Here is a 60,948-nt window from a genome sequence, read left to right as displayed (position 1 = left end):
ACAGCAGGACAGACCTGCTGACATTACCTTAAACTGTGGCGTGGCATGGCGGTTAGTGGTGTCCAGGACTGGTGTTGCACCAGCTCTAGTGAATGTGTCGGTCCTAAGAGGGCTTTTTCTAACATGACCTGTGACCCTGCAAAATAATATAGTAGTTAATGATGTTGTACCTTTCTGACTTGGAGGTGTCACTTGGCAACTCTTGTAAGAAACTAGTCAGCCAGACACACTAATGTTAGTTTAGCAGAAAACACAGGGTTTCACCCATTTTTCACCCCTTTGCTCCAGTGTTTTTGGTTTTGGAAAGGCCTCAGGTGGAAATTACACAGCTGCAGGGAGATGAGAGTGAAAATAATTTACTTGTAAAGACAGAATAAACATGGGCGCAATAAAGTAGAGCTACTTTATGGAAGGAAGAAACGAGGAAGGAAATAAGGCTGCATCAAAAGAGAATTAAGGAGAATGAAGACTGATAAATCTTCCCAGTAGTTGATCTTACTCAACATTCTGTGTTGAAAAATACTCAACTGCCAAACTCTGCTGTTAACCAACTTTATTTTTTGTTTCTATTTGAATTAGCCTTGTTACAAACATTTTAGACATTTACTCTGACTTCAACCCGTCCAAACATACTGAAAAATACAGTGAGAGAAACAGAAATCTATGGCTTGGGTTGCATAGGTTTTATTAGCTTTTGACATTCAAATCACTGGAAAGATCATGTGAATTTGTTACATTTGCAATTGAACTTGTTTGTTTTGCTAAACCGTTTATTCTCAATCAGGCCTCAGAACCATTGTTGTTAGCAGCCGTAGAGCCTGTTAATCCTCATGATGTCCCAGCGGGACATGCCTTTTCTCTGGCCAATCTGGACGTTGGCGTTGGGGATGGGGGTGATGGAATCCCTGCCGTACTGGATGGAGAAAGCTGTTCTTCCATAGTGCATGATGGAGGAGTAGTCGTAGGGAGTGTTCAGGTTGTTGGTATCCTGCCTGTAGAAGTTGTAGGCCATCCGCGGGTTGATGTTCTGCCAGTTGATTCGGACGTAGCGGTCACGGTCGCTCCTGGTCTGCTCATGCTGGAATCCCAGAGCGTGGTTGATTTCGTGCTGGACGATGCCATAGTGAAGGCAGCCCTGTCTGTTGAGAGAGAGGACCTGTCTGCCTCCCGTTCTGCCCAGAGCAGAGAAACATCCGGCTCTGTTCTCGATGCTGATGTAGTCGTACTGGTTCTGACGAGGGACGAAGCGAAGGCAGGTTCTGCTGTGGAAGGCCTTCATGGCGGAGTTGATCTTCTGCCTTTCCCAGCCGGTGAACTGTCTGCTAATGGTGAAGGGGATCGTCACCAAGCCGTTGGAGGCTTTCCTCCACAGGCACCTCTTGGCCCAGCACTTCATGGCATTTCTGGTTCTGGGAAGCAATAAGTCTCCTTCCAGCAGGATCTCATTGGTGCCGTTGTTGGTGGCCAGAATCCTGGTGCTGATGTCGACAGTGTCATCTTCCTCCCCTTCATCCCCTTCGTCCGCTTCGTCCCATTCGGCCTCTGCTCCACTTTCTTCCTCCATGACAGGAGAGGCCTTAGAGAGGCCGAGCAGGAGCAGCAGCAGCAGGCTGACAGAGGGAGTCATCTTCAGGGTGAGTCTGATGGCTACGGAGCTTCTATGGGGAGCTACAGTGGAGAGACTCCTTGAGGCTTGACCCACGACACATCAGTCCAGGCTCTTTATACTCTCCTCTTTAGGTGTGTCTGCCAGAGGATTAGGGCTTGGGGTCCACCGTGCTACATCTAAACAAACCTGTGAAGGGAGGACTCCATCGACAAACCTTCTATGTCAACGTGGTTTGTTGTCTCTGGACATTAGATGGACAGACATGGCTGGTTTGTGGGATGGGATGTGTCTTTTTTAAACTTTTGTTGGTGTAACAAAACATAACAGAGGAGTCTTGTATGTAAGCAATGAAAATACATTGGTTAATGTGTTGGTATGAATGTGTGGTGTAAGAGTTGGTGGACACTGCGGGTAGGCTTTGTGTGTGAGTTTGTATGTGTTTGTATATGTGTATTTCTGCATGTGTAGTTGTTACAGCAAGAAATCAAAAGACACATAGAGGACAAGAAAATGAAGATAACGTTTTCAAGGAACTTTAATGGAAGTGGACCTGTGAGAGGGGTTGAGCAGTTGAGTATTGAAGTGGATTGATGAAGGAGACTGACTGAGTGATTTGGGGTTGGATTTGGCAGAGGTGGTCACCAGATAGCCAGTCCAGTCCCACAGTATCCGGGACATGGAGCAAAAAGTCCTGGGGTTTTTTTCCTTCACTTTTTTTGTGTGTGTCTTTTTTTCCTTTTTAGTTGATGTGCACACGGGTGTTTGGGCTGGTGGCTACACCGAGACTTTAAAGAGAGGGCTTTCCTGTTGGGACAGAATAACTTACACAGCCTCTGGACCCTCAAGGAAGGAACGTGCTCAGTGCAGGTCGTAATAACTTCATTATAGATAATACACTGAGATTTGTTTTCAGCGTTCATTTATCCACCCCTTTGGTCCCAGTGACATTCTCTCATGTCCCCCAAACACATCTTCGTAAAGCACTTGAGACCTCCTGGGGGGTCATGTGTAACTAGACAACTTATAGTTTCTTCAAACAGTAAGATGCCACATGATCAAGGCTACGTAAAACCAAGATTGAGCTATTTAGATGAAAATATAGAATTATGACTGTCCAGCTTTGTGTAGCTGGAAGTCCATTTTGTAGAACGGCAGTCAATGAAAAACCCCATGCACTCGGATGGTTTAGCTGATGGTGGTTTTCAACGTCAGAGTGCCTTGAATTTCTCATCGCCTTCCATTCTACAACATGGACTTCCATCAACGTTAGCTGGACAGTCGTAGTTCTTTACTTTCATCGTATTATCGGCCTTATCCTTGAAGAGCACCTGATTTTTCACACCAACATCTCTACCACCATTTTCCTTGACCCGGTGCAGCACTACTCTTTTTTTCTTGAATTGTTGAGTTTTATTTTGTAAAGTGACATCCAATGTGAAAAGGACAGAAGGGTAGAGACCATAAAGCCCTGCCCCCCCACAGAAAGAAAGATTAACCCTTCACAAAGCCCCAACCCACTTAGTTACTGTTGCTACACCCATGCAGCTTTCCAGCCTTGAACTGCACGTATGCATTTTATACTCTGTTTCATCCAGAATGCCTTTTATGAACCAGTAACAGTGGTTACGTTTTCTGTAATAATTTTCAGATGTTTCAGTTTTACACGAGAATAGGCTTTGAAAATGTAGAAAATTATTTTAATCCTAGCAAAGTCATCTCAAAAAACTTGCTTCAATTGAGTACACAGCAGGACAGACCTGCTGACATTACCTTAAACTGTGGTGTGGCGGTTAGTGGTGTCCAGGACTGGTGTTGCACCAGCTCTAGTGAATGTGTCGGTCCTAAGAGGGCTTTTTCTAACATGACCTGTGACCCTGCAAAATAATATAGTAGCTAATGATGTCGTACCTTTCTGACTTGGAGGTGTCACCTGGTAACTCTTGTAAGAAACTAGTCAGCCAGACACACTAATGTTAGTTTAGCAGAAAACACAGGGTTTCACCCATTTTTAACCCCTTTGCTCCAGTGTTTTTGGTTTTGGAAAGGCCTCAGGTGGACATTACACAGCTGCAGGGAGGTGAGAGTGAAAATAATTTACTAGTAAAGACAGAATAAACATGGGCGCAATAAAGTAGAGCTACTTTATGGAGGGAAAGGAAGAAACAAGGAAGGAAATAAGGCAGCATCAAAAGAGAATTAAGGAGAATGAAGACTGATAAATCTTCCCAGTAGTTGATCTTACTCAACAGTCTGTGTTGAAAAATACTCAACTGCCAAACTCTGCTGTTAACCAACTTTATTTTTTGTTTCTATTTGAATTAGCCTTGTTACAAACATTTTAGACATTTACTCTGACTTCAACCCGTCCAAACATACTGAAAAATACAGTGAGAGAAACAGAAATCTATGGCTTGGGTTGCATAGGTTTTATTAGCTTTTGACATTCAAATCACTGGAAAGATCATGTGAATTTGTTACATTTGCAATTGAACTTGTTTGTTTTGCTAAACCGTTTATTCTCAATCAGGCCTCAGAACCATTGTTGTTAGCAGCCGTAGAGCCTGTTAATCCTCGTGATGTCCCAGCGGGACATGCCTTTTCTCTGGCCAATCTGGACGTTGGCGTTGGGGATGGGGGTGATGGAATCCCTGCCGTACTGGATGGAGAAAGCCGTTCTTCCATAGTGCATGATGGAGGAGTAGTCGTAGGGAGTGTTCAGGTTGTTGGTATCCTGCCTGTAGAAGTTGTAGGCCATCCGCGGGTTGATGTTCTGCCAGTTGATTCGGACGTAGCGGTCACGGTCGCTCCTGGTCTGCTCATGCTGGAATCCCAGAGCGTGGTTGATTTCGTGCTGGACGATGCCATAGTGAAGGCAGCCCTGTCTGTTGAGAGAGAGGACCTGTCTGCCTCCCGTTCTGCCCAGAGCAGAGAAACATCCGGCTCTGTTCTCGATGCTGATGTAGTCGTACTGGTTCTGACGAGGGACGAAGCGAAGGCAGGTTCTGCTGTGGAAGGCCTTCATGGCGGAGTTGATCTTCTGCCTTTCCCAGCCGGTGAACTGTCTGCTAATGGTGAAGGGGATCGTCACCAAGCCGTTGGAGGCTTTCCTCCACAGGCACCTCTTGGCCCAGCACTTCATGGCATTTCTGGTTCTGGGAAGCAATAAGTCTCCTTCCAGCAGGATCTCATTGGTGCCGTTGTTGGTGGCCAGAATCCTGGTGCTGATGTCGACAGTGTCATCTTCCTCCCCTTCATCCCCTTCGTCCGCTTCGTCCCATTCGGCCTCTGCTCCACTTTCTTCCTCCATGACAGGAGAGGCCTTAGAGAGGCCGAGCAGGAGCAGCAGCAGCAGGCTGACAGAGGGAGTCATCTTCAGGGTGAGTCTGATGGCTACGGAGCTTCTATGGGGAGCTACAGTGGAGAGACTCCTTGAGGCTTGACCCACGACACATCAGTCCAGGCTCTTTATACTCTCCTCTTTAGGTGTGTCTGCCAGAGGATTAGGGCTTGGGGTCCACCGTGCTACATCTAAACAAACCTGTGAAGGGAGGACTCCATCGACAAACCTTCTATGTCAACGTGGTTTGTTGTCTCTGGACATTAGATGGACAGACATGGCTGGTTTGTGGGATGGGATGTGTCTTTTTTAAACTTTTGTTGGTGTAACAAAACATAACAGAGGAGTCTTGTATGTAAGCAATGAAAATACATTGGTTAATGTGTTGGTATGAATGTGTGGTGTAAGAGTTGGTGGACACTGCGGGTAGGCTTTGTGTGTGAGTTTGTATGTGTTTGTATATGTGTATTTCTGCATGTGTAGTTGTTACAGCAAGAAATCAAAAGACACATAGAGGACAAGAAAATGAAGATAACGTTTTCAAGGAACTTTAATGGAAGTGGACCTGTGAGAGGGGTTGAGCAGTTGAGTATTGAAGTGGATTGATGAAGGAGACTGACTGAGTGATTTGGGGTTGGATTTGGCAGAGGTGGTCACCAGATAGCCAGTCCAGTCCCACAGTATCCGGGACATGGAGCAAAAAGTCCTGGGGTTTTTTTCCTTCACTTTTTTTGTGTGTGTCTTTTTTTCCTTTTTAGTTGATGTGCACACGGGTGTTTGGGCTGGTGGCTACAACGAGACTTTAAAGAGAGGGCTTTCCTATTGGGACAGAATAACTTACACAGCCTCTGGACCCTCAAGGAAGGAACGTGCTCAGTGCAGGTCGTAATAACTTCATTATAGATAATACACTGAGATTTGTTTTCAGCGTTCATTTATCCACCCCTTTGGTCCCAGTGACATTCTCTCATGTCCCCCAAACACATCTTCGTAAAGCACTTGAGACCTCCTGGGGGGTCATGTGTAACTAGACAACTTATAGTTTCTTCAAACAGTAAGATGCCACATGATCAAGGCTACGTAAAACCAAGATTGAGCTATTTAGATGAAAATATAGAATTATGACTGTCCAGCTTTGTGTAGCTGGAAGTCCATTTTGTAGAACGGCAGTCAATGAAAAACCCCATGCACTCGGATGGTTTAGCTGATGGTGGTTTTCAACGTCAGAGTGCCTTGAATTTCTCATCGCCTTCCATTCTACAACATGGACTTCCATCAACGTTAGCTGGACAGTCGTAGTTCTTTACTTTCATCGTATTATCGGCCTTATCCTTGAAGAGCACCTGATTTTTCACACCAACATCTCTACCACCATTTTCCTTGACCCGGTGCAGCACTACTCTTTTTTTCTTGAATTGTTGAGTTTTATTTTGTAAAGTGACATCCAATGTGAAAAGGACAGAAGGGTAGAGACCATAAAGCCCTGCCCCCCCACAGAAAGAAAGATTAACCCTTCACAAAGCCCCAACCCACTTAGTTACTGTTGCTACACCCATGCAGCTTTCCAGCCTTGAACTGCACGTATGCATTTTATACTCTGTTTCATCCAGAATGCCTTTTATGAACCAGTAACAGTGGTTACGTTTTCTGTAATAATTTTCAGATGTTTCAGTTTTACACGAGAATAGGCTTTGAAAATGTAGAAAATTATTTTAATCCTAGCAAAGTCATCTCAAAAAACTTGCTTCAATTGAGTACACAGCAGGACAGACCTGCTGACATTACCTTAAACTGTGGTGTGGCGGTTAGTGGTGTCCAGGACTGGTGTTGCACCAGCTCTCGTGAATGTGTCGGTCCTAAGAGGGCTTTTTCTAACATGACCTGTGACCCTGCAAAATAATATAGTAGCTAATGATGTCGTACCTTTCTGACTTGGAGGTGTCACCTGGTAACTCTTGTAAGAAACTAGTCAGCCAGACACACTAATGTTAGTTTAGCAGAAAACACAGGGTTTCACCCATTTTTCACCCCTTTGCTCCAGTGTTTTTGGTTTTGGAAAGGCCTCAGGTGGACATTACACAGCTGCAGGGAGGTGAGAGTGAAAATAATTTACTAGTAAAGACAGAATAAACATGGGCGCAATAAAGTAGAGCTACTTTATGGAGGGAAAGGAAGAAACAAGGAAGGAAATAAGGCAGCATCAAAAGAGAATTAAGGAGAATGAAGACTGATAAATCTTCCCAGTAGTTGATCTTACTCAACAGTCTGTGTTGAAAAATACTCAACTGCCAAACTCTGCTGTTAACCAACTTTATTTTTTGTTTCTATTTGAATTAGCCTTGTTACAAACATTTTAGACATTTACTCTGACTTCAACCCGTCCAAACATACTGAAAAATACAGTGAGAGAAACAGAAATCTATGGCTTGGGTTGCATAGGTTTTATTAGCTTTTGACATTCAAATCACTGGAAAGATCATGTGAATTTGTTACATTTGCAATTGAACTTGTTTGTTTTGCTAAACCGTTTATTCTCAATCAGGCCTCAGAACCATTGTTGTTAGCAGCCGTAGAGCCTGTTAATCCTCGTGATGTCCCAGCGGGACATGCCTTTTCTCTGGCCAATCTGGACGTTGGCGTTGGGGATGGGGGTGATGGAATCCCTGCCGTACTGGATGGAGAAAGCTGTTCTTCCATAGTGCATGATGGAGGAGTAGTCGTAGGGAGTGTTCAGGTTGTTGGTATCCTGCCTGTAGAAGTTGTAGGCCATCCGCGGGTTGATGTTCTGCCAGTTGATTCGGACGTAGCGGTCACGGTCGCTCCTGGTCTGCTCATGCTGGAATCCCAGAGCGTGGTTGATTTCGTGCTGGACGATGCCATAGTGAAGGCAGCCCTGTCTGTTGAGAGAGAGGACCTGTCTGCCTCCCGTTCTGCCCAGAGCAGAGAAACATCCGGCTCTGTTCTCGATGCTGATGTAGTCGTACTGGTTCTGACGAGGGACGAAGCGAAGGCAGGTTCTGCTGTGGAAGGCCTTCATGGCGGAGTTGATCTTCTGCCTTTCCCAGCCGGTGAACTGTCTGCTAATGGTGAAGGGGATCGTCACCAAGCCGTTGGAGGCTTTCCTCCACAGGCACCTCTTGGCCCAGCACTTCATGGCATTTCTGGTTCTGGGAAGCAATAAGTCTCCTTCCAGCAGGATCTCATTGGTGCCGTTGTTGGTGGCCAGAATCCTGGTGCTGATGTCGACAGTGTCATCTTCCTCCCCTTCATCCCCTTCGTCCGCTTCGTCCCATTCGGCCTCTGCTCCACTTTCTTCCTCCATGACAGGAGAGGCCTTAGAGAGGCCGAGCAGGAGCAGCAGCAGCAGGCTGACAGAGGGAGTCATCTTCAGGGTGAGTCTGATGGCTACGGAGCTTCTATGGGGAGCTACAGTGGAGAGACTCCTTGAGGCTTGACCCACGACACATCAGTCCAGGCTCTTTATACTCTCCTCTTTAGGTGTGTCTGCCAGAGGATTAGGGCTTGGGGTCCACCGTGCTACATCTAAACAAACCTGTGAAGGGAGGACTCCATCGACAAACCTTCTATGTCAACGTGGTTTGTTGTCTCTGGACATTAGATGGACAGACATGGCTGGTTTGTGGGATGGGATGTGTCTTTTTTAAACTTTTGTTGGTGTAACAAAACATAACAGAGGAGTCTTGTATGTAAGCAATGAAAATACATTGGTTAATGTGTTGGTATGAATGTGTGGTGTAAGAGTTGGTGGACACTGCGGGTAGGCTTTGTGTGTGAGTTTGTATGTGTTTGTATATGTGTATTTCTGCATGTGTAGTTGTTACAGCAAGAAATCAAAAGACACATAGAGGACAAGAAAATGAAGATAACGTTTTCAAGGAACTTTAATGGAAGTGGACCTGTGAGAGGGGTTGAGCAGTTGAGTATTGAAGTGGATTGATGAAGGAGACTGACTGAGTGATTTGGGGTTGGATTTGGCAGAGGTGGTCACCAGATAGCCAGTCCAGTCCCACAGTATCCGGGACATGGAGCAAAAAGTCCTGGGGTTTTTTTCCTTCACTTTTTTTGTGTGTGTCTTTTTTTCCTTTTTAGTTGATGTGCACACGGGTGTTTGGGCTGGTGGCTACAACGAGACTTTAAAGAGAGGGCTTTCCTATTGGGACAGAATAACTTACACAGCCTCTGGACCCTCAAGGAAGGAACGTGCTCAGTGCAGGTCGTAATAACTTCATTATAGATAATACACTGAGATTTGTTTTCAGCGTTCATTTATCCACCCCTTTGGTCCCAGTGACATTCTCTCATGTCCCCCAAACACATCTTCGTAAAGCACTTGAGACCTCCTGGGGGGTCATGTGTAACTAGACAACTTATAGTTTCTTCAAACAGTAAGATGCCACATGATCAAGGCTACGTAAAACCAAGATTGAGCTATTTAGATGAAAATATAGAATTATGACTGTCCAGCTTTGTGTAGCTGGAAGTCCATTTTGTAGAACGGCAGTCAATGAAAAACCCCATGCACTCGGATGGTTTAGCTGATGGTGGTTTTCAACGTCAGAGTGCCTTGAATTTCTCATCGCCTTCCATTCTACAACATGGACTTCCATCAACGTTAGCTGGACAGTCGTAGTTCTTTACTTTCATCGTATTATCGGCCTTATCCTTGAAGAGCACCTGATTTTTCACACCAACATCTCTACCACCATTTTCCTTGACCCGGTGCAGCACTACTCTTTTTTTCTTGAATTGTTGAGTTTTATTTTGTAAAGTGACATCCAATGTGAAAAGGACAGAAGGGTAGAGACCATAAAGCCCTGCCCCCCCACAGAAAGAAAGATTAACCCTTCACAAAGCCCCAACCCACTTAGTTACTGTTGCTACACCCATGCAGCTTTCCAGCCTTGAACTGCACGTATGCATTTTATACTCTGTTTCATCCAGAATGCCTTTTATGAACCAGTAACAGTGGTTACGTTTTCTGTAATAATTTTCAGATGTTTCAGTTTTACACGAGAATAGGCTTTGAAAATGTAGAAAATTATTTTAATCCTAGCAAAGTCATCTCAAAAAACTTGCTTCAATTGAGTACACAGCAGGACAGACCTGCTGACATTACCTTAAACTGTGGTGTGGCGGTTAGTGGTGTCCAGGACTGGTGTTGCACCAGCTCTCGTGAATGTGTCGGTCCTAAGAGGGCTTTTTCTAACATGACCTGTGACCCTGCAAAATAATATAGTAGCTAATGATGTCGTACCTTTCTGACTTGGAGGTGTCACCTGGTAACTCTTGTAAGAAACTAGTCAGCCAGACACACTAATGTTAGTTTAGCAGAAAACACAGGGTTTCACCCATTTTTCACCCCTTTGCTCCAGTGTTTTTGGTTTTGGAAAGGCCTCAGGTGGACATTACACAGCTGCAGGGAGGTGAGAGTGAAAATAATTTACTAGTAAAGACAGAATAAACATGGGCGCAATAAAGTAGAGCTACTTTATGGAGGGAAAGGAAGAAACAAGGAAGGAAATAAGGCAGCATCAAAAGAGAATTAAGGAGAATGAAGACTGATAAATCTTCCCAGTAGTTGATCTTACTCAACAGTCTGTGTTGAAAAATACTCAACTGCCAAACTCTGCTGTTAACCAACTTTATTTTTTGTTTCTATTTGAATTAGCCTTGTTACAAACATTTTAGACATTTACTCTGACTTCAACCCGTCCAAACATACTGAAAAATACAGTGAGAGAAACAGAAATCTATGGCTTGGGTTGCATAGGTTTTATTAGCTTTTGACATTCAAATCACTGGAAAGATCATGTGAATTTGTTACATTTGCAATTGAACTTGTTTGTTTTGCTAAACCGTTTATTCTCAATCAGGCCTCAGAACCATTGTTGTTAGCAGCCGTAGAGCCTGTTAATCCTCGTGATGTCCCAGCGGGACATGCCTTTTCTCTGGCCAATCTGGACGTTGGCGTTGGGGATGGGGGTGATGGAATCCCTGCCGTACTGGATGGAGAAAGCTGTTCTTCCATAGTGCATGATGGAGGAGTAGTCGTAGGGAGTGTTCAGGTTGTTGGTATCCTGCCTGTAGAAGTTGTAGGCCATCCGCGGGTTGATGTTCTGCCAGTTGATTCGGACGTAGCGGTCACGGTCGCTCCTGGTCTGCTCATGCTGGAATCCCAGAGCGTGGTTGATTTCGTGCTGGACGATGCCATAGTGAAGGCAGCCCTGTCTGTTGAGAGAGAGGACCTGTCTGCCTCCCGTTCTGCCCAGAGCAGAGAAACATCCGGCTCTGTTCTCGATGCTGATGTAGTCGTACTGGTTCTGACGAGGGACGAAGCGAAGGCAGGTTCTGCTGTGGAAGGCCTTCATGGCGGAGTTGATCTTCTGCCTTTCCCAGCCGGTGAACTGTCTGCTAATGGTGAAGGGGATCGTCACCAAGCCGTTGGAGGCTTTCCTCCACAGGCACCTCTTGGCCCAGCACTTCATGGCATTTCTGGTTCTGGGAAGCAATAAGTCTCCTTCCAGCAGGATCTCATTGGTGCCGTTGTTGGTGGCCAGAATCCTGGTGCTGATGTCGACAGTGTCATCTTCCTCCCCTTCATCCCCTTCGTCCGCTTCGTCCCATTCGGCCTCTGCTCCACTTTCTTCCTCCATGACAGGAGAGGCCTTAGAGAGGCCGAGCAGGAGCAGCAGCAGCAGGCTGACAGAGGGAGTCATCTTCAGGGTGAGTCTGATGGCTACGGAGCTTCTATGGGGAGCTACAGTGGAGAGACTCCTTGAGGCTTGACCCACGACACATCAGTCCAGGCTCTTTATACTCTCCTCTTTAGGTGTGTCTGCCAGAGGATTAGGGCTTGGGGTCCACCGTGCTACATCTAAACAAACCTGTGAAGGGAGGACTCCATCGACAAACCTTCTATGTCAACGTGGTTTGTTGTCTCTGGACATTAGATGGACAGACATGGCTGGTTTGTGGGATGGGATGTGTCTTTTTTAAACTTTTGTTGGTGTAACAAAACATAACAGAGGAGTCTTGTATGTAAGCAATGAAAATACATTGGTTAATGTGTTGGTATGAATGTGTGGTGTAAGAGTTGGTGGACACTGCGGGTAGGCTTTGTGTGTGAGTTTGTATGTGTTTGTATATGTGTATTTCTGCATGTGTAGTTGTTACAGCAAGAAATCAAAAGACACATAGAGGACAAGAAAATGAAGATAACGTTTTCAAGGAACTTTAATGGAAGTGGACCTGTGAGAGGGGTTGAGCAGTTGAGTATTGAAGTGGATTGATGAAGGAGACTGACTGAGTGATTTGGGGTTGGATTTGGCAGAGGTGGTCACCAGATAGCCAGTCCAGTCCCACAGTATCCGGGACATGGAGCAAAAAGTCCTGGGGTTTTTTTCCTTCACTTTTTTTGTGTGTGTCTTTTTTTCCTTTTTAGTTGATGTGCACACGGGTGTTTGGGCTGGTGGCTACAACGAGACTTTAAAGAGAGGGCTTTCCTGTTGGGACAGAATAACTTACACAGCCTCTGGACCCTCAAGGAAGGAACATGCTCAGTGCAGGTCGTAATAACTTCATTATAGATAATACACTGAGATTTGTTTTCAGCGTTCATTTATCCACCCCTTTGGTCCCAGTGACATTCTCTCATGTCCCCCAAACACATCTTCGTAAAGCACTTGAGACCTCCTGGGGGGTCATGTGTAACTAGACAACTTATAGTTTCTTCAAACAGTAAGATGCCACATGATCAAGGCTACGTAAAACCAAGATTGAGCTATTTAGATGAAAATATAGAATTATGACTGTCCAGCTTTGTGTAGCTGGAAGTCCATTTTGTAGAACGGCAGTCAATGAAAAACCCCATGCACTCGGATGGTTTAGCTGATGGTGGTTTTCAACGTCAGAGTGCCTTGAATTTCTCATCGCCTTCCATTCTACAACATGGACTTCCATCAACGTTAGCTGGACAGTCGTAGTTCTTTACTTTCATCGTATTATCGGCCTTATCCTTGAAGAGCACCTGATTTTTCACACCAACATCTCTACCATCATTTTCCTTGACCCGGTGCAGCACTACTCTTTTTTTCTTGAATTGTTGAGTTTTATTTTGTAAAGTGACATCCAATGTGAAAAGGACAGAAGGGTAGAGACCATAAAGCCCTGCCCCCCCACAGAAAGAAAGATTAACCCTTCACAAAGCCCCAACCCACTTAGTTACTGTTGCTACACCCATGCAGCTTTCCAGCCTTGAACTGCACGTATGCATTTTATACTCTGTTTCATCCAGAATGCCTTTTATGAACCAGTAACAGTGGTTACGTTTTCTGTAATAATTTTCAGATGTTTCAGTTTTACACGAGAATAGGCTTTGAAAATGTAGAAAATTATTTTAATCCTAGCAAAGTCATCTCAAAAAACTTGCTTCAATTGAGTACACAGCAGGACAGACCTGCTGACATTACCTTAAACTGTGGTGTGGCGGTTAGTGGTGTCCAGGACTGGTGTTGCAGCAGCTCTAGTGAATGTGTCGGTCCTAAGAGGGCTTTTTCTAACATGACCTGTGACCCTGCAAAATAATATAGTAGCTAATGATGTCGTACCTTTCTGACTTGGAGGTGTCACCTGGTAACTCTTGTAAGAAAATAGTCAGCCAGACACACTAATGTTAGTTTAGCAGAAAACACAGGGTTTCACCCATTTTTAACCCCTTTGCTCCAGTGTTTTTGGTTTTGGAAAGGCCTCAGGTGGACATTACACAGCTGCAGGGAGGTGAGAGTGAAAATAATTTACTAGTAAAGACAGAATAAACATGGGCGCAATAAAGTAGAGCTACTTTATGGAGGGAAAGGAAGAAACAAGGAAGGAAATAAGGCAGCATCAAAAGAGAACTAGAGAAAGCAATTTCTGAAGAAATTGCGGTGTGATTGCTTTCTGCTGAATGGCTAACGCCACGCTGAAAAGCTTCCTTTTGAATTAAAAAAGCATTGAATACCTGAATGAATGAATAAACTATTAATTTGCTTACGCCACACTGAATAACTGCATGTTGAATTAAAAATCATTGAATACCTGAATGAATGAATAAACTACTAATCTCAATAGGTGAAACGGTGAAGCTGAATGGCTTACGCCACAATGAATAGCTGCCTTTTGAATTATAAAAACATTGAATACCTGAATGAATGAAGAACTACTAATCTGAATAGGTGCAAAGTTGAAAGATGCACAGAATCCATGTAGGAATAGTTTGAGTGTTGAGAGACACTTGTAGTTGTTTGTATGTCTGTATGCATGTCTCTGTGTGTGAGTGAGTGACAGTTGACTGATCAGCTGATTTCTGTCTGTGTGTGTGTGTGTGTGTGTGTGTGTGTGTGTGTGTGTGTGACAGTTCACTGATCAGCCGATTTCCTCCAAACTGCACCAATTTACTATCTGAGGCATTTTATTTTGAAAATCTGGCTGGCTGTCATTGTGTGTGTGTGAGTGAGTGTGTGTGTGTGTGTGTGTGTGTGTGTGTGTCTCTGTGGGTCAAAGGTCACAAATCAGCTGATGTCCTCCAATTGAGCATCTTGCTGTGAGTCAACACTTGTAGTTGTTTGTTTGTCTGTCCGCATGTCTCTGTGTGTGAGTGAGTGACAGTTGACTGATCAGCTGATTTCTGTCTGTCTGTGTGTGTGTGTGTGTGTGTGTGTGTGTGTGTGTGTGAGTGACAGTTCACTGATCAGCTGATTTCTGTCTGTCTGTCTGTGTGTGTGTGTGTGTGTGTGTGTGTGTGTGTGCTGATTTCCTCCAGCTGTCCGGTTGCCGTGGTGACGTGCCAGCTGGTCCACACACAGCTATTTTCATTGAGATTTCAGCTGTGACATGCCGCTGAAAGTGCAGGTTTTGCATGGGCACCGTAAGTGTCAGAGCTTTGGCGTGTGGACCAGTGGACAGAGGAGGGTCTGCTGAACACACACGTGTAGTTTGAGGTCTCTAACTTGTGAGATGAGAGCTCTGGAGCAGGTTACAAAAGTGGTTGCGTCTGCCTCCCTCCTCAGCTTTGTGCATCAGTTAACATGGCAGTTTTTGCGGCAGTTGGTCACACTTCCCGTCGGTTGGAGGCTCGTAGCGCGGATTGCGTTCGTTTCTGTGTGCCCGAAGTCACATCGTTGCGACCGGGCCGAGCAGGCCTACGTTTTGATGTATGAATTGTGAGTCTGAGTGACACGCTGTGGGTGTGAGAGCGAGCTAAACACGATGTTTTCAGACGATTTTTCTGCTCCTCTCCACTCTAGCTATGCTGGCCCCCACTCTAGGCCTGAACATTCCACCACACACACACTAATGTTAAATCTGAAAAAGGGGTGGAAAACTTTTTTTTTTTGAAAGGTGAATGTGGTGAAAGGGTGAATGGGATGAAGTGGGTTGAATGATGTGCTGAATGAGGAGAAGATGTTGAATGTTTTGAAGTTTGAATGGAGTTTGTGGCTGAATGTATGAGGAAGCTGTGAAGGCTTGAAGTTGGTTGAAGTTGGTTGAAGAAATGGGAAGTTTTTAAATTTTTCCCATTAATTTCTATGGGGAAATTTCCGGGGAAAACGTTGAATATTTCGGAAGTTTTGAATGTCATGGACGTGAAAAGTCATAGCCCTCAATTCCCGAATAGGTTGAATGTTTTGCAGTTTGAATGGTTTTGAAATTTTGAATGCTGTGGAAGAAGAAGCACGGCGAAAAACGCGGCGGAAGAATAAGAATTATAAAGTCGAAGAACATATGTTGTGAATGCTTTCAGCATTCACACCAATTAAGGAGAATGAAGGCTGATAAATCTTCCCAGTAGTTGATCTTACTCAACATTCTGTGTTGAAAAATACTCAACTGCCAAACTCTGCTGTTAACCAACTTTATTTTTTGTTTCTATTTGAATTAGCCTTCTTACAAACATTTTAGACATTTACTCTGACTTCAACCCGTCCAAACATACTGAAAAATACAGTGAGAGAAACAGAAATCTATGGCATGGGTTGCATAGGTTTTATTAGCTTTTGACATTCAAATCACTGGAAAAATCATGTGAATTTGTTACATTTGCAATTGAACTTGTTTGTTTTGCTTAACCGTTTACGCTCAATCAGGCCTCAGAACCATTGTTGTTAGCAGCCGTAGAGCCTGTTGATTCTCGTGATGTCCCAGCGGGACATGCCTTTTCTTTGGCCAATCTGGACGTTGGCGTTGGGGATGGGGGTGATGGAATCCCTGCCGTACTGGATGGAGAAAGCTGTTCTTCCATAGTGCATGATGGAGGAGTAGTCGTAGGGAGTGTTCAGGTTGTTGGTATCCTGCTTGTAGAAGTTGTAGGCCATCCGCGGGTTGATGTTCTGCCAGTTGATTCGGACGTAGCGGTCACGGTCGCTCCTGGTCTGCTCATGCTGGAATCCCAGAGCGTGGTTGATTTCGTGCTGGACGATGCCATAGTGAAGGCAGCCCTGTCTGTTGAGAGAGAGGACCTGTCTGCCTCCCGTTCTGCCCAGAGCAGAGAAACATCCGGCTCTGTTCTCGATGCTGATGTAGTCGTATTGGTTCTGACGAGGGACGAAGCGAAGGCAGGTTCTGCTGTGGAAGGCCTTCATGGCGGAGTCGATCTTCTGCCTTTCCCAGCCGGTGAACTGTCTGCTAATGGTGAAGGGGATCGTCACCAAGCCGTTGGAGGCTTTCTTCCACAGGCACCTCTTGGCCCAGCACTTCATGGCATTTCTGGTTCTGGGAAGCAATAAGTCTCCTTCCAGCAGGATCTCATTGGTGCCGTTGTTGGAGGCCAGAATCCTGGTGCTGATGTCGACAGTGTCATCTTCCTCCCCTTCATCCCCTTCGTCCCCTTCGTCCCATTCAACCTCTGCTCCACTTTCTTCCTCCATGACAGGAGAGGCCTTAGAGAGGCCGAGCAGGAGCAGCAGCAGCAGGCTGACAGAGGGAGTCATCTTCAGGGTGAGTCTGATGGCTACGGAGCTTCTATGGGGAGCTACAGTGGAGAGACTCCTTGAGGCTTGACCCACGACACATCAGTCCAGGCTCTTTATACTCTCCTCTTTAGGTGTGTCTGCCAGAGGATTAGGGCTTGGGGTCCACCGTGCTACATCTAAACAAACCTGTGAAGGGAGGACTCCATCAACAAACCTTCTATGTCAACGTGGTTTGTTGTCTCTGGACATTAGATGGACAGACATGGCTGGTTTGCGGGATGGGACGTGTCTTTTTTAAACTTTTGTTGGTGTAACAAAACATAACAGAGGAGTCTTGTATGTAAGCAATGAGAATACATTGGTTAATGTGTTGGTATGAATGTGTGGTGTAAGAGTTGGTGGACACTGCGGGTAGGCTTTGTGTGTGAGTTTGTATGTGTTTGTATATGTGTATTTCTGCATGTGTAGTTGTTACAGCAAGAAATCAAAAGACACATAGAGGACAAGAAAATGAAGATAACGTTTTCAAGGAACTTTAATGGAAGTGGACCTGTGAGAGGGGTTGAGCAGTTGAGTATTGAAGTGGATTGATGAAGGAGACTGACTGAGTGATTTGGGGTTGGATTTGGCAGAGGTGGTCACCAGATAGCCAGTCCAGTCCCACAGTAACCGGGACATGGAGCAAAAAGTCCTGTTTTTTTTTTTTCTTCATTTTTTTGTGTGTGTCTTTTTTTCCTTTTTAGTTGATGTGCGCATGGGTGTTTGGGCTGGTGGCTACACCGAGACCTTAAAGAGAGGGCTTTCCTGTTGGGACAGAATAACTTACACAGCCTCTGGACCCTCAAGGAAGGAACATGCTCAATGCAGGTCGTAATAACTTCATTATAGATAATACACTGAGATTTGTTTTCAGCGTTCATTTATCCACCCCTTTGGTCCCAGTGACATTCTCTCATGTCCCCCAAACACATCTTCGTAAAGCACTTGAGACCTCCTGGGGGGTCATGTGTAACTAGACAACTTATAGTTTCTTCAAACAGTAAGATGCCACATGATCAAGGCTACGTAAAACCAAGATTGAGCTATTTAGATGAAAATATAGAATTATGACTGTCCAGCTTTATGTAGCTGGAAGTCCATTTTGTAGAACGGCAGTCAATGAAAAACCCCATGCACTCGGATGGTTTAGCTGATGGTGGTTTTCAACGTCAGAGTGCCTTGAATTTCTCATCGCCTTCCATTCTACAACATGGACTTCCATCAACGTTAGCTGGACAGTCGTAGTTCTTTACTTTCATCGTATTATCGGCCTTATCCTTGAAGAGCACCTGATTTTTCACACCAACATCTCTACCACCATTTTCCTTGACCCGGTGCAGCACTACTCTTTTTTTCTTGAATTGTTGAGTTTTATTTTGTAAAGTGACATCCAATGTGAAAAGGACAGAAGGGTAGAGACCATAAAGCCCTGCCCCCCCACAGAAAGAAAGATTAACCCTTCACAAAGCCCCAACCCACTTAGTTACTGTTGCTACACCCATGCAGCTTTCCAGCCTTGAACTGCACGTATGCATTTTATACTCTGTTTCATCCAGAATGCCTTTTATGAACCAGTAACAGTGGTTACGTTTTCTGTAATAATTTTCAGATGTTTCAGTTTTACACGAGAATAGGCTTTGAAAATGTAGAAAATTATTTTAATCCTAGCAAAGTCATCTCAAAAAACCTTGCTTCAATTGAGTACACAGCAGGACAGACCTGCTGACACTACCTTAAACTGTGGTGTGGCGGTTAGTGGTGTCCAGGACTGGTGTTGCACCAGCTCTAGTGAATGTGTCGGTCCTAAGAGGACTTTTTCTAACATGACCTGTGACCCTGCAAAATAATATTGTAGCTAATGATGTCGTACCTTTCTGACTTGGAGGTGTCACCTGGTAACTCTTGTAAGAAACTAGTCAGCCAGACACACTAATGTTAGTTTAGCAGAAAACACAGGGTTTCACCCATTTTTCACCCCTTTGCTCCAGTGTTTTTGGTTTTGGAAAGGCCTCAGGTGGACATTACACAGCTGCAGGGAGGTGAGAGTGAAAATAATTTACTAGTAAAGACAGAATAAACATGGGCGCAATAAAGTAGAGCTACTTTATGGAGGGAAAGGAAGAAACAAGGAAGGAAATAAGGCAGCATCAAAAGAGAACTAGAGAATGCAATTTCTGAAGAAATTGCGGTGTGAATGCTTTCTGCTGAATGGCTAACGCCACGCTGAAAAGCTTCCTTTTGAATTAAAAAAGCATTGAATACCTGAATGAATGAATAAACTATTAATTGGCTTACGCCACACTGAATAACTGCATGTTGAATTGAAAAATCATTGAATACCTGAATGAATGAATAAACCACTAATCTCAATAGGTGAAACGGTGAAGCTGAATGGCTTACGCCACAATGAATAGCTGCCTTTTGAATTATAAAAACATTGAATACCTGAATGAATGGAGAAACTACTAATCTGAATAGGTGCAAAGTTGAAAGATGCACAGAATCCATGTAGGAATAGTTTGAGTGTTGAGAGACACTTGTAGTTGTTTGTATGTCTGTATGCATGTCTCTGTGTGTGAGTGAGTGACAGTTGACTGATCAGCTGATTTCTGTCTGTGTGTGTGTGTGTGTGTGTGTGTGTGTGTGTGTGACAGTTCACTGATCAGCCGATTTCCTCCAAACTGCACAAATTTACTATCTGAGGCATTTTATTTTGAAAATCTGGCTGGCTGTCATTGTGTGTGTGTGTGTGTGTGTGTGTGTGAGTGAGTGTGTGTGTGTGTGTGTGTGTGTGTCTCTGTGGGTCAAAGGTCACAAATCAGCTGATGTCCTCCAATTGAGCATCTTGCTGTGAGTCAACACTTGTAGTTGTTTGTTTGTCTGTCCGCATGTCTCTGTGTGTGAGTGAGTGACAGTTGACTGATCAGCTGATTTCTGTCTGTCTGTGTGTGTGTGTGTGTGTGTGTGTGTGTGTGTGAGTGACAGTTCACTGATCAGCTGATTTCTGTCTGTCTGTCTGTCTGTGTGTGTGTGTGTGTGTGTGTGTGTGTGTGTGTGTGTGTGTGTGTGTGTGCTGATTTCCTCCAGCTGTCCGGTTGCCGTGGTGACGTGCCAGCTGGTCCACACACAGCTATTTTCATTGAGATTTCAGCTGTGACATGCCGCTGAAAGTGCAGGTTTTGCATGGGCACCGTAAGTGTCAGAGCTTTGGCGTGTGGACCAGTGGACAGAGGAGGGTCTGCTGAACACACACGTGTAGTTTGAGGTCTCTAACTTGTGAGATGAGAGCTCTGGAGCAGGTTACAAAAGTGGTTGCGTCTGCCTCCCTCCTCAGCTTTGTGCATCAGTTAACATGGCAGTTTTTGCGGCAGTTGGTCACACTTCCCGTTGGTTGGAGGCTCGTAGCTCGGATTGCGTTCGTTTCTGTGTGCCCGAAGTCACATCGTTGCGACCGGGCCGAGCAGGCCTACGTTTTGATGTATGAATTGTGAGTCTGAGTGACACGCTGTGGGTGTGAGAGCGAGCTAAACACGATGTTTTCAGACGATTTTTCTGCTCCTCTCCACTCTAGCTATGCTGGCCCCCACTCTAGGCCTGAACATTCCACCACACACACACTAATGTTAAATCTGAAAAAGGGGTGGAAAACTTTTTTTTTTGAAAGGTGAATGTGGTGAAAGGGTGAATGGGATGAAGTGGGTTGAATGATGTGCTGAATGAGGAGAAGATGTTGAATGTTTTGAAGTTTGAATGGAGTTTGTGGCTGAATGTATGAGGAAGCTGTGAAGGCTTGAAGTTGGTTGAAGTTGGTTGAAGAAATGGGAAGTTTTTAAATTTTTCCCATTGATTTCTATGGGGAAATTTCCGGGGAAAACGTTGAATATTTCGGAAGTTTTGAATGTCATGGACGTGAAAAGTCATAGCCCTCAATTCCCGAATAGGTTGAATGTTTTGCAGTTTGAATGGTTTTGAAATTTTGAATGCTGTGGAAGAAGAAGCACGGCGAAAAACGCGGCGGAAGAATAAGAATTATAAAGTCGAAGAACATATGTTGTGAATGCTTTCAGCATTCACACCAATTAAGGAGAATGAAGGCTGATAAATCTTCCCAGTAGTTGATCTTACTCAACATTCTGTGTTGAAAAATACTCAACTGCCAAACTCTGCTGTTAACCAACTTTATTTTTTGTTTCTATTTGAATTAGCCTTCTTACAAACATTTTAGACATTTACTCTGACTTCAACCCGTCCAAACATACTGAAAAATACAGTGAGAGAAACAGAAATCTATGGCATGGGTTGCATAGGTTTTATTAGCTTTTGACATTCAAATCACTGGAAAAATCATGTGAATTTGTTACATTTGCAATTGAACTTGTTTGTTTTGCTTAACCGTTTACGCTCAATCAGGCCTCAGAACCATTGTTGTTAGCAGCCGTAGAGCCTGTTGATTCTCGTGATGTCCCAGCGGGACATGCCTTTTCTTTGGCCAATCTGGACGTTGGCGTTGGGGATGGGGGTGATGGAATCCCTGCCGTACTGGATGGAGAAAGCTGTTCTTCCATAGTGCATGATGGAGGAGTAGTCGTAGGGAGTGTTCAGGTTGTTGGTATCCTGCTTGTAGAAGTTGTAGGCCATCCGCGGGTTGATGTTCTGCCAGTTGATTCGGACGTAGCGGTCACGGTCGCTCCTGGTCTGCTCATGCTGGAATCCCAGAGCGTGGTTGATTTCGTGCTGGACGATGCCATAGTGAAGGCAGCCCTGTCTGTTGAGAGAGAGGACCTGTCTGCCTCCCGTTCTGCCCAGAGCAGAGAAACATCCGGCTCTGTTCTCGATGCTGATGTAGTCGTATTGGTTCTGACGAGGGACGAAGCGAAGGCAGGTTCTGCTGTGGAAGGCCTTCATGGCGGAGTCGATCTTCTGCCTTTCCCAGCCGGTGAACTGTCTGCTAATGGTGTAGGGGATCGTCACCAAGCCGTTGGAGGCTTTCTTCCACAGGCACCTCTTGGCCCAGCACTTCATGGCATTTCTGGTTCTGGGAAGCAATAAGTCTCCTTCCAGCAGGATCTCATTGGTGCCGTTGTTGGAGGCCAGAATCCTGGTGCTGATGTCGACAGTGTCATCTTCCTCCCCTTCATCCCCTTCGTCCCCTTCGTCCCATTCGACCTCTGCTCCACTTTCTTCCTCCATGACAGGAGAGGCCTTAGAGAGGCCGAGCAGGAGCAGCAGCAGCAGGCTGACAGAGGGAGTCATCTTCAGGGTGAGTCTGATGGCTACGGAGCTTCTATGGGGAGCTACAGTGGAGAGACTCCTTGAGGCTTGACCCACGACACATCAGTCCAGGCTCTTTATACTCTCCTCTTTAGGTGTGTCTGCAAGAGGATTAGGGCTTGGGGTCCACCGTGCTACATCTAAACAAACCTGTGAAGGGAGGACTCCATCGACAAACCTTCTATGTCAACGTGGTTTGTTGTCTCTGGACATTAGATGGACAGACATGGCTGGTTTGTGGGATGGGACGTGTCTTTTTTAAACTTTTGTTGGTGTAACAAAACATAACAGATGAGTATTGTATATAAGAAATGAGAATACATTGGTTAATGTGTTGGTATGAATGTGTGGTGTAAGAGTTGGTGGACACTGCGGGTAGGCTTTGTGTGTGAGTTTGTATGTGTTTGTATATGTGTATTTCTGCATGTGTAGTTGTTACAGCAAGAAATCAAAAGACACATAGAGGACAAGAAAATGAAGATAACGTTTTCAAGGAACTTTAATGGAAGTGGACCTGTGAGAGGGGTTGAGCAGTTGAGTATTGAAGTGGATTGATGAAGGAGACTGACTGAGCGATTTGGGGTTGGATTTGGCAGAGGTGGTCACCAGATAGCCAGTCCAGTCCCACAGTAACCGGGACATGGAGCAAAAAGTCCTGTTTTTTTTTTTTCTTCATTTTTTTGTGTGTGTCTTTTTTTCCTTTTTAGTTGATGTGCGCATGGGTGTTTGGGCTGGTGGCTACACCGAGACCTTAAAGAGAGGGCTTTCCTGTTGGGACAGAATAACTTACACAGCCTCTGGACCCTCAAGGAAGGAACATGCTCAATGCAGGTCGTAATAACTTCATTATAGATAATACACTGAGATTTGTTTTCAGCGTTCATTTATCCACCCCTTTGGTCCCAGTGACATTCTCTCATGTCCCCCAAACACATCTTCGTAAAGCACTTGAGACCTCCTGGGGGGTCATGTGTAACTAGACAACTTATAGTTTCTTCAAACAGTAAGATGCCACATGATCAAGGCTACGTAAAACCAAGATTGAGCTATTTAGATGAAAATATAGAATTATGACTGTCCAGCTTTGTGTAGCTGGAAGTCCATTTTGTAGAACGGCAGTCAATGAAAAACCCCATGCACTCGGATGGTTTAGGTGATGGTGGTTTTCAACGTCAGAGTGCCTTGAATTTCTCATCGCCTTCCATTCTACAACATGGACTTCCATCAACGTTAGCTGGACAGTCGTAGTCCTTTACTTTCATCGTATTATCGGCCTTATCCTTGAAGAGCACCTGATTTTTCACACCAACATCTCTACCACCATTTTCCTTGACCCGGTGCAGCACTACTCTTTTTTTCTTGAATTGTTGAGTTTTATTTTGTAAAGGGACATCCAATGTGAAAAGGACAGAAGGGTAGGGACCATAAAGCCCTGCCCCCCCACAGAAAGAAAGATTAACCCTTCACAAAGCCCCAACCCACTTAGTTACTGTTGCTACACCCGTGCAGCTTTCCAGCCTTGAATTGCACGTATGCATTTTATACTCTGTTTCATCCAGAATGCCTTTTATGAACCAGTAACAGTGGTTACGTTTTCTGTAATAATTTTCAAATGTTTCAGTTTTACACGAGAATAGGCTTTGAAAATGTAGAAAATTATTTTAATCCTAGCAAAGTCATCTCAAAAAACTTGCTTCAATTGAGTACACAGCAGGACAGACCTGCTGACATTACCTTAAACTGTGGTGTGGCGGTTAGTGGTGTCCAGGACTGGTGTTGCACCAGCTCTAGTGAATGTGTCGGTCCTAAGAGGGCTTTTTCTAACATGACCTGTGACCCTCCAAAATAATATAGTAGCTAATGATGTCGTACCTTTCTGACTTGGAGGTGTCACCTGGTAACTCTTGTAAGAAACTAGTCAGCCAGACACACTAATGTTAGTTTAGCAGAAAACACAGGGTTTCACCCATTTTTCACCCCTTTGCTCCAGTGTTTTTGGTTTTGGAAAGGCCTCAGGTGGACATTACACAGCTGCAGGGAGGTGAGAGCGAAAATAATTTACTAGTAAAGACAGAATAAACATGGGCGCAATAAAGTAGAGCTACTTATGGAGGGAAAGGAAGAAACAAGGAAGGAAATAAGGCAGCATCAAAAGAGAATTAAGGAGAATGAAGACTGATAAATCTTCCCAGTAGTTGATCTTACTCAACATTCTGTGTTGAAAAATACTCAACTGCCAAACTCTGTTGTTAACCAACTTTATTTTTTGTTTCTATTTGAATTGGCCTTGTTACAAACATTTTAGACATTTACTCTGACTTCAACCCGTCCAAACATTTTGAAGAATACAGTGAGAGAAACTGAAATCTATGGCATGGGTCGCATAGGTTTTATTAGCTTTTGACATTCAAATCACTGGGAAAATCATGTGAATTTGTTGCATTTGCAATTGAGCTTGTTTGTTTTGCTAAACCGTTCACTCTCAATCAGGCCTCAGAACCATTGTTGTTAGCAGCCGTAGAGCTTGTTGATCCTCGTGATGTCCCAGCGGGACATGCCTTTTCTCTGGCCAATCTGGACGTTGGCGTTGGGGATGGGGGTGATGGAATCCCTGCCGTACTGGATGGAGAAAGCTGTTCTTCCATAGTGCATGATGGAGGAGTAGTCGTAGGGAGTGTTCAGGTTGTTGGTATCCTGCTTGTAGAAGTTGTAGGCCATCCGCGGGTTGATGTTCTGCCAGTTGATTCGGACGTAGCGGTCACGGTCGCTCCTGGTCTGCTCATGCTGGAATCCCAGAGCGTGGTTGATTTCGTGCTGGACGATGCCATAGTGAAGGCAGCCCTGTCTGTTGAGAGAGAGGACCTGTCTGCCTCCCGTTCTGCCCAGAGCAGAGAAACATCCGGCTCTGTTCTCGATGCTGATGTAGTCGTATTGGTTCTGACGAGGGACGAAGCGAAGGCAGGTTCTGCTGTGGAAGGCCTTCATGGCGGAGTCGATCTTCTGCCTTTCCCAGCCGGTGAACTGTCTGCTAATGGTGAAGGGGATCGTCACCAAGCCGTTGGAGGCTTTCTTCCACAGGCACCTCTTGGCCCAGCACTTCATGGCATTTCTGGTTCTGGGAAGCAATAAGTCTCCTTCCAGCAGGATCTCATTGGTGCCGTTGTTGGAGGCCAGAATCCTGGTGCTGATGTCGACAGTGTCATCTTCCTCCCCTTCATCCCCTTCGTCCCCTTCGTCCCATTCGGCCTCTGCTCCACTTTCTTCCTCCATGACAGGAGAGGCCTTAGAGAGGCCGAGCAGGAGCAGCAGCAGCAGGCTGACAGAGGGAGTCATCTTCAGGGTGAGTCTGATGGCTACGGAGCTTCTATGGGGAGCTACAGTGGAGAGACTCCTTGAGGCTTGACCCACGACACATCAGTCCAGGCTCTTTATACTCTCCTCTTTAGGTGTGTCTGCAAGAGGATTAGGGCTTGGGGTCCACCGTGCTACATCTAAACAAACCTGTGAAGGGAGGACTCCATCGACAAACCTTCTATGTCAACGTGGTTTGTTGTCTCTGGACATTAGATGGACAGACATGGCTGGTTTGTGGGATGGGACGTGTCTTTTTTAAACTTTTGTTGGTGTAACAAAACATAACAGATGAGTATTGTATATAAGAAATGAAAATACATTGGTTAATGTGTTGGTATGAATGTGTGGTGTAAGAGTTGGTGGACACTGCGGGTAGGCTTTGTGTGTGAGTTTGTATGTGTTTGTATATGTGTATTTCTGCATGTGTAGTTGTTACAGCAAGAAATCAGAGGACACGTAGAGGACAAGAAAGTGCTACGTCCAAACCAGGGGTACTGCAAAACTACAGCGGGCAAAGTGAACTAGTTAGCCTTCCAATTTATATCTACTAAAGAAGGGATACTGTGGGATGGGGAATAAGATAGGAAGGGATACTCTGGGATGGGGAATGGGATAGGAAGGGATATTTGATTCCATTCAGTGCAAGTCATCAGAGTAAGGTAGTGACCATAAATGTGGTGAATGGTCCAGTTACCCTTGTGACCTGTGTGCAATATTGATGGTTACATCACTTTTTGTCACCTATGTGCATTACTGCTGTCAGTTTGTATGTGTAATACCTAGGGTTAGGGTTAGGGTTAAATTAGTCTCAGTTATAGAGTGTATGCCAACATATATTGTATATATAAAGTATACTCAGTATAGAAATGAATATATGTTTAGCATTTTTAATGTAGGTAGATCATTTTGACCTGGTCATTTTAAAAGTAGCTCGCGAGCCGAAAAAGTGTGGGCACCCTTGGTTTAAACAAACCTGTGAAGGGAGGACTCCATCGACAAACCTACTATGTCAACATGGTTTGTTATCTCTGGACATTAGATGGACAGACATGGCTGGTTTGAGGCTCAGACATGTAAAGTTTTTGCCAGTTAACAGATAGAGTTGCACACCAAAAAGTGGACTTTTTCTGTTGTTTTCAATCAGTCAATCACTCAATCTTTATATATATAGTATCAATTTCTATATTGCTATATTATACATCATATGAATATGACTAATAATGAGAAATATGATAACAGTGAATAAGATGACTAATGATGACTAGATGAATAATAATAAGACTAATAATAAGCGCCAAAAACAAATGATCCGCAGTAGTCATTCATGAAGGCAGAGAATCATGACCACAGCGTTTGCACCTGCAATTTTGCAGCATACAGGAGTACATTTACATTTTCTCACAAAATGATTGATTTTCTGTCTTCAGCTCTAAGGCTGAAAGGCCAAAATTGCAACTGTCTGTATTCATAATACAGACAGACATAATACTGACTCATATGGTCAAAGTCAGGGGTTAAAAGTTAGGGGTCATTGCCAAACTTCCCTTTTTTTTCCAAGGAGACTGACATACCAGCAGGAGAAGCCAGAGTTAAGGTACAAATTGACAACTATTCTCTCAATCCCTGTAGTAAGTGCATTTTTCATTTTTGCATTTTCACATCAAAGTAACTCTGGTCATATTTCTCTGTCCTGCATTTGTCCGTTTCTTCTTCCAGGTGACAGGAGGCAATGTGGGCTTATCAAAATTCAAAGGCAGCAGCAACAGTAGTAATGGTATCAATCACAGTAGCCAGATCACAACATCAGCACCGTCAAAAGAGAGAGGAGGAAGAATACGAGGGTTGCACGGAGCACAGGAGCAGGCCTTACTCGTGTCTTTGTATAAATATATGAAGGAGAGGATGATGCCAATTGAGAAGATCCCCTACGTGGTCTTTATACAGAGCAAATGACCTCATGTTGTAATGAACTGGAATTTTACTCTAAAAATAAGGAAAAACAGAGACTTGTACACATGGAAATGAAATCAGTGACATGTTGTGTGTACATTATTTATTCCTACATGTGTGTCTGTGTCACAGTTAACTTCTGGACCATGTACCAAGCTGCCCAGAAGCCCAGGAGAAGAAGAGGATATGAACTGGTAAGTTTGACAGATTTTCTTCTTGTTTGAATATCGTTAATTATCAGCAATCAGCTGATGAGGCCCCAACACTGTGTTGACACTTGTGACAGTTACAAATGACAATACTAATGCAGTTGTAAATGTTAGTAAGTCATAAAGGATTGTGTTAAATAAGCCATAAAATGTGCAGCTGTAAATGCTAATAAGTTCATAGTAAGTAGTGCTGCCAAAATTAATATTCACTTTGTAATTAATTCTAAAATTAACACAATTCGCTCAGCTTGCTCTGTTTACTTCCTGTGCCATGGCAGCAATGGAAGAAGTTTGGAAACACCAGGACTCTTCCTAGAGCTGTCCACCCAGCCAAAATGAGAAGGGCCTTGGTCAGGGAGGTGACCAAGAACCCGATGGTCACTCTGATAGAGCTCCAGCGTTCCTTTTTGGAGATGGGAGAACCTTCCAGAAGGACAACTTCTTGAGTGGCCAAACGGAAGCCACTCCTCAGTACAATGCCAATAGGCACCTAAAGGACTCTCAGACCATGACAAACAAAATTCTGGTCTGATGAAACCAAGATTGAACTCTTTGGCCTGAATGCCGAGCGTCATCTCTGGAGGAAACCAGGCACCGCTCATCATGCCGTCCCTACAGTGAAGCATGGTGGTGGCCGCATCATGCTGTGGGGATGTTTTCCAGCAGCAGGAACTGGAAGACTAATCACGATCGAGGGAAAGATGAATGCAGCAAAGTACAGAAAGATCCTTGATGAAAACCTGCTGCTGGTTTTCCAGTCCTCTGCTGCTGCTGGCTGGCGGCCAGTGGCACACTTCCGACACTCAGCGCCCCCCATTTCCTCCTGTTTGCATCGTGGTTGACTCGTCCTGGTCCTGATTCCTGCTGTCACAAGGACAAAACTCGCCACCATGGGAGACCGGGCCTTCTGCTCTGCAGCCCCCCCCCCTGTGGAATTCACTTCCAGACCATCTGAGGACATCACAGACTGTAGAGTCGTTTTTAAAAAAGGACTAAAAACCTTTCTCTTTCGCTGTTTTCATGATGCTGACTGGTTTTTCAATTGTTTATTTGCCTATTGGTGTTTTATGTAGCACTTTGAGATTTGCTAATGTTAAGGGCACTACAAATAAAATGCATTATGATTATTGCTACCCAAGAAGACTGGAGGCTGTAATCGCTTTGTGTAGAATTTTGAGGAAAAAAAGAATTTAATCCATTTTGGAATAAGGCTGTAACATAAACTGTGGAAATACTTACAGTGCACTGTATATGCCTTGGTTTTCTTATTTCTGGTAGAGCATGTAAGATATTTGCCTTTCAAGCAGAGAGTCAGTATTGAAGCCTTGTTTTCTTAAAATTCTCACACTATCGTTACGTTCAGACTGCAGACAATACAAACTTAAACCATATTAACTGCAGATTTTTTCGCATACATGTGACTGAGATGTTTTTTTGTAGCAGTGTGAAATCAAATGTGTATGAGACATATGTATAATGATGCCTCTTACGCATTTAATTTCACGTCACGTTACTTACTTACTGACCTGTGGTCAGTTGTGGAGCGCACAACAGCTATTGAAATGCTGGATGATGCCAACAGGATACTGCAGGACTCAGGAAAGTCAGGCATGGTTTTCCCCAATAAAATGTCATTTTGCACGTTGTCTTTCTGCGTAAAACTGCTGCAGTAAACACAACTGAGCTGTGCACAGAGGGCAATGGAGATTACCATGTTGGCTACCACACACACTTGGTCTTCCTCTTGGTTGATTCCACTTCCATGATTGATTGTAAAAAAAAAAAAACATTGATTATTTCTATGCATTAACATTCATGAGATGCTGTTTGGCAGAATATGAGGCAGATCCGTATGCACACAGGTGAACAATGCTTCTCAGCTTTTGTGCATGCACACTCTTGTGGCTGGTCATCTAACCCTAACCCAATGAAATCTGATAACGGCCACATTTAAAACATAATATGAGCAACCAAACAAAACAAAAAAGGATCTTAGCAATAAATCCTATAAAGTGGCATTTTCAGCTGAGTGGAGCTCTTTGTTAATACGCCGTAATGGTTTGGTTAAAAGGGTCACGTTTATTTTCACATAAAAAGTCAACTGGACGAGCTGCAGCCACACAGTTCATAAAACATCTTTACTGTTGTTACTGTATTGTTTGCTGAGTCATTTCAGTTGCCATCCTTTATTTTTCTTCCTTGGTTTTGCCATTATAAGTTTTCTTTTTTACTTTTTTTGTTTGACTGTTGCTCACTGAGACCATGTTATTGGAATGCAGTAAAACAGAACATTAACCTACCTCATGTTCCTCCAGACTCTGGACGAGGAGGTGGAGCGGCAGCCATTTTCAACTCCAGCATATTAATCAAACCCAGACCTAAACTTGACTGTAGTTCATTTGAAAGCCTTGTTCTTTCTCTCATCCAACCGGGAAACACTAAAGCCAGTTTTATCATATATAAATATATACACACACACACACACACACACACACACACACACACACACACACACACACACACATATACACTACTCACAAAAAGTTGAAACTTCAGGATGAACCTAAAATGCATTCTAACCTTTCCAGGTGAACTTAATGTGACCTTCTCTAAACCTTTGAATGCACATGTCCAACTGTTCAGTGTCTCAGTACTTTCTGCACCAGCTGCTGTTCTCTAACAAGAAGCTTAACAGCAACATTCACAACAGGTTTGATCCATGAATCCACCAATACATTTCCTGCTTCAGTTAGAATTGGTATTTAAACAGTCCTCCTCATCCTGCTGTTCACATTCTGACATCATGAGACCAAGACGACACCTAACAGTTGATCAGCAGCACCTCAACACTGGAGGCTTCAAACAGGAAGTCCTCAGACGGAGGTGTTCACTGAGCTTAGAGGGTCACAGGGTGTCATCAGGAGGTTGGAACAGTGATACAGAGACTGGAAGAGTCACAGAAAGGAGAGGAGTGGACGTCCTTTGGAACTGAAAATGTTTTGTTGTGGTATACCCACTGCAACAAAACATTGTTTTGGGGAGGGGAGGGGTACGGATTTGTAGTGCTTTTATTGTTTTATGTAATGTTCAATTATTATGTTTAGAATGATTTAAGCACTAACAAAATAAGTTATATTCTATGTACCTTTTGTTTTCATGTGAATCTGTTGAGTACTTGGATTGATGGACCACCTGCAGCACTTGGTCCAGGCACGTTCTCTGTCACTCTGTATTTGGAACTGAAAGAGACAGGTGTTCTGCTTCCAAGTTCAATTCCACTGTTTAATTTACAGTACAGTGACTATGTTATGAAAGAGCAAAGTAAGACAGTTGCTATCTATATTAAATGAATGTAGTACTGTTGCTTCACTAATGTTTGGTGTGTGTGTACACGTGCTGGGTAGTTGTGCTCATCCTGTGATGGTTTAGACATGTGGGGCAGGGCAGGCGCATTTGATTTTTCGTCTGTTTTACACTATTATTTCATGCATCCCTCACAGCAGTCTGAGCAGACTAATGCAGTCCCTGTCACATGTGTCATTACAGGTGTATTACTTTACAAGTAACATCACAGATGGTGACAAACAGCAGCGTTTGGTTAGAAACATCATCCCAGATGTGTCTTCATTTAATAAAAAATGTTAAGTTCTCAAACACTGAATGTTGTTGAAGCACATTTTGACACTGAACATTGATAGTTGTCCTTGGAAACATCAGATGTCACATAAAACATTCTCACCACAGGGTTCCCTAATAACCACTATCTTCACTCAATCATTCAGACGTTGTGTTCATCCAGTTTCTTGATGGGAGGGGAGGTACCTTTGTTTTGTCCTGAACAATGAGCAGTTTTAAACGTAAAAGGGCCAAACCTAATAAATCATCAGCTATTATTAACAGAAATGCTAAACAATTCTGGTCCCTGCGCCTTAAATGAGATGATTTGCTGCTTTTCTCTGCTTTGTTCTACTGTAAACGAAACATCCATCTATCTGTACCTAGCTGGGTTTCGGACAGCTGATCAAACAAAAGAAGACATGGAGACGTCACCTCAAGCTCCGGGAAACTGAGATGGACATTTCATAAACCAAATGGTAACCAATTCACTGACAAAATATTGGGCAGATTAATCGATAATAAAAATAATTGTTAGCTAGTCCACACTTGTCACAGTTTTTCTGTGGCCATTTTCCATGAATGAAGCTAGGTAACTATCGACCAAGTAAGACAATGACCCCATTGTAAACCAGACTTTCTATTCCAGCTTTCAGGACCTTGTCCGACTGGCCGCCTGAGGACGCAGCTACAAGCTACGTGTGGCTGTGTGTGAGACAGTCCATTGACTTCTGACCAAAGCTACAGCTGCACTCTTGGGACAGACTGAGTGGTTTCTGTCCCGCATGTTTCCTCATGTGAACCACAAGGTTGCCTTTCTGAGCGAAGGATTTGAGACACTCTTGGCACTGGTACGGCCTCTCTCCGGTGTGTATCCTCGTGTGGTTGACCAGGTCTGACTTCTGACAGAAGTTCCGAAAGCAAAACTGGCACTGATACAGCTTGTCCTCTGTGTGGATCTTAACGTGTCTTATTAAAGTCTTAGTCAAGGAGAAACATTTGGCACAACAAGGACACTTGTAGGGTTTCTGTGCTGTTCCTGCTTCAAACTGAACAAGCTCTGTGGCTTTTCCTGACGGTCTCCTTGACAGGATATCTTTTACGTTAGGATGTTTGGGCTCCGTCTCTCCTTCGCCCTGTACACCTGGGGTCAGTGAAAGGATAGGCCGATCCTCAGTGGTGCTGCGTGATGCTCCGTCATCAACTAGAGCTGCAGCCGAGGAGTCTTTATCTGTATCAGCAACAGTCTGGATCTGGTAAAGACACAGGGGCTGCAAAGACTCCTGGTCAAACTCACTTTTATCATAGGGCGCGATAGTAAGTGGAAATGTCTTAATGCCAGATTCGTCCCGTCTGGAGTTCAGCTCTTCAATCTTGCTGGCAGCTGCTGTTGATCTGAGGTGAGTTTGTGCATTCATCTTTCTGCTAAGACACTGATCTGGTTTCTCCTCTGTGTGTTTTTGTCTGTGAATGAGCAGGCTGTCCCTCTGCTCAAAGCTCTTGCCACAGTCTTGGCAGATGTATGGTTTGGCACCTTTGTGTGTCCTGGTGTGAATGATGAATTCAGACTGGCGGCAGAAGTGGCGGTCACAGAACTGGCACTGGTACAATGAGGATTTGTCCTCTGCGTGCTTCTTGATGTGTTGCACCATTGTTCTTTTGGAAGGAAAACCACTCGAGCACACAGGACATTTGAATAGTTTCTTCACTTTGAGGATTTTCGATGGCACGTTCAGGTCACACTCTTGCTTCATGTCGTCACGTTCGATACCAATCAGTATCTCCTGATCATGCGGATCATTTTCACTGGCAGGAGAGGAGTCTGAATGAGTAAAGATCCTGTTGGGACAGCGTTCTGTCGGCTCTGGCGTGCTGTCGTCTGGTTCCCAGCGCACACTGACGTTCACACTGGCAGCTGGATGCTGTAGACTTGAGTGGAACTTCACAACTGTGACAGAGGAGAGGGCAACGTTTATTTCAGACTTTCACATGTTTGGCATTGCTACTTGACAATTGTTATGGCCGCTAACTATTTCTGTCTGTTTTTATGTGACATTCCCTTGTAAATGTTTAGAAAAGCCTGTGATTTTTTGGGCAGTTCTATTATAATACATTTTTCATATGGCAGTTCATTTGTCTCTAACTTTGTTTTCACACTCACCCAAACAACACTGGTTTTTAGTGTTTCTGGTTAGAGATGAGAGGCGAGAGGCTCTCATCACCGTGATTCACTGCCGACAATGTCAACACATAGTTGTCGTTACTGTGAGTATGACATTTGACCATGACTAATAAATACTATGTTGGCCAGCAACATTACCAGACTGCTGAGCTGCAGATGAAAATGAAAATATTTGGAAAATAGCAGCCGTGCTGTCATGTCATTTATGTTAACATTTAAACTGAGTGATGACAGTAGATTAAAAGCATTATGTCTAAATTAGCTGCTGTATTTACAAAAACTGGCATACAGTGAGGGAAAAAACACACTTATTTCAGATTTTACTGCTATCTGTAGCGCGTAGCTCTATCTCACCGGACAGTGGCTGAAGTTTAACCACACTGACAATAGATGTGCAGCCTCTCTGGGGTACTTTGGACCAGGATGGTGAGCCTAACATTTAAAAATAAATGCAAAAATCTCACAGCGTATTTAAAAAGTCTCCTTACTAAGAGACAATTCTTTTAGTATTTTGTATTTCTAAGATTTAGAGCACTGTGGTGTGGCAAAGAAAAAAATGATGCATTCGAGTGGAAAAGTATAGATGGGAGATTGAGTTCCTAATCCCTAACACATATTTAGCTTGTGAATGCTTTATGTCCTGTCCATGACGAGTACATCTCTGACTCTACATTACTTGCACTTGAATTAAAGCAGAACTCCGGTATTTTCAAACCTGGGCCTCATTGATACATGTTTTGGTGTCTAAATGACTGGTGGGCGCAAAAAGTTTTAGAATCTACAAAAAAACATTCATTTTTCTTCTCAGAACACGGGACGTTCAGATATAAATAACCTTTTAAAAACAATGTTCTGCAGGGTAAAATGCTGTTTTCATCAGTGGAGTCTGGTGTGTGTGCAGAGAGCGATATAACGGCTGTTTGTGGTGAAACCAAAAGGATCTTCCAGGTCTCTCTCTGTGGGGATCCTTTCCATGATGCTGTCACACACTTAGAATAACACTCTGAGCCTGTCAGTGGATCAAACAAGCTCTTTTAGTGGACCTACTGTGATCAGGTGCAGTTGTCCCAAAGGATCACGTTGCAGCCATTGCAGCCTGGTTGGTGGCTGCTGGCTGAGATGATCTACTGGACTAGTTCCAACACTTTTACTACCTACCAGTCACCAAATGTAAGAGTAGGGCCCAGGTTTGAAAATATAGAGTTATCCTTTCATTTGATTCATGACACATTTTTTGATAAACTGACCTTCACTATGTGACTTGGCAACATTCAGGCATCTGCGGTGGCTGTCCACCACCCACTTTGAACAGGACAGTTCCTTTTCATACTCTGTAATGGCTTTTTCTACAATTATGAAGATCTCCTGGGCGGCCGCATTCAAACACTCACTGACGAGTGCTCTCAGCAGTTCCATCTTTGCCGTCTTCACCATGCTGAGGTGTTCTCCACGGCCACAGTCTGGAGGAGCGAGTCTTTATGAAGTGGACATGAACTCTCGAGCCCCCCCCCGTCACTCCTGATTGCTCCCCGGCTCAGCCTGAACGGTCTGTGTTCTCAGATCCCACCTTGCTCTGGTCATATCTGCAAACACAACATTTTGTTCAACTGGCAGCAGACAGCTTCTGGTCCAGCAGCAGCAGTCAGCGGAACAAACTGAAGATCTGAAAGACATTTAAAGACAAAGTAATTAATGAGTAAAATCTGCAGATGAGACCGTTAGGATTTACAAATGTGGTAACAGCAACGCCTTAGTTGTTTTTGTGATCTTAAATCCTGAATGCAAACTGGTCTTCTTCTTATTAAAATACTTCCTAACTACCACAATTGTTCATGAAGGCAGGACCATGTTCACAGGGAGCTGGAGCCTGCTGATGGTGGTGGCGAACACTCATAGTTATAACACATAGAACACTTTGCTTTAAGTTGTGTCTGACTGTCTTCTTCATGCACACACGCATGGATAGTCTCTATCAACTGAAATAATTGCCCAGGAGTTCACCGAATGTGTTCCACTTTAACCAGAAGGCCATTAGACATTCACCAAGAAAGGCTGAATAGCGCAGGAACTTTAAGTTAGGGTTGGGGTCACACCATCTGTAGCTACACGGCGGAGACCCCTCAGACAGCTAAAGTGACATACTGTGAAGAAACACGGAGCTGTTAAATGATGACTGGTGAATGTAAGCGCTTACCCTGTTCACAGAGTCCTGTCGTTTCTCTCCAGTCGCTGTTGAATTAGCCGGGTTAGCTTTAGCTTTAGCCTTATCTTTAGCTTTAGCCTTAGCTTTAGCTTTAGCTCAGGAGGGCTAGCGTCCGCGGGCGGAGCTGCCGGTTCACACAAACAAGTGCTTGTGAGGAAAACGAAGTGAGAACTGGACACCGGGAGCTGTGGGCTATTATCTTTACTTTATTACGCTGCAGCCGATTTACCGAGTATCAAAAGTTCCACAACTATCCGGCCAGCTTTCTGCTCTACACGGTGCAGAGTCAAGTTGACGTATCATAATGCTAAAAACATAGCGTGAAGAAACAGCGCTTCTTCTGCGGTCAGTCACCGTTCAACCATTCAAAGTAGTGCTGACACTGGCGCCACCTACTGGCACACTGTTCTGTGGACTCGGGCTGAACAGCAGGTACACAGAGGAGCCGACGCCACTCTAAATCAGTCAGTAACGCCAGAAAAAGACATACAGTGTTTCATGTTGTAACTGTGACTTTTTTCCACATGATGGCAGCAACACCGTCTTATTGAGGCATTCTACCAGAAATGTACATTTCCAGTTCTAAAATCCTTTGGGGGAGGGGAAAAACTCTTATTGTTTAATCTGAACATGGAGTCATATGGAATGCATGAGTTAGACTCCTGGCTCCTCGTGTGTATGTGAATGTATGTGCATTCAAGTCCATGTACACTACTCACAAAAAGTTAGGGATATTCGACTTTCAGGTGAAATTTATGGAAAATGAAAAAAGTTAATGCAACAGTGATATTATATCATGAAAGTAGGGCATTTAAGTAGAAGCATGCAATGGTCATTTCTTCATCTTAAACAATTTCTTGAAAGAAAAGCTAACAACAGTGGAGGGTATACTGCAACAAAACATTTTCAGTGTCTCAATAAATTGGGATGTGGCCAAAGGACGTCCACTCCTCTCCTTTCTGTGACTCTTCCCGTCTCTGTATCACTGTTCCAACCTCCTGATGACACTCTGTGACCCTCTAAGCTCAGTGAACACCTCCGTCTGAGGACTTCCTGTTTGAAGCCTCCAGTGTTGAGGTGCTGCTGATCAACTGTTAGGTGTCGTCTTGGTCTCATGATGTCAGAATGTGAACAGCAGGATGAGGAGGACTGTTTAAATACCAATTCTAACTGAAGGAGGAAATGTATTGGTGGATTCATGGATCAAACCTGTTGTGAATGTTGCTGTTAAGCTTCTTGTTAGAGAACAGCAACTTGTGCAAAAAGTACTGAGACACTGAACAGTTGGACATGTGCATTCAAAGGTTTAGAGAAGGTCACATTAAGTTCACCTGGAAAGGTTAGAATGCATTTTAGGTTCATCCTGAAATTTCACCTGAAAGCCGAATATCCCTAACTTTTTGTGAGTAGTGTAAGTGTATTGTACACCAGATGGAGCCATTGATCTTTTACAGTTTCATGATCACACCCTATCTCATGCATCTAGAGACTACATGTTACACATAACAGTTCAAGGTGAACTCACAGGGTGTTTCCATTCATCCCAATGAAAATGAGTGATGCCAGCGGTGAAGGAGGTGTTCAAAGGCTTTAGTGTCCAGTATCAATAATGATCAGAGACCAGAAGGAAAATAATGATTAAAGAATGCACACATTCCATAACTCTGGTGGATGTTTATCTGCCAGGCCACGTGCTCCTGAGCACCAAACTACTGTGCAAACAGGAGCAATGAGAGTGATTTGTGAAGTGGAGAACAGTGGACCAGCCTGCCCGTTCCTGTTGTTGTGGGGTGGGAGTTTCCAGCTATACAGCTCAGGGGAAGCACCACAGGATGTCCTTTTCCTCATTCCTCAAGGATAGAATGACTCTGTGTATGGGTATGTGTGTGTGTGTGTGTGTGTGTGTGTTTTGTTGTGTTTCTATTAAATAATAGAACAGTTAATGTTTCAAATGTGTCAATATTCTGCGACCTCTGTCAGTTGCTTTTCTATTGTTGCAGTGATGCATCACATAGACCTCCAGAACATCCAACCATGACCTCACACTAAATATTAAAAATCAGTCCAGACAGCATTAACTACCTTGTGCATGTTTGATATAATATAGCCTGATCACACAGGCAGTCAATACTGCACTAAATGTAAACAGGGCACCATGTGATCAGATTTCACACAAGGCTGCACAACTCTGAGTGGTTTGTAGAAGCAGCAGTGCTAAGGTTACTTAGTGGTATTCTTGACTTTAGTATAGAACTACAGGTATATACAGTATATGCTCCATGGTCTAAATGCTGTTTCCATCCTGATCAGGTGAAATGAGTGAGCGAACAGTTCCAGGGAATGTTCTGATGCAGAACAGTCCAGTTTAATGGAAGCCAAAACTCAATTAAAAGTGAGCTCTTCAAGGATAATTCCAGTTCATCACGTTGAAATGTCATTGTACGTCATGCCTGAGCTACATTTCCAACGCAAGGATGTAATGATCCAGTCTGAGATGAAAGTACAGTCGGTCTCTGAGCTCTTCTTTAAAAAGGATGTTTGGATTCGCCGAACCTTGGTGAGGCAACAAGGGGATGATGACTCCTCTTGTCTCTGACTCCTCATTGTCTGAAAAGTAGAATCCTGTCTCACTGATCTTTATCTGGCAGCTTTTGTTGTGCACGTGACCTCAGCCTGTTGAGACACAAAACATTCACGAAATCCTCCAGCTTAGATTCCTGCTGAATGAACGATGTGTGAATGGGTGAATGAGGATGTGATGTTAAAGCTCTCTGAGTGGTCGAAATGACTGGAAAGGAGCTTTACAAATACAGAGCGTTTACCATTTACAAAATAAGGTGCTAATTTCTACAAAAATAAATAATAACCAAAAACTAACATCGATCACAGTTTACACAGACATGTAAAACATCAGCCATGTCGTGGTCCTCACCAAGTATACATTTGGGTGTTTAGCAGCAACCATGTTCATCAGCTGTTTGCTCCCTTTTGCTTTGAGTGTCTACTGTCGATGGGGAGGTGGTTTATGGGGTGCCATACCATTGTTCAGATGTACCATTATTCCCACTAGTCCAAACAAAATCCCACTGGACAAAAAGCCCAGTTGTCTGACTGCCCACTCCTCCGGAAAATACACCCTCTCCCTGCAGTGACAGACCCTGTCCATGGTGCTGAAGTGGCGGGGCTTGGCCCTAAGTGGGCTATCTCTCTGGCCTTACACAGAACGACATGTGATTTTTACTGACGCAGACAAATTTCCAGTGTCAGAATAGAGTCCAAACAGTTCGGTCCTTGGTCACCCTAGTCATTACGTGTAGCTCTAACCCTAACCCAGCAGTCACTGAACTAACAACTGCAGGAGCAGTGGATCTTTGTTCACGGGATGATGGGATAATCACATAAATGAGCTTTCATTCCATTTTTCTGACTAGTGGAGTTTCCAAATAATGGGCTGTTGGGATAATGGGCCGTCCCTGTGCATAGTGGGTTTTACCTTGGAAACAAGGTTGATAACAGTGGGTAGGAGTGAATCTGTTGACAAAAACAAATGAACTGAAAGACACTAAGACAATATGTACAGCTGAGGGAAACAGAGATGGGTCATAATTCTTTGTGTGTTGGCTACTGTGAGCATCCCATTACACGCATTTGATCCATGTTATCTTAAATATTAATTAGTGCAGCTTTCAATCAGTCTGTTCTCTTCCACAAATTGTTCCTTGTTGTACATTAGCGGCCAATCCTTTTACCGAACACGGCAGCAGTGGTCATTTCTTCATGGGGGTTTAAGTGACTACTCTCTAAGTAGGTAACCTCTAGTGGCCATAGTAATTAGGGGGAGGAAGTCAGGTGAAGTAGTATGAAGTGTGGCCAAGTCCATGCAAGGAGGAGGCCAGCGTGGATAGATGGGTCGAGTTGTTTCACCTTGTGTCAAAGAAGGTGTGTAATGTAACTTCACTGCTTATGATGTAAACCACGATCTTCCTAAACCTAATCCAGTGGTTTTGGTGCCTAGCCCTAATCTGTCCTATAGAGGGCTCTGAAAATGCTCATTTTATGTTGTTTTGGGAATCCGTGGAAATCAACCTATTTATATTCAGTTTAGGAACTTGAGTGTCCTTCTGTGCTTCATTTTTGCCAACGCTGGTCATCGATGGAAGTGTTTGAAGCTCAGAGTGAAGCACTATGGAGGAATGAGTGTGACAGCTGCTGGGGGAATCCTACTACACCATCAGGTCACATGGTGCACACAGACACACAAAGACACACATACTCTATCCCTCTGATCCCTCCACCCCTCCCCTCCCGTCTCTCACTAATGCTGTGTACAGTGAGGGAGGGAAATAGCAGGAGGGTTTTAGAGAAAGGGGGTGGGGGGGGAGGCAGCTGAGAGGGAGACAGAGCAGAGCAAGCGAGAGAGGAGGAAAAGGAAAGGCAGTGAGCGGTGTGAGCCCAGATTACAACCAACCAGAGACTGAAGCAGGGAAGACAGGAGCGTGGAAGACAGGAATAAAGGAGTAGAAGCTCCTCTCACAAATTCTCTCCTTCTGTGAGAAAGAAGAGGGGGAGACCAGGAAGGAGCAGGGAAGGAGTAAGACGAAGGGAAAGAAAACGAAAGAGGAGGAGTACTGTATTCCAAGAAGCAAGCGCCTCAGAGGACAGAGGAGGAGGAGGAGAAGGAGGAGGAGGAGGTATGTGTGAGCGTGTGGGTTTTCACCACACCGGCTACACGAGTGATTTAACACTGAGGTGTGTGTGAAGTGAACTGCCCCCACCCTCTCCCCCATCACCAAAACTCAACGTCATCTGCCGAGAGCCGACCTGAAGTTTCACAAGCCATGCTGAGGACCAGCAGCCAGCCAAAGTTCTGCTGAACACCATGGCCCAGGTGAGGAGAGGCTCACACACACATACAGTACATCCAGAGCATGCATGTTGGTGCACGTGTATGTGAATGCACACACAAACGGGAATATTATTGAAACAGGGATATTTAAAATCCATCAACTCACACCTGTTCCTCTTAAGTCCCTTGAAGCCCCCTGTCTTCTTGTCGCCTCTGTCTTGACGTCTCTAACACCATCTGGAAGCATGCAGGCATTAATGTGGTGTGAACACTCGAGAAACCTGTCAGCTGCCCTGACACAGAAAAGCTCGAGGTGAATGACTGGTATATCACCAAAAATGTACACAAGTGGGTGAGATGTCGGTGAATTTGAAGGACAAGATTACTCAGAAAATCTGAAGCATTGTGGACCCAAGGCTGGATTACCAAGTGGGTAAAGCGGGCCGCGCTGAGACCCCTGGCTGTCTGTGTGGCACTTATTTGATACATTTCACTTTGTACTGGTGATATCAGGCAATAAAGTAGTAAGAGCCTTGAAGTTGTTCTGAAATGCGAAATCCCCAATTCACTGACTTCTTCTTTGAGGAAATGATACTGCAGCTGTTGTTCATATTTCTATGTTACTCAAAATCAGGTTAGACCACATAGAGACAGGGAACTGTGGAGTATCATGAAGGGAGTTGCAGAGTAACACAGGGAGTCCTGACAAATTACCATTACTGGTTAGATTAGAGCACCAACATCAACATTCAGCTCCTTTTCCCCTGAGCCCCCCTGAGGAGTTCATTCAGCCCTGCTTGGACCTAAAGTCTTCCCTCTGAGACCTTTTTTTGGCAGCAGTTTGAACATTTGTTTGGAAAGGAGAACCCACTCCCTGCTGTTCATTGACAGTTTGTATTGCCCACTACAGTTTTGATTTGTGATTTCCTTTGTTGAGAGGACCTCCCTCCAGTGACCCCACCTGATACAAGCATTTCATATGGGCCGGGGGGGCTCTCAAGTAGTGAGAATGGGAACTTTTTGTTGTCGCCTTTGTGCATTTATACTCAGCGATCAGTGAAGGATCAAAATACACCCATGTAACACAGCTGTGGACGAACATGCAATTCTGGTCTGTATTTAAGCGCTATGTCACTTTATGATTGAGATATATGATCGAGAAAGGTCCTTGTGACCCGAATGTTGACGCTCTTGAATGAATCGATGCAGAGCTGAAACACGCTAGCTGGAACTGGCATTTTCTTCCTTTGGAATTGGATGAAAATACACAGAAAGACTTTCAGCTAAACAGAGCTCCTAGGACACAACCATTTATTGGGGTTGTGTAATTATGGCCCTTTCAGTGGACAAACTGTACCAAGTGCAACAAAACCCAGTGAAATGAAGAGGGATGTATTTTAGGCTTGTCTCTATGAGAAGGAGGACTTCTCTTTGAGAGAAAGGAAGGTTGTGTATTTTTAGCCAATCAGCTCAAGTCATGGTGGTGAGGTCTGAGGCATGAGAGGTCTGTGAGGTCTTTATGGTGTGTGGATGCAGAGGACAGTGTATCCTTTAAGATAGAGCGGGCATTGAGTGTGTGAGGGTGGGACGACTCATTCTGCCTGGCAGGATAATGGAGAAACTATGTAGTCAGCCTGAGTGTGAAAGGTGCATTGTGTATTGTGTGTGTGTGTGTGTGCGTGTGTGTGTGTGTGTGTGTGTGTGTGCATAAACATCAGGATATCCTGCTCTTGCTCTTGTGGATAGACAAACATGTTTACTGGAACAAATAGAGGAGACAAGTTCAAACTGATGAACCCTCCAACAATACCTGAAACAAATATGGATCACCAGAGAGGACTGGTATGACATTATGCTTTTATTGTGCTTTTATTACAACATGACTAACTCTTGGCGGAGTACATATGAATGGCTGCTTGACTTATGGGGAGGATCCGAACTGAACTGAACTTTTAACGATATAATTCATCTGATTCCATCAAAATTCACAAGACAAATCTCATGTCTGTGAGTTAAAGGGCAACTACACTGATTTTCCATATCAAACTGTGTGTATAGGAGTCAGGAAAACCAGTTAACATCAGTGCAAAGGCTTTACTTGTGAGATACTTTTGGTCTTTCTGGCCCTATAAATAGTAGCAAACCAGAGATCCCCCCTAGGAATCAGTAGGTGGGGGGTGGGATGGAGGAAGGGGAGAGCTGCAAAGTGGCATAGACTGCAATGACATCTTAGAAAGACAAAACAGGTAAGGTGGTTTAAACATTCTTCAGCTCGGACGATAATTGGATGGTATTAGAAGCCGTGCACAGAACACGGTGAAATACCTGAGAGTTAGAGCACACACAGGCGTCAGATGTGTACCGTCTCATCACATCCTCGGAAATGAGGCACTTCCAAAACTGTTGAACCATCCCTTACGATAGTACATTAGCACTTAAGTAGTTTCAGGGGAGAGATCATAAGGTGCACATGCTTTTTCAGAGGTATCTATGTACTCATCACACTCCAGAGTAAATGAATGTATTTTATTTAATATGAGAAACAGACACGTATGCACGGATAAGAACCAGCACTTATGGATAAACCAAAATCTTTAGGTTGGACTTAAATATATTCTATTCAGATTTTTAAGATATTTGTCATACGTACTTAACCTCAAGCGATGTTTAGTATTTAATGTATTGTTTTATTGGTGTGTTTATCCCACATCAACAACTCTGGCTGTTTCTTAAAAACTGAGTTTAGTGAATTGATGTTGAGTGTTGATGTTAAAAAACACAGGTCAGGCTATAAATCGTTTATGAGTGATTAAGATGGCAAATCTCCATTCACTGTTTCACTAAGATTTCTAACTGGTGTGAATATGTAGCGGCATTAATTATTCCTCCAACATAGAAGCATCAATCCAAAACCATCAGTATCTGTTTTCAGTATGTGTCAGACTGAACTGTGGCACGGCCGTGAAAGAGCATGCATGCTTTCTAGAGCCCTCCTGATGAAGGTTTAAAAATACATATCCTGTATTGTACATCAAACAGCGGAAAGGGCTTTGTGAGGTTTGGTCAACATGAGCTTTACTGTGTGACTCAGTAGAGTGACTCAGGCTGAGCTGACATGTCCTCTGCAGTGGGTCCAGCTCAGCAGCTCCGCTGCATGAAGCCCCCAGGCCTCTCCGAGGACTTCTCTTTATATCGTCTCTCAATTACACCACACCGGCCACTTGTGCTCTAATGGCCAGTGTGTGTCCTCACATGTGGAATTCACTCAGCACACTTCCCTCACAGACTCACTCAGCCGAGCCGAGGAATGGGCAGGACGACAAAGGAAACAGAGATTCTAAAAGGAAAGTTGGACAGAGCAGTTTTGTGGGGCGGTTTTATGTGTCTGAATAAACACTTTTATTAGGTTGTTAATAATAGCATGGGTGGACTATTTTGTTTTTTATACATCGTAAATACGTTTCAATTCAAAAATAGCATCTGAAGGTGGAGCCTCTGCCATCATTCCAGTGAGGAAAGCCTCACAAATGGTGGCATTTTAACCCTGCCAAACACAGTGGAGTCCAGCCTGACTGGAGGATTAGGGTGATCAGTGTATTGTCAGGGCTTCCACTGATCAATAAAGGGCTCTAGGTTAGTGACAGTGATAGAAAACACAGTGATAGAAACGCAAGTATGTCTAAGTGTAAGTCTTCACAAAGTATTTTTATGGATATACACATATTAAAGATACTCAACTCATTGCTACATTATACAGTAATCATACTATAATATCCTATGATACATTTTTAACTCTCATCCCACCATGTTAACTAATTTACTGTCAAAACAAACATTATTATTTTAGGCAAGCTAGAGTTGATTTGCATATTGTGTAAAATGAAAACATATCCTTTATCTGACTCCCTCAGAATGCCTGCTAGTGTGCTTCCACCCCTTGATAGCGTGTGATACTTCAAATTAGTACCCATGGCAAACATGAACTCAGTAAACAGTTCCAGCTATTAAAACTGGGGAGGCAAAATTTAATGCCTTTGACTGGCCCCTACCAGGACCCCAGTACATTAGCCCAATGCAAAAAAAGCACTAATTAAAACAGAAGTAGAAAACGATACGACCATCAGGAACTAACTGATAGACAAAGTAATGAAACACCGGAATGATAGAATGGAGTTACTGTGAGTTCTGACACAAAGCTGCTCTGGGGGATGCAGCGATGTTATTGAGTTCAAACCACAGAGGTACAAACACCCTCCAGAAAAATTACAAAGTGAGACACAGAAGCATTGTGTGCTGTTCTTACATCCTGGCTTGTAATTGACATCCCAGCCGCAACCCTGACTGTTATCAGCACTCAGCAGAGGAGAGAGGGGAGGGAGGCAGGAGGACGGAGAAATGGAGAGGGGGAGGGGAGGAAAGAGTGACAAATTATAATGACAATTCCCCCTTATTGCATGCTTTTCAAATTCTTTCATGTCACAGACAGATCTGCTTGATTACATTTAGTGCGAGTGGCTTTGGACCGAGCCGCTGTACACGTGGTCTGTGTGGGACAGCACACAGTGGAGAGTGAAGTGGTACATTACAAGAGTCGTTCTCTCACATTCTCTTATTTGGAGAACTGCCATTGAATCCTGCTATTGTTAAAGAAAATAATTCTTTTTTTTTCCAACTGCTGATAACCACTGAATTACTGTTGAACACATTTTTACGTTCTTGTGGTCTACCTTCCATCTTCAGCCAGGCTGAAGGCAGAGCTCCAGGGATGCTGATGTGTGTGCAAACAGGATTTGGACTCATCTGAATACAATTTATGTTAGAGCCAGTTACTTGGATGCTCAGCTACTGTGACTTTGATTCATTTATTTTGCTTAATTGCAATATTGTATTCAATAATAAGACCACGTGTCTTTATAATATTCACTATTCAATATAACTCTTGTTCCTCTATTTTGCTCTGAGATTCAGTTTGTCCCACAAGTCTGTCTTCATTTAACACATAGAACCATATAGCATATATAATGGTATACCAGAGAGAGATCTAGCATGTCCCAGCACATAGTATGTCAAATGCTGTACAAAAAGAATACCAGGATGTCCTGCATGTTTGCAGTCTGCAAGTCAGCACACTTCTCTGGCTATTCTGACCCAAAATCCTCTGTGCAGCAAAAGTTAAATCACATTAACTGAGTCGCTGCAAGATCACAGACAGATGAAAGCACACAACGGTATCCATGTTTCTGGAAAGGCTGGTTTATGGAAATGTAGCACCAACCATTTTATCAACAATGTTCACATTTTGTTCTACAGGCATGTGAGCAGGAGGGTCAGAGGTCAAGGCACAATGTTTTGACAAAGTAATATGTACTAACTGTATGTGGTTTGTTGAAGAAAAAGGATGTGATCCACTCATTAAAACGTCGCCGAACTAGAATGATCGTTTTGCCTCAGAGAAGCATGTGGACGTTTGTGGCTGAGCTGCCATGCAAGACACAAGTCACAGTAGTGACCACTGTTCACTTTCACTTTTAAAAATAGCATACCCAGCTTTATAAAGCTCAGCTGCTTTGAATTTCATTGCTGCTTGACTGCAGATCATTCTCTCTCATTAGAGGTGCCCAGGCTAAACTCTGCCTTCGCTCCCTCTTTTGAATGCACACTGAGGACTATGTGCAACTGTTTTAAATAGGTCTTTCGCATTAGAGCCTTTAGAGTAACTTCAATTACTTGTGTGTGTGTGTGTGCGTGTGTGTGTGTGTGTGTGTGTGTGTGTGAGAGAGAGAGAGAGAGAGAGAGAGAGAGAGAGAGAGCACACAGCTCGTGTTTTAGCAGCTGCTCTTCATTGTTTGCCAATGAATTCATACATTTAGACACACTTCACCAAACAATATGGTGGAATCTGTGCTGGCGATTTAATGAGTGAGGAATGTGGTGCTGAAGTGAAAATGAGCATCACCAGCTATTGCTTCACAGACAGTCACATTTTATTTTCATCAGCCTCAGTATCCCTCAACACAATGACTTTTTAGCACCAGACAGCCCGGTATGTCTGCTGTGATAGAAAGCGAGACCATATAACTTCTGAACTGAGGGATAGCGCCATCTTGTCTGACGGGTTATTTTGATCTTAGTTGTATCTGCTCTTCGGATCATAAATCCGAGTGTCCTTGCCTGTACTCCTTTAACCCAGGTCTGACATCATCTTTGCACTGTCCCACTGGGCTCATGTGTGACATCATCAGTGTGCTGCTCTCTGTATGGCTCACACCTACAGCGGCTGATCGTACCATCTGTGCTGTGACACACACACACACACACACACACACACCTCCACGGGGATGGGGTGTGTAGTTGTGCAGAGGTTGTGTAATGATGTATGTGTATCTAAGAAAGTCAGAAAACATGTGTGTTTCTGTGTGTGTGTCTGTGTGTATTAGAGCTTTCGATAGAATGATGAATGTGTGTGTGTGTGTGTGTGCTCCTGACCTGATAATAGGTTTTCTCCAGAGTGCATTCCCCTGAGGCTCGTCCATAGAGAACATATTAGACGTGTATGTGTTTGTCTGTGTCGGATCTCTCTGCTGCACATCTTTACGAACTAGTATACTAGAACATTCCTGTAGTATACACACCTGCACTCATCCACACCAGGATCCTCGCGGTTTATCAGCTTCAGTTTAAGCAAAGTCAGCATGCTTACTCACTGAAACAGATCACTGCATTGCACTTTACCGTGGCACTTTGGCTCATTACGAAATGTAAAGATTTGTGGGTTTTAGGAGGAGTGCCGTGCTGGAATACAGCAGCTGGGTACAGTGACTGTGTTTGACTTCCAGGAGTGTTGTCATCATAGCGAGGTTGTCTATTACAGCACATATCTCCCACTAATGCCACCTTTTTCCTCACCTTTTAACCATAGCTCATGGACTTCTTCCATATCTTGTGCAATGGAACACAGTCAATATATAAATATAATATACAAATATAGTTTGACTTGATTTTACATTTTTTGACTTAATTTTTCCTTTGCAAGAACATGTTTTTATTATGGTATTATAATGACGTACATGAAGCACGTGACTTTAATGTCCATCGAAGTTTCCGCTTCGCAGATTAAACCATCATGTATCAACTAGACGTATCTTGGGTGAATATATCAATGGAGAATGGCTGAACGGCCATTCGAAGCACAAATGTTGTGGATCAGTGTTTTAATTAGTGTGTTTTTATGATGGCAGATGGTAAGTGTCATGTGTTCTCTGTGTGTGTTTCCAGCTGACATCTTGTTTAGCTCAGAAATGAGAGCAGTAACACATGCTCTTTATTCATTCTTCTCTCCATTTTAGCCTGTTTAGTGATAAATGAGCTCTTTGCTTCATTGCTAGGGTTCACAACAATCATTAAATGTTGCAATGCAATGTAGGCCTTACATCACACATCAGGCTTACATCAGCTTCCAGCTGGGGCTTTTTATTGGACAAAGGGAAGATCTGACGCCACCTTAAAGAGGCGCTCCACCGATTGTGTGGATGAAGTAGTGCTTGTACTGCCCAGCTCGTGAAAACAGCTGTGTGTGTCTTCTGTGTCTCTGGAGGAGCTTTGTCGAGTCTGAGAAAATATCTTTGATGACTTCACAGTGTTGTTATCTGCATCTCAGATTTAAGACTACGACTTCATAAGAGGAAAATCTGGTAACAGCTGGAAGTGAGGAGCTGATAGACGTGGATGTTTATCAGGCAGGAGAAGTTTAATGATATGATGCCATTGCATTATGGGAAACAGAGGATTCAGTGTTTTTGGTCAGGATATTTCAGCGTCTGCTGCCTAAGTGGTTATTCTTACTCTGTTTCTCACAAATCACTGAAATTCATCCTGTAGAAGTACTTTGTGACCAGGTCAATAGATAGCCCTTTTAGTTCACAGCGTCATATTAATGTCACCAGTGAGATCAATTCACATCTACGGGCAATTTAGAGTCACCAATTTACCTGCATGTCTTTGGACTGTGGGAGGAAGCTGGAGTACCTATAGAAGAGCATGGGAGAGCATGCAAACTCCACACAGAAAGGTTCCAGGTTCAAATCTGCTGGCTGGCAGGTTGGCATCCTGGCGTCCATCCTTTGAACCATCTTGCTCTGAGGAACAGTGCTGACCACCAATACATAATGTGCCATTACAAACACATTCAAAATATTTATATCTATATTTATATTCATATCTATATTTATATTTGCTATTTTTTGTCTTTTCTATTGCTTTGTTTCTTTCACTGTCCCTGTTTATATTGTTGCTGCTGTAACAAGAAAATTTCCCCCTATGGGGGATAAAATAAAGAAGTCTAAAGTCTAAAGTCTAAAGTCTAAAGTCTCTAAAAAGTGAAAGCTGCATGTGACAAGATATATCGGCAATAATCAGCACAGCACGAGTGTTTCCGCTTTGGCAACGGGTTCACTTCAGGTGACTAAACTGAGTTGACAGCTACAGTCCAAGCAGGAGCCTAGAAAGTAAACGGATCCTCGTTCCACCTACCGCCTTGACAACATGAGGTCCTAAGTGCTTGTGGTGCATTTAGTTGGTGTGCAGGTGACACATATGCATCAATGTACCTGTGCATTGAGATCTCATCACATTCAGGGTTTAACTGATGTAATCAATTTTCTGTGTATCAATGTAATCATTTTCTTTATACTCTGCAATAAAGTCAGAACTATGCTGTCATCCCTCCCAGAAATGTGTCACAGGATGCAGTGAAGGCCACGTAAGACTCATCTGCATGTGTGTGAGTAGTGTGTGGTGTGAAAGCGTGCACATATGAGTGTGAGCATGGTGAGCATGGTGAGCATGGTGAGCTGGTGAGCATGGTGAGCATGGTGAGCTGGTGAGCATGGTGAGCATGGTGAGTGGTGGTGGGGTTTAAATCCAGCAGATTAAGGCTGTTGTGTAATGGTACTGTATGTGGGCCTGTGCTTTGTGAGATTGACATGTGCTCTCTGTAGGGATTAAATATGTTGAAATGGGGGGACTGCTCCTCTGACGGGCAGGTGTCTGTTTGAGAGGAAGACTTCCCTTGTCTTCATTTATGGTTCATAACCACTTTTTTCAATTTAACTACATTTGAATTACCAAAATAGGCAAGTTGCCACGAGCACTTTTTTGTATTCAAGAGCAAATTTTTCTTGTTGGGAATTTGCATAATGAGTATGCACAACGCAGAAGGTCACTCTTATTTCAGGATATTTTTAGGGCGGGTGGATTGCTGTTACGTTTTTCACATGAGAATGAGAAGAGAAGAATATGAAAAAAATAAATATTTTGTTGTTTAGAAAATGTTACAGAAGTGAAAACAAACGATACCAAAAAATTGATACTAAAAACAAATTGCAACATTTTGGGAAACAGCCATATTTCCAATTTTTAAATGGATGTCAATCACATGTCCATGCATTAAATGTGGCGCTTGAGTTGTGGTTAGCCTAGCGTAGCATTAAGACTGGAAGCATGGGAAAGTCCAAAGCTCAGTAATCAACATCATCACTCATTTGTTTCATACAGACAAAACTATAAATATAGCTGACATAAAGTTATGGGCTGGAAAACCAAAGCAATGAGCTAAAACAGGCCAAAATAGCTCCATAAAGCAGATGTACGTGATAAAGCACTGATTACTGCAGCTTTAAATTCCCAGACATCTTGCGAGGGCTGTCATTTTAAACTATACGGTACGCCATTTAGGGTATTCTGACAAACTTTATTGAACTTTGGTGAAACTCGACACTTGAATCCAGCTCCACGGAGTACATGGTAGTGATGTAAGTGTGTGGTCGCGCTGTGGCTGCAGGCGGGTGACACTGATGTGAGGTGGTAGTTCTGTAAGGTAGAGCCTCTCGCTTGAAGCCTTAGAGCTCTAATTCAATCAGCAATTAACATGTGAGTTGGCCAGGACAGCCCATTCCTGCAGAAAAGTTCCAACACGACTGGACAACTGATACTGGAGAGGTCACGAAGGCTACTGTCACACAAGCGTGGGGAGATGAGTGTGTGTTTCAAGAATGTGTATTTTTGAAATCTATTATATCTTTGCACCGTCTGCATGCTGTCTGTATCCTCCACTTGCACATAAGCGCTTGCTTACGTTTACTCTGATTCATCTCTTTTTGTGAGTGAAAACATTAAGGAGCCTTTCCCTTCCCTTTGCAGCAAACAGCTAGCTCGCCCTCTAGCGGTCAGCCGGCACTGCTGCATGTTCTATCCATAGCTTTAGTGTTGAGGATTAGATGGATTAGATATTTAGCGAAATCTCCCCATGCTGCTGTAAATAGACAGATGGGTGTGTCCCCCACCCTCCCCCCAACATGCGCACAGACACACACACACACACATGCACGCACACACATAAGGCATGCACACACACACACACACACACGCACACGGCTTTCTGTTACCATGCCCAAACACTACAGAGTAGAGACAGATGTTTTATCTATTTAAGACTTTAATTCCAAAACATGAATATCCACAGACTGAGAGATTATTTATATCCTATTTCTTATTTTCTGTCATAACATTTTTCTTTTATTCATAGAAAACCCTTTTTATTGTTGACATGGTTACGAATTTTAAAGTGGCAAACACACTCCATTGTAAAACAACAAGAGATTTAGAGTAGTTAAGATAAAGGTTGATCTAATAATAACATACAGAGTACATTATGATCATATTATAAAATCAATATTTTTCTTTAAGGATACGACCGTTCCTATGGTTAGTTTCTGTAGTCTGTAACCGATCATGTTGCTGTTCACTGTTATTCATTTATGGGGTGAGAGTGAGCACAGGGTAGCTTATGTCACTCAACGCAACGCAAAGAAGCAAAAAGTGTCAACATGGTGTCAAAATGGCCTGTAGCATTATAATGTATTTATCTTGGTTAGCTTGTTGGCATGTCGCTACAAGTAGGTAACACAATAAGCATGGCAAATATAGGCTCCATCAGACTCCTCTTTATTATCACTGATTCATTTATACAACTGTTTCCAAACATCCATCAGTGTCAGTGACAGCACCAAACTCAGTTGGGGACTTATGACCGCAAAGTCTCTGTAGCAAGAGGGGCAAGATGGTGAGTAAGGACAGAGGGTTAACTGAGGGGGGGATGGGTACAGGGGAGGTCACAGGGTACATGAGGAGAGTGACTGGGGCATGATGGGAGGACGTGGATGTTGTGTTTCCGCAGGCCCCCTGCAGTGGGGATGAAACTCTTTTGAGAACAAGGCCAGATTAGTGGCTCCACAGCACCCCTCCTCCAGTATGTAGACACACACACACACACACACACACACACAGGTCACCATCCTCCTTCCACACGCTGACAATCATCACTTTCCAACACAATGTCTAGATTAAATCCTCAGCAGCCATGTTTTAATTGGAGCACAAGGGTGTTAGGATCAGGTCTGGTGGCCTGCTCTGTCCTCAGCGCTGAATTTTGGTGTGAGAAAATGTTGAAACCCCCTTTATGAAGGCATGTTTTTGCATACCTGCTACTAATCTCCTCTGATGGAAAATCAGATGCAGTAATTCCAGTTAATCCCCAACCCGTTTTTTGAATATCTGAATTTCAAAAAGACATACATGTGAACAACTGAATTCTCAAACAAAGGCTCTAGTTTTTACACTGTTTCACCTCTGTTCAGGAATCTTACCGAATTCTTTGGCACTGACAAGGGTGGCATAAATTAGAAATACTGTGTATCTGCTGTTCATCTTGGGAAGTAAAAGCTTGATGTTTTCTGCTACATCCTCTTTGAATAATCAGCGAAACAAAATGAATGAGGAATTTTCAATCAACATTTTTATCACCTCTTCATAATTGAGCTCATTCTAAACTCCATAGTATTGGTATCTGTACACCATCATTTTATCATCAAAACAAACAATTTCACTAGTTTTTGTGTCTAATGATGGAAAATGCTGTTGTAGGTCTTCTCCACAATTTCAGCAGGTATACTGATGAAGCACATTGGCTATGGGAGGCTGAATTCTAAAGAATAGTGTGAAAGAAGTGTGAGTGCCTGATATTTTGCTGTGTATGAAAACCTTCAGGGTTCCTCCTGTAGCTGATATCACATGGGGAGTTGAGGGATTGTGAGCAACTTCCTGGTGCTGTGAGCATGATGAAAACGTTCAACTATAAACTTCAGTCGTGAGCAAGCACGAACAGGAAATGATGTCAGCTCATGTTGGCTGTTATGCTTGCGTAACAGAAGCGAACAGCCCTTTTGTGGTCCACGATGCGCGGCTGCATGTCAAAAGTGATGCGAGGGAGCAAGAGAGAAATGGCTTATCAAAACTAATCTGCAACTATTTGTTTTTCAGGAGTGGTGGTTTTCTCAGTGAAGTTCATTTATCTAATTGCTACATCAATCATCTCCTCTTCTATCATCAGGCGCACACTAGACGGTTGGTGGGATAAAAAACCACATGTCAGCATTTACTGACAAGACTTGATTTTGTCCATGGTTGTGTGTGATTGTGTGTTCCACTTTTTGTTTTTCATTACAGGAAGCTCTTAGCACAGGAAGTAATATCATTAGGAGTCCCCTGGCTGTCAGAGAGAACGAGTGGATGCTCAGGGTTGGTAGCTGTGACACGTGTGCCAGTAGAGGGTGTATGAGAGTCCATCTCCACTCTCAGCTTCTCTCCCTCTCTTTTGTTTCTCCCCTATGATTCTATGCTCTGCTATTGCATAATGACTAAGTGTTTATGTGTGTGTGACTAAATGTACATGTTTGCGCATGCTCTTTCCTGAGGGCACTGTCGGCTAACATCAGCACTAGGGCTGTGTCTCTCGCTCCACTGACCAAGAGTGCACACACTCACCCACACACACACACTCACACACACACACACACACACACACACACACACACACACACACACACACACACACACACACATACACACACACCACCACCTCCTCAGGCATGACAATTGTCCCATTAAATGAAATAACAGAGAATACAATCAGAGATGGAGAGAAAACATAGAACAAGCAATCAAACTGGTTATATGTCCGACGGAGAGAAGTCCAACAAAAAAGTCACCTGAGCTGCACGCTGATGAAAAAAAAGACATACAATAGCCGTAGACGGCATTTTTACTCATGTGAGCTGTCTCAGCAGCTGGACCTGGACATACAAGCCTGTCTCCTAGAAGTTACTTCATGTCCGACATGCAAATTTACATCAGAAACAACAAAATAAGCACCCTCCAGGTCTACAGGACAGATTGGGACCAGCCCAGTCAAAGCAAACGGGGCTTTCTTTTCCCTCATTAGTCCATATCATGCCTCTAACAACATTAGACACACCTGTTATTAGAGCAGGTCATTTGGATGTAGACCCTTCCTGAGCGTTAGTGAGTTTAAAAAGATATTAAAATATTTTTTAAATCAGTAAATAACCAAAATGATAGTTTGACTTAATAAAGATATGTTTTAGTTTAATCTAATTAATCTTTTTCTGCAGCAAAACAGTCATTCTAAGACCAGTCCGTGGTGCAGACACAGTGGGAAACCCTGACTGAAAGGGTCAGAACATCAGCAACACTTGTGGTATTAAGAATGATCTTATTGACAGACAGATGACTTTCAGCTCGAATCAAGATCCACTCACTAGTTTTTTTTTCCAGAACTAATAAGTTGAAAGTTCTGGAGAAATATATGCTACGTGCGCAACATATGACTTCACCAACCATGCAGGCTGCTATAGTTAACCAATAGCTGCCTGTAACATTGGAAATCAATCACAATCATGTTTACTTTGGAAAACAGCATTAGTGAGCGAGTTGTGGATAAAACATCAGGATGGTGACCAAAAAAAGGTTTCATTGCCAGATTTCTACTAGAGCTTTCTCATGGCAGAGTAACCTTGCTTATTTGTGATTCAACCACGTGTTATCATGAGGCCATGAGATGTAGCTGAAAGCCCATGAATAGATCTAGTAAGTGGACCTTGAGTTAAGGATTGTATTCATCAAAAACGGTTGTCAAGGTCAAGAATGAGGCTGCAGTCAATGGGTTTTGAGGTGTTTCATAAACATCTCAATGAAAAACATAGGCCACTTTATTTCAAAGGGCAATGTCGCCATTTTTACAGAAAAACTGTCCTTTTTGTGGATCAGAATTACAGTTCTCTTCCTGCAGATTTCCCCTCTCCTCTCGCCTAAGCCCTAAACTAAGTCAAGCTCTTGGCCCTTCTCTCAGGCAGGCTCTGAAGCCAATTTTACATAGTGGCCAAACCATGTAAGTACAACTACGTTGTCCGTCACATGATGCCATTGGGGCCAAAAATACCTTTTCAATAAACTTTCGTGAAAGAAAAGCCTGTAAATAAATACATTGTTTTAGAGTCATACCCTGTGACCCTGTGTTTCACCGTTTGATTAATTCGGTCTGATAATATTTCGGAAATCTAGAAAAGCAGCACGATTAAGTCATTTTATTCTCCTTCATTAACCACGGCGGATCGGCAGACCCGAGACGCTAGTGCGCATGCTCTGTGGGCCCAACAATGCGGAAATCCGGGTACCTTTATGTTCGGGAAGTAAAACTATTTCTATTTTTTTCTATTCAATTATCTCCAATGATGTGTCGAGTTCTCTTTAAACAGCCATGGCCAAGGGTGGCGCTGAAGTCTAGTTTTCTCTCAGACCACTCGAAACAGTCTCTGCCAGCTAGAAGATAGAAAAAAGATCCTGACGGCCATTATAACGAGGAACCTTTTCAAAATAATAACCTAGAGTCTCAAAAATAATGATAATAATTTGTATCCGTCATTATATCCAGAACATTTCTACAATGGATTTGACCCCCCGATAACATTGGCGGAAATACTTTAACTTTGACTTTATTTTGAAGTCCGACTTGACAGACTTCCGGTAGTATTGTTTTCTTCGTATGGGCCGCGTGACTCTGCCCGTAGCGGGACTGTACGGTGAGGAGAGGGGAGGAGAGGGAAGGGAAGGGGAGGGAAGGCGGACCGTTCAGTCCGTGCTGAGGCTGCTACTGACGGCGGGGCTCGGAGGAAAGCCGAGCGGTAATATGTTGACAGCAGAGTAGTCTGAACCCGTTTCTGTTCTCCGTTCACACTCCACACCAGAACCCAATGAATGGAGTTACTTTCTGCCTTGTTGGAATTCCACCTCACTCAGACACTGAAGTAAGTCCACACTGAATATGTTTAGTGAGTGTGTTCTCCTCTCAGTCATAACTCCAAATGTTGAGGTCCGTTTTATTTCACCAGGTTGTGTTTGATTCTGATGTTAATTACATTTTTGTCCACAGACACGAGCTCATCTCCGAGCTGCTAATGTTCTCTTTAGCTAAAGTGTGACGTTACGCACTTTTAGCCTGAATGATAATAAGCCCCTCTGATAAGTGGGGTGGGGGGGACTATTCTTTGACTTGAGTATTAATACCACAATGTAAAAAAAAAAAAAAAACCCTTACAAGTAAAACTCCTGCATTCCAAATCATCCTTAAGTATCAGTATGACAGTATTGCCATCAAAATGTAGTAAAAGTGCAGCTACTTATTATGCGGAATGACCCTTTTCACAGCCACATACATATCATGTCGTTGGGCTTTAATGATTGATGCATGAATGTGTTCATCACTGTGCAGCTGGAAAAGGTGGAACCCATTGGAATGACTTTATTATACAGCTTGTTAGTGTAACTTCTAATAATGAACATCATTGCTCATTTGTCCATTTGTCGTTGGTATGAACAATCTGAACCTGCAAAGTAACTTGTAATCAAAGCCATCAAATAAGAGCGGTGGATTAGACAGTACAGTATGTTACTGGAGGAGAGGTTGCCCCTGTGGCTCACCTGGTGGACCGCGTTCCACAGTTCTGGGTCCAAGTCCGAGTCAGACGCGGGCCCTTTGCTGGAGTATCAGCCTCTGTCTGTGCTGTTAGTGTTGTCTGTGGTGTCTACTGTAGCAGGGGAATGCTAAAAATGATCTTTAAGAAGAGAGGTATAAACTGTAAATGCACAAAAATTGTACAGCATCTGAGAAAATGTACTTAGTTTCACCACTGCTGATTGGTGTTGTAACTTCTGGCATGAACAAGCCAAGAACTTTTTTTCTACTGAATGATTCACACAACCCTTATTGCCTATATTTGCATGATAGTCACAGACGAGGTGTCAGTTAATGGGAGTTTTCACAATGCGTGCACATGCGTCCACAAACACATCCTCCTCTGGGACTGTGTTTTTGGAGATGATGTTCTCTTGCACTTTGTCTGATGCAACTTGTCAGTTTCCCCAGTTTGAAATCTATCGAGGAACTCTAAAGCAGTTAGTTAACCAAATTCAGACTCATGTCTTCCACTAGGGGATCATATGCTGCATTTTACAAATAATTTTACCCCATGATCTTAGAGAATGCTGTCCACATTTTTGCTGTGAGAGTTTTACGCCCCCCATTGCAGAGATGTGGTACGTGTGGGTGGGCAGGGAGACAATAAGAAATTGGGCTGGAATGCATGGATTTCCATATGCCAGCCCCCATATACACAGTCAGTGACAGAAGGCACATTGTAGTCGTTGGCCTTCCCTCAGTGGAGAAAAAAAAATTCCAAAATGACACCGTCTATGAGAAATGTCTCCCCAGTCTTCACAAACCCAGCCAGCATGGAAGATGAACGTAACAATGCATATTAATGAGGGTTGTTACTAATCTTGACTCTGACGTTTTTTTTCTCTTGTCACCTCTCATTACTTTGATCGCTCCCATCACACAGCGCATTGTTCTTTTCTCAGAGCGTATGAGCTATTTTCTCCACTCGCTGTGTAGTGTTTATGTCATTCCCAGCTTATTACTGTGGGATTGTGTCATGGCCCAGTTAGCATTAGGGTCATGGGTCATACTGCATCACACCGCCATCAGTGGTTGAAGGACATGGTGACATTTTCATATGGGATTAAATACTGTATGTGTCCCTTTTTCCCCTATAATGTTTTTTAGGCATATAGGAGGATGTCAGTTTATCCATGTCTATCTGTATGTTTAAAGGAATGGTAAACGTGCTGAACGCTAGGATTACATGCTTCTGTTCTGAGAAGTAGATGACAAGATCCTCATATATTACACCACACCTTTAAGACCACAGTCTGAGATCCCAAATCTTAACTGTGTTTAACATGATTTTTTTTGCATGTCATGGTACATTTCTAAGTTTCTAAGTTATGGAAAAGTCAGAGAATTTTACCTTTGACTAAATGGGGCACATTATACTGAGCTGTAGTCAGAGTGTGGTTGGCTCTGTTGAGCATGAAGACAGCCTGTTCAAAGATACTCCTGTAGACATCTTTAAAGCTCACAAATGGAAGCATTTGAACATGTTTAAGTTTTAGAGGGAGTATAGGGACAGACAAACAATAGAGCATTAGGGCTGTCACTTTTCAAGTTTAAACATGACCCTTAAACACACCGTGTCCATCCATTGTTGGTCAGGCAGTGTGGCACACTTCAGTCTACTTTACATATTCTTATTTGTTTGAGATTGTTCAACTTTTATACCGTGGCTCCCATTCTGCCATGATGTTGAAAAACCTCTCCTGATATAAGGCCAATGAGCCACATATTTCTCAGAGAAATCTCCCTGTCTTTTCAGTGACAGCCTTTTTTACAAGCCTCTGGCTCCTGAAATTGAGCGTGGTGAAAAGCAGAGTAGAGAAAAGTCAGATGAGGTTTTACAGCTGACATCGCTCCACTCGCTGCTGCGCTCAGCTTCCAGTGAACAGATGTGTCCTCCTCACATTTAATGTGGTTGTAGAGTGAGAAATTCAACTTCTTAGTCATGGGTTGTATATTTAAATCGTAAATGCTGTAAGAATGGCTGCTTTATCACAAAGGCTGATGTAAAAATGAAGCATGTAATCAGTATGAACGAATTCTTCATCACTCTTACCACAACCAATGGCTGTATTGTTCATGAAATCACATGCTTAATACTTGATAGCCATCCTGCTTTGCTAATATCTCCAAATGTGGTTTATTGAACACCACCCCACCCCCATCCCCGTCAGATTCAGATTCTGTGTGTTCAGCCGAGCAGGCTCCTCTTGCCTTATATGTCCTGTATCTGGCTGCCAAATGTTGCCTTTTGCTCCGGCAGTAAGGCCTAATTAGTTTGTGCCGGTTTCACTTCACATGCCCACTTGAGTAAAACAACGTTTTTTCTCTTTCACGGCAGGTAGAGGATCTCAGAACAGGCCTGTTTGTTCTGTAAAGTCCTGTTTCGATAATCCATAAAGTATTGGTACAGCACAGCACACTGGGGGGCTTATTACTTTATAATATTCAGTAAATCCCATGAAAGAGCAAACCAACATTATGTTCGTCCATCTCTCAATACTGTCTGACTTCCCTACCCTGACTGGCTCTCAGCTCTGAGCTGAGCTCTGATTTGTTCCTTCTGAAGATGTAAATCTTTAAAAACATATATTTACATATAATAACATTTTTAAAACGGGCTCAATCATTTCCTGAAACAGCGGCTCCCTGCAGTTTTTACCAAATGGTACACCAACCGGAAGAAATGGTGCACACTATTTTCAGCGGCGGATAAATACACATTTGGTGTGTGAGTTTTTCTGGCCGCAGGCTGGTGTATGTGGGACTGAGCCTAAATACAGTACATTTTGATGTTCTAATAGGTTCTGGACAACAATGGAGCTCCATGGCACAGAGGAACAAGATGTACATATATTTCTGTACAGTACTTGTTAGTTTTAGTCTGTTCATTTCATTAGTTGATCAAAAGAAAAATCTAGAATGCAGCCTATCACCTTACCTTCTAGTAGTAGTAGACTGGAGGTGGTGTAGCTCTGGGCACATGTGTAATGCTTCACAGCCTGTCAGCACCATTAAAGAAGCTTGTCCGTCTCTCTCTCTGTCTGCCGCAAATAGGCTCTGACTTGTCAGTTTGGTCATTCATTAGGTTGTTGAATACATTTGGTGCTTGTGATTCCTAAGCTAGCCTCAGGTGTAGCCTCCTGATGCTCTGTCAGTGTTTTTGGGGTGGACCTTAGTGAAGGTGCTCAGTAGTATTCTCATTTCTGCTCATTCTGACTAGTAGAGAAAACAAACTGTAGACTGAGTCCATCTCCATTCTAAATGCAGGCTTATTTCCCCAAATGTAAACTGACTCTACTCTAATAGAGCTACAATGAATGGTGAATTTCATACAGGAGGAATCTAAGTTGAAGAAGACACACTGAAGCTGCTTCAGGAGTAAGTTGGGTTTCAGTGTCCAGTGTCTTCAACATGCTGATTCATAGGAGCCTAGGTTTGAACCACCGACCTTCTGATTGAGGGACGACCCACTGTACCTCTGAGCCACAGCTGCCCCTGCTCAACAAACACTGAAAAATACTAATATTATATCAATAATACACTGAATACAGTTGTAAGGCAGTTGGCAGTGTCCATGTTCTTCCCACACTATGACAGTGTGGGAAGAAGGTTCTGTGTTCTGGTCCTCCGGATCTGATAATGGGAGAAATTCAATGCTGTGAAGAATTTAGCTTTATCTGAAAAAGCAATTTAATGAGGTGAGTTCCCCAATTACAGTGGTGAAGGGTCCCTTGTACAAGAACACTGTGTGTGTGTGTGTGTGTGTGTGTACACGCTAAGGGGAGGGAGCAAATTGCCCGCTGCAGATGGGGAACAGCCATTGTTGTGTTTGTGTTTTTCGTACTTGGAGGCTTGGCTCTGTACTGTATGTCAGAGGGGGTCTGTGGGTGGGGTGCATATGTGTGTGAGGTAGGGGGGTGGACAGGCTGAGGCTTGCTGTCAAATGTGTGACAATGGAGCTCTGTTAAGCTGTGTGTACTGTGCGAGTGTGTGTGTGTGTGTGTGTGTGTGTATGAGAGAGAAAGAGAGGAATAGTGTGGGTAGCTGCTGTGTGGGTCAAGGTTGAAAGGTCGGACATGAGGCCAGTACAGCTTTTTTCCCATCTAAACCTATGGAGGAAAGGTGTGTGTGTGTGTGTGTGTGTGTGTGTGTATGAGCTAACAGGTGGGTTGCACAGGAATGTGTCAATGAAAGAGTGCTGGTGATTGCACTGCAGCAATGGAATGATGTGTATAAGTGTGTGTGTGTGTGTGTGTGTGAGAGAGAGTAACAACACTGTCAGATGTGAAATGAAAGCGACAGAGAGACCTCTGTGTAGTCAGGGGGATGTGGATCCAAAGTGATTGGTGAAACAGATAAAAGCAGAAGTAAAAGGAGGGCTAGCAGAGCTCAGGAGGGATCAGGGCTCAGGGAATTGCCGCTCTTAACTGTGTGTG

General features: G+C 43.6%; 9 protein-coding genes across 17 annotated transcripts in view; 1 reads left to right on the top strand and 8 right to left on the bottom strand.

Annotated features, from left to right (window-relative positions):
* Positions 1–802: 802 nt before the first annotated feature.
* On the bottom strand, positions 803–1,627 carry LOC139219487 (high choriolytic enzyme 1-like). Of its 2 annotated transcripts, XM_070851363.1 has the most exons (2): positions 1,552–1,627; positions 803–1,515 (listed from the first exon to the last, which is right to left on the bottom strand). In XM_070851363.1, the coding sequence occupies exons 1-2, from the start codon at positions 1,625–1,627 to the stop codon at positions 803–805; spliced, it is 789 nt and encodes a 262-aa protein (XP_070707464.1). The 2 variants fall into 2 exon arrangements, with proteins under 2 accessions (XP_070707464.1, XP_070707463.1); XM_070851362.1 differs by having other exon boundaries at positions 803–1,627.
* Positions 1,628–4,154: 2,527 nt separating this feature from the next.
* On the bottom strand, positions 4,155–4,979 carry LOC139219504 (high choriolytic enzyme 1-like). Of its 2 annotated transcripts, XM_070851385.1 has the most exons (2): positions 4,904–4,979; positions 4,155–4,867 (listed from the first exon to the last, which is right to left on the bottom strand). In XM_070851385.1, the coding sequence occupies exons 1-2, from the start codon at positions 4,977–4,979 to the stop codon at positions 4,155–4,157; spliced, it is 789 nt and encodes a 262-aa protein (XP_070707486.1). The 2 variants fall into 2 exon arrangements, with proteins under 2 accessions (XP_070707486.1, XP_070707485.1); XM_070851384.1 differs by having other exon boundaries at positions 4,155–4,979.
* A 2,527-nt stretch (positions 4,980–7,506) lies between these two features.
* LOC139219503 (high choriolytic enzyme 1-like) lies at positions 7,507–8,331 on the bottom strand. 2 transcript variants are annotated; one of them, XM_070851383.1, is made up of 2 exons: positions 8,256–8,331; positions 7,507–8,219 (listed from the first exon to the last, which is right to left on the bottom strand). In XM_070851383.1, exons 1-2 carry the CDS (start codon positions 8,329–8,331, stop codon positions 7,507–7,509), a joined length of 789 nt encoding a protein of 262 aa, XP_070707484.1. The 2 variants fall into 2 exon arrangements, with proteins under 2 accessions (XP_070707484.1, XP_070707483.1); XM_070851382.1 differs by having other exon boundaries at positions 7,507–8,331.
* A 2,527-nt stretch (positions 8,332–10,858) lies between these two features.
* On the bottom strand, positions 10,859–11,683 carry LOC139219502 (high choriolytic enzyme 1-like). Of its 2 annotated transcripts, XM_070851381.1 has the most exons (2): positions 11,608–11,683; positions 10,859–11,571 (listed from the first exon to the last, which is right to left on the bottom strand). In XM_070851381.1, exons 1-2 carry the CDS (start codon positions 11,681–11,683, stop codon positions 10,859–10,861), a joined length of 789 nt encoding a protein of 262 aa, XP_070707482.1. The 2 variants fall into 2 exon arrangements, with proteins under 2 accessions (XP_070707482.1, XP_070707480.1); XM_070851379.1 differs by having other exon boundaries at positions 10,859–11,683.
* A 4,425-nt stretch (positions 11,684–16,108) lies between these two features.
* LOC139219481 (high choriolytic enzyme 1-like) lies at positions 16,109–16,933 on the bottom strand. Of its 2 annotated transcripts, XM_070851350.1 has the most exons (2): positions 16,858–16,933; positions 16,109–16,821 (listed from the first exon to the last, which is right to left on the bottom strand). In XM_070851350.1, exons 1-2 carry the CDS (start codon positions 16,931–16,933, stop codon positions 16,109–16,111), a joined length of 789 nt encoding a protein of 262 aa, XP_070707451.1. The 2 variants fall into 2 exon arrangements, with proteins under 2 accessions (XP_070707451.1, XP_070707450.1); XM_070851349.1 differs by having other exon boundaries at positions 16,109–16,933.
* Positions 16,934–21,382: 4,449 nt separating this feature from the next.
* Positions 21,383–22,207, bottom strand: LOC139219478 (high choriolytic enzyme 1-like). 2 transcript variants are annotated; one of them, XM_070851345.1, is made up of 2 exons: positions 22,132–22,207; positions 21,383–22,095 (listed from the first exon to the last, which is right to left on the bottom strand). In XM_070851345.1, the coding sequence occupies exons 1-2, from the start codon at positions 22,205–22,207 to the stop codon at positions 21,383–21,385; spliced, it is 789 nt and encodes a 262-aa protein (XP_070707446.1). The 2 variants fall into 2 exon arrangements, with proteins under 2 accessions (XP_070707446.1, XP_070707445.1); XM_070851344.1 differs by having other exon boundaries at positions 21,383–22,207.
* Positions 22,208–24,733: 2,526 nt separating this feature from the next.
* LOC139219488 (high choriolytic enzyme 1-like) lies at positions 24,734–25,558 on the bottom strand. 2 transcript variants are annotated; one of them, XM_070851365.1, is made up of 2 exons: positions 25,483–25,558; positions 24,734–25,446 (listed from the first exon to the last, which is right to left on the bottom strand). In XM_070851365.1, the coding sequence occupies exons 1-2, from the start codon at positions 25,556–25,558 to the stop codon at positions 24,734–24,736; spliced, it is 789 nt and encodes a 262-aa protein (XP_070707466.1). The 2 variants fall into 2 exon arrangements, with proteins under 2 accessions (XP_070707466.1, XP_070707465.1); XM_070851364.1 differs by having other exon boundaries at positions 24,734–25,558.
* Positions 25,559–31,355: 5,797 nt separating this feature from the next.
* LOC139220006 (zinc finger protein 260-like) lies at positions 31,356–35,834 on the bottom strand. The gene is made up of 3 exons (XM_070852044.1): positions 35,730–35,834; positions 34,783–35,198; positions 31,356–33,301 (listed from the first exon to the last, which is right to left on the bottom strand). Exons 2-3 carry the CDS (start codon positions 34,967–34,969, stop codon positions 32,049–32,051), a joined length of 1,440 nt encoding a protein of 479 aa, XP_070708145.1. The 5' UTR covers positions 34,970–35,198; positions 35,730–35,834; the 3' UTR covers positions 31,356–32,048.
* A 19,845-nt stretch (positions 35,835–55,679) lies between these two features.
* The window catches only part of LOC139219627 (rho GTPase-activating protein 23-like), a 38,956-nt gene continuing 33,687 nt past the window's right edge, over positions 55,680–60,948 (top strand). For both annotated transcript variants that reach the window (XM_070851553.1, XM_070851554.1), the window contains exon 1: positions 55,680–55,802. In XM_070851553.1, coding sequence (XP_070707654.1) covers positions 55,749–55,802 — 54 coding nt within the window. In that variant the 5' untranslated portion in view covers positions 55,680–55,748. The remainder of the gene's footprint in view (positions 55,803–60,948) is intronic.

The sequence above is a fragment of the Pempheris klunzingeri genome, chromosome 20, assembly GCF_042242105.1.
Source record: "Pempheris klunzingeri isolate RE-2024b chromosome 20, fPemKlu1.hap1, whole genome shotgun sequence".
In the NCBI taxonomy this organism is placed as follows: domain Eukaryota; kingdom Metazoa; phylum Chordata; class Actinopteri; order Acropomatiformes; family Pempheridae; genus Pempheris; species Pempheris klunzingeri.
This window is presented reverse-complemented; position numbering and strand designations above follow the sequence as displayed.

Bases quoted from the DNA above. Each gene is read 5' to 3' on its own strand.
- LOC139219502 (XM_070851379.1), bottom strand. From the start codon at position 11,683: ATGACTCCCTCTGTCAGCCTGCTGCTGCTGCTCCTGCTCGGCCTCTCT.
- LOC139219487 (XM_070851362.1), bottom strand. From the start codon at position 1,627: ATGACTCCCTCTGTCAGCCTGCTGCTGCTGCTCCTGCTCGGCCTCTCT.
- LOC139219503 (XM_070851382.1), bottom strand. From the start codon at position 8,331: ATGACTCCCTCTGTCAGCCTGCTGCTGCTGCTCCTGCTCGGCCTCTCT.
- LOC139219478 (XM_070851344.1), bottom strand. From the start codon at position 22,207: ATGACTCCCTCTGTCAGCCTGCTGCTGCTGCTCCTGCTCGGCCTCTCT.
- LOC139220006 (XM_070852044.1), bottom strand. From the start codon at position 34,969: ATGGTGAAGACGGCAAAGATGGAACTGCTGAGAGCACTCGTCAGTGAG. The intron at 33,302-34,782 runs GTCAGTTTATCA...CCTCTGTCACAG, and splicing joins TGCCAAGTCACATAGTGAAG to TTGTGAAGTTCCACTCAAGT.
- LOC139219504 (XM_070851384.1), bottom strand. From the start codon at position 4,979: ATGACTCCCTCTGTCAGCCTGCTGCTGCTGCTCCTGCTCGGCCTCTCT.
- LOC139219488 (XM_070851364.1), bottom strand. From the start codon at position 25,558: ATGACTCCCTCTGTCAGCCTGCTGCTGCTGCTCCTGCTCGGCCTCTCT.
- LOC139219481 (XM_070851349.1), bottom strand. From the start codon at position 16,933: ATGACTCCCTCTGTCAGCCTGCTGCTGCTGCTCCTGCTCGGCCTCTCT.